Here is a 72,089-nt window from a genome sequence, read left to right on the forward strand (position 1 = left end):
GGGTAAAGCCAAGCTTACATTTGGCCCCATCCTCCTCTGCAAGTACAGACCCTGCCCTCTGGGGCAGCTGGGGGTGGTTCCAGAACCAGTCCTGCCCTATGGGGGCGGGAGGGTGGACATAAGGCAGGGTGGCACAAATGTAGGCTTGGCCCCTGGCCACCAGAGACCCTCAGTACTCCAGTGCAGGGTACACTTAAAGCTGAATAGATCCTTTGAGGAACTCTACAGATGGAAGAAGCATGTAGTTAAACATCATTGTTTCTTTTTTAACTTGGCCCTTTAAATGGTGAAACTTTCCACCCTTGTACAACAGATCTCATTCCAAAGCCAGCTGCTTATCCATAAGGCAAACAAACACAACACCCATTAGTAATCAAAATTGTGTAGGTAATAAATTAGCATGGAAACCTGAAAGATTTATTGACTGAAATAAAAATGCCACTGATATTGACAAAGATAAGTGAATAGTAGGTGAGCAAAGATACTGCAGATTTTTTTTTTTTTAAAGCAGTCCTCCAGTGAAAATGAACCAAAGTCTTTAGGCAACAACAATTTTACAAATGCTTCAAGGAGCATTAGCAGCAATTGTCTCCTGTTTTAGGTTCCACATGTAGCATAGCACTTTATTTGTAAATTTCCTAGAAGGAGGAAAGCTACAAAGGGTTTGAAGCTGTAGAAAATGGTAAAAGGTGTATTTAGTAAAAGGTGATCATTACAGCTGGGAAAATCATTCTTAATTAATACTTTAATAAAGTAATTTTGAATCCTTTTCTGTTTGGAGAAAATCATGATGTATTTGCAGGCTATTTGCAATTAATTGAAAAATTCTGTAAATAGTGCTTGATCTGTACTTCCCCCCTCCCCCAAAGCTTTGCCTATGAAGTTACACATGCAAATCTGCATGCACAAGTGTGCTTCTTGTTTGCATGTGAAATTACTGCAAATGTGAGAGAAAATTGTATGAATCTGAAATTCTAAAACAGATGTGGAATTTTTGCCCAAAACAAATAATTGAATTCTGAAAACGATAAAAAAAATAACTTTGTTCTTTACCATATGTTTATTTAAATCATGTGGCCCAAGCTCCAGGGTCAAGAGTCAGATCTGAATTTCTGGTACCCTACAGTTCATATCTGAAGTTTTGGTTCAAGTTGTTATAGAATCTGGGTCCAGTTTTAGATTTGCAATACTTTCAAAAGTGAAGTTTGTTCATGATTTTGGGTCAGGAACATTTCTACTTGTTAATCTGACAATGAAACAGAATAAGAACTGATCTTCTACATATTTCTGTGGTGTTGGTGTAATAAATGAGGTTGTTTCAGTTCAACAATGGTGCTCAGACTGGCAACAGGTTTATGTGAGTGTTGGAGTACAACTTCAAAATTTTCAGAGATGCAACTTGCAGGCAAAATCCTTTAGTCTTTGAAGAGGACCGGAAATCAAGCTCTCCCATGAACTGTTTAGTTCCTCTGGCCATGGATGAAGCCAGAAAAGGTGGAGGAACTTAAAAAGAAAAAAATGTTAGGTGAACTCTTTTGGACTTCAACAAGAGGTAGGTCCTGTACTGGACCACCATTCAAATTGGCCCAAATAAGTCAATTAACCACACTGTGCCTCAATTTATCCATCCGTACAAAGTACACACACACACACACACACACACACACACACCCTAAAACCCATAAATCAGTGTGTAATCTTCACCAACATCCATGTGTGTATAATATTTGTAATATATAGTTATAATTAAATTATATTTATTCTTAAATTAATCTAACAATAGATCCAGAGAAACTGGAGAATTATGTGAGAATTATGTATTTTATGAAAAGGGTGATAATCAGTGTGTAATCTTCACCAACATCCATGTGTGTATAATATTTGTAATATATAGTTATAATTAAATTATATTTATTCTTAAATTAATCTAACAATAAATCCAGAGAAACTGGAGAATTATGTGAGAATTATGTATTTTATGAAAAGGGTGATATATGGTTGATACTACATATAATATAATACTCTGGGATGATAATAGAGTAGTCTGAACCAATATGGGAAATTATAGACGCAGAGAATCAGAGAAGTGTAAGACTGGAAGGGACCCCCAAGAGGTTATCTAGTACAGTCCCCTGCACTCAAAGTAGGGCTTAAGTATTATTTAGACCATCCCTGACAGATGTGTGTCTAACTACTCTTAAAAAATCTCCAGTGATGGAGATTCCACAACCTCCTCAGGAAATTTATTCCAGTGCTTAACTACCATAAGTGCTGGAACTAGGAGTACTAGGGTGCTCCATAGAGTGAAATTAAAAAACAAAAGACACCCAAAAATTGTAAACAAGCCTTTGAACCAAATGTAGTGGTGACACAAATGTTAGCACAATCTTGATTTTAAAATTGTCAGTGAGAGAGAATCCATCACAACGCTTAGTAATTTGTTCCAGTGGTTAATTACTCTCACCATTAAAAACCATACTTTTTATATGCCCATACCTAGGAATTAGTCAGAATCTGGGGTAAGTAGTGTTTGCATTCAATGTGAGTGAAAAAAGTACCTCGTGTGATAAGGGGATGAGTGAAGAGTGTTTTAGCAGAAACTAAGAGAATCATTAAAAAAAATTCTAGTTAGTCTTTTAGTTGTTTTTCTTAACTCATTCTCTCCACTCCCCACACAGCAACAGCCACTGGATGCTAAATCGGTTTAACTTGTACTCATTTTTACAACATCTTACCCCAAGATATGATTTATTCAGCAATTTACATGACCTCTGTATCTAGCGCATAGCAAGCAACCAGGACATGCTGGTTTGATTGATTCCCTCCTGAAGAATTTCTGTTTTATTTTATCTTTTGTTTTCACCCTTGTTGTTTTGCAACAATAGTTCATTTTAGCACGTTTAAACCAAGTGCCAGATAGATTTTCAGAAATAAAGAGAGCAATGCACACAGCACAACCCAGCTCAGGAGTGAAAGGGAAGAATGCAAAAAGATGCCCATGGGGGAGAGGATGGGATATTTACACAGGGCGGGCTCCAAAACCATGGACCTTCCCTATCACACAACACTCAACCACCTACAGGTGTACACCACATGAGCTGGTAAAAATGTACTTGTGAAAGGGTTGATGACAGTTCCAGATCTATAATTCATTCATTCATTCCCAATGTGCATCTGTTAGCTATAGCACAATGAACAATGATGTTATAATCTAAGGGTCTGACAGCATTTCCATTATAAACAGGCTTTGTAATCCGACTGTAAAAATTCACTCCAGAGTAAAACTTGGCAGAGCGATTCTAAGATCCAATAACTAGATGGTTTTGTCTTCCAAATGATGGCCAGACAATCAAGTGGACTTGACCAATTAACAGAATCCTCCATCTGGTGTGGATTCTTGTGGACCACAAACAGCAGCACGATCAAAAAAAGATATTTGCTCCTCTGGCTGAACCAACCAAGCTCAGTTGGAAACGCCTAGACTTGCTGCAGCTGGATGTTGTTTTTTTGGACAGAAGCAAAGTTAGAAGTTCTCTGGCTTCAGATATTTTTTGCTTCCTAATAAAGATGGCTCGAGTTATGGAAAACTGGTTATGTCTAATTGTGTTAGGTATTTAGAAAAGCAAATGTTACAACTGAAAACAGCTGAGATCATTGTTGAGATTTAAAAATTATTTGCTGTGAATGAGCAGTATTGTTTGACAAATATTTTTCTTAAGGGATTTCACTACTCAGTGTGCAGTCAGCCTCCACATTTACCTGATTAGCCAGTTCACTTTGTACCTGTTAAGTATGCATTAAAAATATTATTATTATTAGGTTTTCTTACAGAAGTGCCCACAACGTGTTAGGCGTTGTCCACATTTTGTGAGGCACACTTCCTGTCCCAGAAATCTCACAGTCTGAGATTGCTTATTTTAGCACTAAATAGGAAGGGAACAATGCTTCATGGCATTTTATGCCCCTTCATAACATCTGTAAAAATATTAATAAAAGTTATGGGTCAGAGCCTCCACTGATGCAAACTGGCATAGCTCCATTGACTTGAAGGCTACATCTTAACTGCAAAAAAGAGATGTGTTTTTACAATAATAGTGAATGAAATGGCTGTGACACTGTAAAAATCAGACAAGGTACAGGCAATTTTTAACCTCACTGTAAGTAGTCAGTGTCAACACTATACCCAGAACCTAGGTTTTACCTCAACTAGCTACACTGAGGTAAAAGTTACTTGTGCCTTTTCTCCAAGAGGAATTCACATCAAGATAGCTAACTCCAGTTAGCTAACAATGTAAAAAAACAAAAACATACCTTTGTTTGCAGTGGAGACTTAGCCTCAGTTAATGGAGCTATTTATGATTTATACAAACTGAGGAATTGTCAAAATTATCTTACATTTATAAAGCATCTTTGATCCCTAAAAATCCCAAATGGGATCTTTTACAAAGAATGTCTAATTAATCTACCACTGAAATGCAGCCAAACTTGGGAAGGAATGTGGTAATGACAGCAATGCTACACTTTGAATTTAGAGGCCTGGTTGGAAATATAGGAAAATTCATGTAAGCAGAGATAATTATGATGTTCGAATTTGGGTAGGACACAAACAAATACCTCATCATCTTTCACAAAATGACAAGGATTCTTTAATAATTCTTAACTTTTTGGACTTTGACTTTATATCTCAACCAAATAAAATTTCTTGGCTCTCTCTGCTGATCCATCTGTAATGGCAACATTTCACACTTTCTCCTGTACTGCACTGCATTCTTTTAGCCTTTACCTTTCATCTCATCCCCTTGGCCAGATGTTATTCACAGATTCCTTGAAGGGATCTCAGAGTTTGGTGTCAAAATTTCAGCCCCCAAAAGAAATGATTTAAAAAAGTAAAGCAAAGCATGAACTAGAACACTGTATGTAACCAAATTAAAAATGAAAACCTTAATGTTTGAAACTGAAGGTGTTAGGCTGGATAGCTCAAGGCACTGGTGATGCATTAGGGAAACTTTTAGTTCTACATTCCCACTTCGAAATGCCCCAGGTCAGTAATAATAATGATACTCTTCAGTAATAATACTATGGGTGTTTGGAGACCAATGTGAAATGAATTTGGTGGTCTCAGTCCAGTCCCTAAAGACTGGTGTTCACATAACCATCACAATGTATACCTACTGGCAGTCATAGCAGAGAAGCTAAGGATTGCATGGAATAGGAGACTGAAGGCCAGTCCCTCTTTATCCTAAGACTGGGAGTGCTGTCAGTCCATCATCTCTCACAAGTACTAAATCCATTTTGAAATTAATTAACCTAATTTTTCAAAGTATTGACTTTACGAAAGAAAGATGAGAGAAGGACTCGGGAAAAAATAAAATAAAAATAAAAATAAGAATGGCAGAATAATGAATAGCAGCTAATAAAATATTCTGGCACATAAATCTTCACTTCCACCTAATATGTATAACCTTAATGACAGCAGAAGAGATTGTGAGTAGGCTGTTCACAAACAAAATCTGGGACACCATGTTCCTTAACAACTAGCGATGACCCCCCGCTTTGTCTTTGCAATGCCATTCAATATATTTGTAACCAATGCATATAAAGTATCTTATCAGTCCATATGATCCAGCAGCTCTCTCATTGTGGGTCCAGATAGTCTTATGTACAGACATATTAGGGAAATGGGATATGGAAATGATGTGCACCATGTGTATTCAGTATATTTATATTATTACTTAGGCTAAAAATCTAGGACTTTTAGTAGGAAAAATAGGCAATAAGTCAAAAGTATTCCACATCAGAGAAAGGGTATATTTTATATCAGGTTAGAGTATTTCACATCATGGAAGGTGATTAACAGCATATTAGGTAAGGATGTAAGTGCTATAAATGAGTTTACATTCTGCACTGTAAATATTCAGCAATGCTAGTGCCTGAACAAAGAAACCAAGATTACAAATGCAGTTTTGGACTAAGTCCAGTCTGCTTTCCAATCACTATTTTTTTTTTTTTTTTTTTTTTGGGGGGGGGGGGGGGGGGGAACCCGCCGGACGGCAGACTTCATTTTTATATAAAATCATTTATCCAAACCCTTCATTGTTCTAGGGATATCACCCTTCATATCTTAGAAAGGGCAAAAGGTTTACAATTGTTTTTACAGGCAAGGCTTGAAAATAATTATGATTAAATTGTACCAAATATTTGCCTTCATAATCTGAATACGTCCCCTTGTTACTAGTTAAGTAAATCAGTCTATCAAACACATTCAATTAAATTAAATGGGAAAAAAGTATTTTAATTTAAAACAATGTATAATTAACTTATCAAAGTCAAGGATTGAAAAACAGATTAGATGTTTCTTTAGATAATGAGAACATTCACAGCTATATTAGATAGGATAAAAAATTAGAAATTGTACTCACAATTCTGGGCATAATCTAAATTGTAAATGGTAGGGGCTAGGATGAAATTTCTTCCATGGGCAGGTTATTCCATAAAATTGCTCACACCAAGGTTTCCTAAACTTTTTCTGAAGCATCAGATATCGGAGGAATATCTGAGAATTGTCAGAAATAGGATACTGAAATAGATAGACCTCTGGTTTGGTCTGCGATGGCAATCCCTCTGTTATATTCCTCCTCAGCCATCTGTCTATTTACTCTACCCTGTCAGAGACTCTAGAGATTAAAAGGTCACTGTGTATCTACCTGCAGTACAGTCAATTGCAATGCAAGATTCCCTCAGTGTGCCACCAAAGTCCCCTCATACAAGGTGAGGATCTGCATCACCAATTCATTTTTTGGCTTCAGTGCTGAGCCTGTAAACAAGGATGTCAATTATGGTGCAAGTTTTTGGTGACACTTAACTAGGAAATAGACTAAGACCACAAACCTATTTCACATCAGTCAAAATGAAGAACAACCAGATGATACTAGCAGCATATCTTTATTATTAACCAGAAATATGCTTGACATCTTTGCCTGCCATTGCCAAGTCCCCATAACCAGCCCGATCCTCTGGGAATGCTCAAAGGACTTGTGTAACTGTAGTTCTCTGTAATTATTCTCATATCTGAATGAGAGTCAGGCTATTCTAAATACGTCCATAACTTCAGTCCCATTCTATTGCGCCCTGATCTAATCTTAGTTTCATAGAATGGCTCAGGTCTCCATAACTGCGTGAACTAATGAGTGGTCTTTAAAGGTAAGTCTACGCTGCAATAAAACATGTGTGGCTGGCTTGTGTCAGCTGACTGATCTCACGGGTTTGGGCTGTGTGGCTATAAAATTGCAGTGTAGACATCTGTGCTTGGGCTGGAGCCCAGGCTCTGGGACCCTACAATGAGGAAGGCAATGGAAGTTGTAGATGCTCAGCCAAGATTAGGCTGAAAGTCCTGATTCAAAGCCCACTAAAGTCAACATAAGGCTTCTCCCTTTACTTCCTTGGATTTGAGATCCAGCACTGAGTTTGTATAGATATGTAAAGTGTTGACTATTAGCAGATTGTATTGCATGTCAGTGTTGTGATCTGTTCATGAGCATTCATTTATTCTGTAATCTCCTGAATAAAGAGTTAACATAACTTCCAAAAATATATGTCTAATATGAGAAATATACACCATACATACTGCTATTCAGGCATTCTTCCACTTTTATCTTGAATCTCATTTTCATTCAATAGAAACGAAGCACACGCCTTTACATAGATAATAACTCAATTTGTAAAGTTTCTATGAAAACATCCTGTACCATGAAGAATGCATGGAATTCTCTGTCAGACAGACCTCTACTCCCTAGCATTCCTTTCTAGTCAGCCTCGCACATGTGCAAAGTATTCATAACACCTTTTATAATTCAGCAGGGTTATAGAAATAAGTTAAGTGAATGTTTCTCAGTAAGAATATGACACCCATACTAAAACAGAAAGGAAAAGCCTGATAGTGGGAGAACCACTGAGGCAGAGATAATCAACACTACAATGAGATAGAAATATAGAAAAGGAAATAGAGAGAGAGAGAGAAAAAAAAGGGGCTTCAATGATCTAGCAAAATGGTATATAAGCACATAGGTTTTCACACATAGAACATAGCTTGCATCAGTAATAACCATAAAGTATTAATAAAAATGCACCTATCCAAATTGTGCACTAAAAAACCACAACATACTAAAAACTATCAACATAATGTGACAGTTTCCTCCAAACCTGAGTTACACAACAGCCCAGCAATTCATCCACCAAGAAAAGGGCTGAGGAAAAGATCAACAAACTGAAGTTGTGTCAGACACCTGGGGGTAAGCTCCAAAGTGGAGGTCTTGACACTGAGAATGCCAGGCCACAGAAGTTCCAGTCTAGAAACCATTGCAATCATCCACAAGGGGAAAGAATTTTTTTCTAAGATAATCAGGGTCCCCTGTAGGGGTGTATAAACAAATGTCAATACCTTAAATTACACCTTCAAACAAATAAGAAGCCAGAGTAGTCTTTGGAGAAATGGGGTAACATACGACAACCAACTCAATAGACAGCTGCTTTCTACACTTTCTAGTGTATAATTCAAGCATAAATTTAAAAAAAACCCACTTTTTTTCTCTTACCTCATATGTAGTTTCTTGGCTATATAACCTCTTCTGTTTGCTAGCATTTAATTACCTTTATTTCAAACATCTACTGAGTGTATCTATTATGGCGGTATACTCCTCAGACCAGCCCTGAGAGTGTTGCATTATGCCAGGTGGGTGCAATCAGCCAATTAAACTGCAAACAAGGGAGATGTAGGCTAAGTGGAGGGCACTAATTAGGAGGAAGTTCAGCTGTGAGGGAACAGGTGGGGCGTCTATGATCCAGCCATGCATAGGATAGACCACCTGAAAATTGCCAAAGTCAGGGAAGGCTGCAAAATTGTTCTTATCAGAAGACTCAACCACCTTTAAGATATCATAATAATTTCCATAGCAGCCAGTTTGATATCACAGAGGAATGTGACTATGAGAGAGGAAGAAAGAGCAGGTGCAGATGAACTCTTTTGACACAGAGATCCTGTTTCCATGCATATTTCTTCAGTAGACAAGAGCAGAGAAACACCAGAAAACATAGGAGTTGGAAGCATAATTGTTTCTATGCAGAATTTTTTTCAGAAACTTCCATGAGACATTTACCATTTTAAATAATCAATCAGTGACAGAAAGACAGTATGGATGGAAGTGTAATGGTAGCCTCTTTCTAAGTGTCTCCTGCTTTCCTCCTAAGAACTGCTGTCTTAAAGCAGTCGCAGTCTGTCTTCCCCCCTGTTCAATATGTAAGTGAGACATCCAAATGTAGGAAATAGGGTGACATGAAATTTCCTTTTTTCACAGATATGATTTCATTTTTATTTTGATGTCATAAATACATGATAAAAAGCATTACACAGGCAGTGAATTTCATGCAGTCCCATCTGAGGGATAATTCACTCACCTCTGTATCATTAAGTGCTGTGGAAAGTCTAGCTCTCTGGCTGGCTTTAGAAGGTTTTCTTATTATCGTTATGATTAGTGTTTTATTATGTTTCTTGGTTATGCAGTATATTACAACTGTTGCAAAAAGACACACAAATGCCATAAATTACATTGGGGGGAAATCATCCCCAGCTCCCTCCAAGCTTAATGAGGAACAGTAACAGAAAAGGGAAGTTTGCAAGTGCCACTAAAGCCCATCTGATGAATTCCACATGTAGCCCATGTTCTGAAAACATGCCATTTGTTTTCTTTTTGCCAAAAAAATTAAAGTACTATGATTATTGAATATATATACAGTCTATTAATTCCTGTTGTACTTCTCTTGGGAGATTATAATGGGGTAAAATTATAGGATGTGCTGGGATGAAAATAGCCACTTGTTGCCTTACTTCACAGTACCTGGAAAACAGCAGCTTCTTATTTGGGAAAAGATTAATGGACACCGAGCTTAAGTTAGAGGGAGACAATATGCAGAAGCAGGTACATTTTTGTTGCATTCATTTAACTAGACAAACTTTAATTCAAATGTGTTTGTATTTAATCCAACTACAAACACAGATTTAGAAAGAAAAAAAGGAAATATAAAATAGACCAATCAGTAGTGCTCATGGTATGGAATGGTATTCAAAATATGAAACAACTAGAGAAAATACTATGTCAAGTAGGAGTGATACACTTTCATAAAAATTAGCAACACTGGTTATATTCATATTTAAACTGCTCAGAAATCAATGGCCATATTTTATAACATACACCTTCTGGATTATTTCCTAGAAGCAAAAATACTGAGGCTCTAAAACTGTGGTGAATGAACTACTAGTGGTCTATGGATCATTTTCAGATGATCTGTGGCGTATCTTCTGTCCCAGTAATGTAATGCTTATCAGCCTTCAAGTAGTGATGCTTCCTGCAGTTGTAACTCAGTCCAGGACTAGTCAGAGTTTGTCTACACAGGGACACTCAGTGAAGTTAATCTGAATTAACTAAAGGTGTAAATTTAAAGTGGGTTAAATAAATTGCATTAAACCCATGTGTGGATATTTTCATTCAGAACTAAAGAGGCTTTAAACTGGTTTAGTTCCATTCCCTTCGGAATTAAACTAAGCCAAATCTAGGCTTCTTTAACTGTGAATGAGTGTCCACACAGGAGTTTGATGTAGTTTAACTAATACACTTTAAATTCACACCTTTAGTGAATTTGGGTTAACTTCTTGAGTGTCCCTGTGTAGACAAACCTTCATTCTTCAAGACTAGTTTACATAGATTTATTTGACCAGTTAACCCCCAAGCTTTTCTATGATACCTACACAGCAAATGTGTATCTTTATTGGACATTAAGATTAGGACATTGGGAATGATGGCAATGCAGGGAATTTAACTCCTAATAAATGGAAACTCCTACATTTACTAAAGGGAAGCAATGATACAAACACTGTGGGGAGGGGGCAAACATTACCAGCCATCATATGAAAGTGAGTTTATTTTCATCTTGTCTCCGTAATAATCTCATTATTTCTCATTTAAATGAGCGCTATAGTTGTCACAGGAAAAGTATGTGATCAAAGAGGGGATATGACCCACACAAGGAGTCCTGTGTTAAGAAGAAGTATACAGTTTGAAAAGCTATTGAGTAATATTCACCACTGTATCAAAGAGCACTCATCAAGCATTTTCATTCATCTGAGAACAGTCAGCTTTATTGCATTTGTCAATGCCTCCTTTCTTCCTGCCAGCTGCAGCCTTCTTAAATTTGATCACTGACCATAGAAAGCCAAATTTTACAAAACAGGCACCCAAGTTCAGTTTGTCAATTCACTGGAACATGCATATCCACTAATCCAGCGTATAATTAGTAGGGCAGATTGACAATTACCCACCCTGTCCTTAGATAGGAAAATATCATTTATATACATATATATATGTATATACATATTTATATATGTAATGGTTCATACACCAGAAAGCTCTCTACATGAAGTCAGTTAGAAAGTGTCATTCTCTTATACAAGATGATTCCTGAGCACGTGTACTCTTTGACCCCTGTTACTTAATGGAGCTACTCCATCAAGAGTCTCTATAACTTATACACAGAAAGAAAACTTTGCTGAAGCTTTTCATGTCACATAAACCATTGGCTGACTTTTGAGATGGATATTTAGGCATCTCAGGCAACACTAACTTTCAGCATAAACATAATTTTTAACCTCTAACAATTTTTCATTTTCTCAGCTCTGATCTATTCTGTATTGTGTATACCTCTGTGCCATCAACCTTAAATTATTCAAGCCTCATTTAACCAAGGCGCAGCATTTGTGTTGAACTATTTTTGCATCCAATTCTTAGAGCTGCAGGCAAAGATTCAGTTTGTATGTGTATATCTCCTAAAGTTAGGGCTGTAAGAACTGTGTCTTTTTGAACCAGAGAATAGAATCTATTATCAGACAACATAAATAAACTGTTGATATGTTTGTTAGTGGTTTTGCTACTCATCTTTTGGAAGTTCTACCTAGTCCAGAGTTTACCAGATGGCATATTATGGAACATGCCCAAAAGCTGCTTTTCTTCCTGCAAACGGTGTGAAAGTTCTGGTTCTTAGGCTAGTAAAAATAAACAGGCTTGGGTGGCTGTCCTAAGTATATGCACTTGATGGTAAAACAACACTATTTCAGCATAAAACAAGGGCTTCTTTAATTTTCATTCTTTGTGAAACTATGGAGCCAGTGCAAAATCATCTAACAGGCTGCCATAGAGGACAGCTGAACTGGGTTCCCATGTCCTGGACACTCATGCTTCTTGCATTCTGAGAAAGATGCAGAGAGAATGTGCTGAGCTGGGGGCAAAGAAGTAATGTCAATCATTTAACAAGTTCCCTTCTGACTGGTCAAAGAAAGGCACTGGTGCTTCAGAGGAGTTGAATCCAATCCTCTTTGGCCAAAAGAATGGCAGTTGCTACCAGGGATAGCAAAGGTGGGTGGGTGTAAAATGTGGGGAAAAATTGGACAATCCTGAGGAAAGAGAAATAATAGATCTTATTTCTAAATCAGGTATCTAATAGCCTAGATTCATCCCTGATATAACTCCAGTAATTTCAATTAAATTATGCAAGGGTTTGGATTTGAGTTACATGAGGGATGGGACAAATATGTATAAATATATAATGGAGAACAAATGTTAAGGTCTGTGTTCATATCAGATTCCTCAGTGGCTTAGAAGTACCTTATTCTAATGAACTGGAAGACCCATGGGATTGATAATGACATATTGAACCTTCCACCTCTTGATCATCTTTTCAAACCTTTCTCAGTTTAATAACCACCAAAAACTCATTGCTATTTGATGGGTCAGTGACCTAGTCCAGTTCCTAATGGGCAGGTGTCCACCTCACAATGTACGCCAGTGTTTGGAATATCAGCGAAGAGGTCTAGGATTTAATTGTCAGGAAACAGAAGCATCCTCTCCACTGAACTATACTTATTATGTATTATACTTATACAGGATTAAGGCTCGTTTGCAGGGCAGTATGGGAGAAGCTTGAACTGCTGATGATCATGTTCTAACTCCTTTATGATAGAGACTTGGAAATCCAGGACTAGCAGTTTGGCACTTTTCCTCAGCAGAAAATCTTTACTTACAATGACCAAATACTTTATGTGCAAGGCATCCAAGGAACAACTTCCTCCTGGGACAATTTCAGCACAGCTCTTATTGGTTTAGCCACAGAGAATATTTTTGATTTAGCTGAAAAATAGATTGCTGGAATGAACAAGCATCTCTGTTGTGGCAATATCCTGGACAAACAGATATTAGATGGCTGAATTCACAAACAAGTCAGCAGCTTGATTCTCCTCTCACTTATGACAGTATAAGTCAAGATTAACTCTACTGGCACCAATAAAGCCCAAGTGAAGTTATTAGAGAATCAAACTTAGGTTTACTTTAGTTTATAGCCACCAGCTAATAGACCAAACATGGAGCCAAAATCCTCAGGTACCACAATATATAAAAATATTTAAAATATACTTTTTTTGCAGGATATAATAAAATAAAATCCTACCTGAAGAGGGCACAATATATTTCAGCTGAAGAGCACTTTGATTTCAAGCCTTTGGTAGTTTGTTATTGACACAATTCGTTCAGCCTGTACCTGGTAAATAATGTCAGATTTTTCCCCCCTCATGAATTCAAATGAATTCCTTTCCCTTTCCAAACAAGAGACTGTGCCTTGCATTGCAAACATCATTAATACTTCAGCATGTAAAAAGTTCCATTACTCATAATCCCGACTCTACACATAAGATAAACCAATATCTGATTCTAGATGCCAAAGAAAAGACAAGGAAAGAAGAGAAAAGGAGCATGCAAATAAGATATCTACACATCAATAAAGTGAAGTCTTCGGTTTAATTTTCTCATAGAAGGAAGATTTTGCCTAGAGGTAAAATTCAATTTGTGCCTTCTTTTTTCGTTTCATAATTGTGTTCTTGCTGTATCGCTGTATGTATTACCCTTATCAAACTACTGTATATTTGATGTTCGCCCATGGCTATGCAGTAGTCTGTGCTACTAGAAGGCTGAATAGCATCAGGACTACATTAGAGATGGAATGTTTTATTTAAGAACTCAGTTTGTAACTTACTACCATATTTCCCTTCGCAATTTGCTCACCCTAATTGTTAAAACATTTCCAGCTATTTCAGAAGTGCAGAGACTACAAATGCCTGCAGATGAGGCAGAATGGGCCTCTCTATTGAAAAGAATCACTATGATCTCTTTTAATACTTTTTTAAAACTTTTTTTATTACACTGCTCAATATGCTTTTTGTTTTTGTTTTGTTTTTTATTTGTGGTCTCAAAATGCCAAGCATCTGAATGAATTAATAACAAAGTAGATCCCGTCTTTCTAAATAAAACAACTCCTTGTATATGTTCAGTAAAGTGACTAGTAATAAGTGAAACTGAAATGGATCAGAAGTGGGTGCCAGATATGCATCCCAAAAATGTAGATGTTGATCTGAATCTCTCAGGTCCAGAAATTGAGCTGGACCTGTGAAAACAGACCATCTCATAATATTCCTCACCTTTGTTGAGTCTTAATTTGCGTTTATAGCTATCGTATACATGACTAGCGTCTGACACAATTACTAGGGTAAAACCTAGGGTTTCATCTGTTAGAACCTGTAGTAGTTTAATTGTGTTGTTCAGGTATATATGGCCCTTGGCCCTACTTGCTCATCTGGGTAGGCTTTAATGATCTGGATAGTGTCATTCACTTGGGCTCTATTGACTTCAATCAGATTACCCACGAGTTAAGTGGTAGCAAATTTTGCTGTAAATCTGCACACTCGTTGCTAAAGGTTGAGTGTCTGCTTATCACTTAAAGTTATTAGTTTACTAACATCACTCTGAGATTGGATGAAATTTGAGTCTGGCTGACTTATGAGAAAAGAATGAGATATACATAGCTTAGTACAAATATGACTAAACGGGAATGAAGTAACCAACTGCAAGTATTGAAGGATGTAAAGACACGGAAGACAAGAATTGTTTAAGGTGGTCTAAGGGGGAAACTAAGAGTAAACGAATGACCCTGAGGAAAAGAAAATGATATTCAGTCTACATTTTCTAATGATAACATCTATTCATTTATTGACTAACCTTCCAGGAATAATGATGGAGGCCCCATTGCTTAAGTGATTTAAAACAGATAAGGCAAAGCTCTAGAAATGTTATTGAATGGAACAATCCTACATATGCAGGGTACAAATGGAAGGGGTTGATTATATGATTTAATAGGTGTACAATTGTAAAAAGTGAGTGAGGGAAAAAAACTTTGTTCTAGTAGGAGTACATAAGCTTCAAGGTACCAAAACTTGTGTAGGAGTAACTTCATTTTAATAGTTCTAATTAAAAAAAGAATGTGGATTCTATTACTTGGTTTTCCCCCTCCTCCTTTTTTAACACATTTTATGAGAAGGGAATAATAAAAGATAAGAGTTGAAAGATTTATTCTATGAAGAGCAAGTTCTCTTTAACAACTATTCTGTGGTTCTTGTGGGAATACAGCAAAAGAAGAAGATAGTACTACTACCACTGTTTTGTTAAGGAAAAGTATCCATTAGAACTCCAGCTTCCAGACATGTGACTAGACCTTTAATGGGAGTAGGAGATCTAACCTTATGCATATATTCCATTTCTGCTCAGAAATGAGACCCTGTCTAAATCCCACCAACAAGCCAATGCACACCTGCATGTCTTCAATTTTTCTCCCCACTTTTAAATCATATGCAAATTCCCAGCATTGGTTGACATATTAAAAATTCCCTGAAAGCAGGAAAAAGAAAAGCACACTCACAAGTAACAAGCAAACTGTAGTTCCTTAATGAATTATGTATTCTGTACAGGATATACTTACAGACATGACTTGAATTCCTATTCAGAGTACTGGACTTCATATTGGAACGTGGAATGCAGTTATTGCAGGACAGTATTTCAGGCAAGCCAGCCGTTAGTAAAAGAAGAGAATATACAGATTTGCTTTAGCTGAAAGGAATTATGAGTATGATACTACACTGAGACGTTCTTAAATGATTTTCACACTGTAGGTCAAAATGGAACAAATGTATTCACACATCTCATAAATGAAACCTTGTGAATGCTAATGGGTATGTGCATACAGATCAGCTAACTGGATGTGCTGATTTCTGCTGGCAAAATTCTAGTACACTCTTTTGTTCCCCTTTTAAATTGCAATTACAAATTCAGAGGATGGATGTATAGCCCATGAATATCTGCATTTGAATTAACCCACTTTGAGAGGTAAGTAGTAGGACTATGTTGACACATGATAGTCATTTAAAAAATCCACTTATTGATGGGTGGTCAGAAGACGGGCACACTTCAGCAGGCAACACTATGTGGAAGTTTGGGAGGCTAAGAAGAAACTTCATTGCTTAGAGTATATAGCTATGGGCACAATAGAAAACCCTAGACAGATACTGAAAAAATTCATAACACTAGAACTCATGCAGAAATTGAACTCTGTTAGAGGCTCTGCTGTGTAAGAAGTCCCCTGGGGCGTGAGTCAGTGAATTACATGGAGTGTGTGGTATTAAGATCAGTGTACAAAGTCAAAACTGTTGTTTACTTGTTAAATGAAAGCAGAACTCCTAGATAGATGCACAATACATCATGGAGGGGAATTTGTTTGGGTGCTTGAGATGATATCTTTAAGCAAATCTCTGACTCATATTTGACAATTTGGCTTTTGTTAAGAAAGAATATAGAGTTATTAATTGTATGCTCAAAGAAAGACCACATTTGCAGTTAAGATTAAATACGATAATTTAAAATGCAAATAAAATTCTGTGCTTGGGTCTGACTAAAACCTCTTCCCTTCATTTTTAACTCATCTTCCTGTCTACCAACTGATGTAAATCTCCAATATGTGGTGGAAGTCAGCCTGAAATGATCTTGTGCTGGAATATGCTGCTATGATATGCCTTTAAAATCAATAACTCCCAGCGAGAATTTGCTGCACATTAAGTTAATGATATACTGGTGTAAGATGTACAGTACATGCCAGGATGTTCTATCAAAGACAAAATTGAGCTCTCACTACAAATATAAGACTCAGAGTCACTCACCTCCATAAAACAAGGACACTTATTCAATTGGCAGAGGGGTATGGATTTTTTCTCCTCATCCCAAACTATGTAGTAATGACAATTTATTATCGTTAGGAGTGTATCTTTTCTAATCCAACACATAAGTGGCAATAGACCTTTTGTATGAAGAGATTGTTACATGACCTAGGGTCACAAACAGGATGGAGCATTTCAAGCACTATCCACTTTCTATTCTATTATTGACACATAAATCAGACAAGTATCAGCTAAGTTGGTGCACAGATAGGGGATTCTTTACAGAGGAGAATACTACATGAACTTGAAGAATATAAACGTTCAAGAAAAAGATTCATTTTTAGGACTGTCCAGGGAACTAAGAGTGATGGGATTAAATTCAGCAAAGGAACATTAAGGTTGGATATCAGAAACGATTTTCTTAACAGATATTTTAAGTCTGTGGGATAGTCTCCTAACACAGTGCTGGCACTAGGAATAAGCAGACTAAGCAATTGCTTAAGGCTCCAACAGCTCAAGGGGGAAACCTATTCACTTTTTTTAGTATGTGTTATTTGGGGGAAAGACCCCAAAATATTCCTCTTTAGGGCTTCGATGGGCAGCACTGCTTTTGCCTAAAGAAAGTGGCAGAAACCTGAATGTTTGAGTCATTTTCATCTGGACAGGAGTTTCCAAATTCCTTAGTGAATCCAATTGGACATTTTCTGATGGAATGTTTTCTATTGGAACATGCTGATTTATTGAAAGGGAAACATTTTGCAAAAACATATCACCTTCAAAACAAAAATTTGATAAGACTGAAACATTCAATTTCTACTTTTTTAGAACAGATGTTTCAACCAGTCATTCTAAAGGACTGTTTGTTTAAACTATTTTTATTTTTATATTATTAAATATAATGTAATTTAAAAAAAAATCAAAATCAGAACATGTTTCAATTTTGTTGAAACACAATGCTGTGGTTGATTCAACTTTTTAGTATTACTTTTGTGTGATTTATTTATTTGTGAATTTCACTAGCAGGAAATTCCAGACTTTTTAGTTCAGTTTTCCATTCTAGAATAAAAAAGTTTCAAAATATTGAAACGTCTCCAAAGCAAAAAAAATCTACTTCTCATTTACTCCTCAAATGTATTCATGATTTGAAATCATTCACTGAATCGTCCAACAAACAATTCCTGGTTTGGTGCTTGTTCACAAGTGATTCATATGGATATTTAAAATTTGATCTGTGCTGGTAAGCTGTCCATGGACACAGATCACATGATATGTTCCTATTTCCCAACTGAATGTGAATAATTTAGAATCAAGTTTCTTATTCAAAGATTTTCATGTATTAATTCAAAATTCGCTTTTTAGTAAATTTTCAATATTTGTGAAAAATGTTGTATTTCCATGAAAATGTTTGCTGGTAAACTCAGTCACAAAATATCTATGGAAATAAACACAACAGGGATTGTGCACTGATAAGGCAGTTTGTTTAAATTTTTAAATTTGTTCTTGCTCAATTGTGATCTCAATATTCACCCTTCTCTTGTTTTTTTGGCTGGTTGTCTTTAAAGAAGGAAGACAAATCACACAGATTTGATCAAAGCAGAAAAACTGTGTTAGAACAATATGTGTGTATACGCACACAAACATAAAAAATAAGAGTATTTATATATATAATATCAACCTAATCTGCTTGAAAACTTCAAGTCAAACCAAAAAGCCACAGATGTTTCAAAGTTTTCCTCCAAAAACCTGGAAAGATACATGATTTATAAGTTTTTGTTTTATAACCTTCTTTTATGATGGGAACAGAGTGAGTTTCTGTAAGTAACGAGTCATGAGATGTTGAAACATATATTGAAAAATTTAGTGCCTTGAATTTCATACTTAGTTATTTGGCCTATGCTTTGCAGCTGGACATATTTAACTTCTGGTTAATACATTTCACATGATCAAATATCATTATTATTGACTTCTTAAGAGGATATAGAGTAACAAAATGTACTTTAACACAACACCTTAACAAAAATGGAAATAAAGCAGCAATGCCTTTTCTTTAGACATATTCAAGGAAGGTGTGTGTGTGTGTGTGTGTGAGAGAGAGAGAGAGAGAGAAGTAGGCAAACATAGTTTATAGAGTTATTTTAGATAAGTACATAGATGTCTGGATGCTTCTCAGACTATCCAGAACTTTTTAATTTGTCATAGGAGCAGCGTTTTCATTATTCCTTGAGGGGTTGCTTAGGCCAGATATGGTGAAAGAACAGGCTTTAGGACCATTAGGACATTTTGGAACCCAAAAGCAGGGAGATATGTTAAGATAAATAATGAAAACAATAACTCAATTAATTAAACCCATGGAGTTATCATTCCAGTGTAAAAGTAATCTGTCCAGATTAGGCCATGTCAGTGCACCCCACTGCATTTCTTATCAGTTTCATTTCTGTGTGAACTTTCTCTTTCCTCACCTTCTCGATAATCCTCAACTCCCTTCGCCTCTTCTCTCCTAAATGCCACATTGGTATGACAGTGTGTCAGGACCTGAACCCAGGCCCACAGGTGCCATCCTTAGCCACTGCACCTCAACAGCCTCAGCACTGAACTGCTGCCCTGACCAATAGCCTTTGTATAAAGGCCTATAGACCCACAGCAGCCACGTCTCTGCCCCTGATTGTATGGAGAAGCAGCACTCTCACTGCGCAAATGGACTATATAAAGGCTCCAACAGGAAGAGGAAGATGTCTGAGCAAGAGACCATTGCCTGCTGCCTCATCTGACCCTGTCTTGTTGTCCTGCTGCCTTGCCCAACCTTGTGTCCCCGACCCTTTGACCTGTTCCCTTGGATTGCAGAGTTCACAGTGTAAATTCAGAGTGGGTAGCAAAATAATATAAGTGCTTTGTTTTATTAACATGTATATGTCAGCAAATTTCATTGTAAGGAGTATGGCAGAAAGGATTCTTTAAGAACTTAAATGTGGAGAGGAAAGGAGATGTGGGAATCATCTCAGGAATGTTATAGATAGGAAGCATCATGAAAAAAACCACATACGTGTTATATGATAAGATAAAAAATGGATCATCAAAGATGGGAGCATTAATAGAAGAGATGTGGATGGGGGGGAAGGGGAGAAAAAAGAAGTTAGATAAAGCAGGATGGGCAGGATAGGACAGAGTATATACAGCTTTGAAAGGGGTGACCAGAAGTAGCTTAAATTTAATGTGACAGTGGATGAGGATCCAGTGAAGAGATTTCAAAAGGAAAGTGACATGGACAAGGATGATGACTCAGCTGCAGCATTTTGTATGGGCTGCAGGGGAAAAATGTGTGTGGCCAGAGAGGAGGACGTGGTGGCAGCTGAAGCATGAGAAATATAATGAGAGACTAAAAGAGAGATTTAGCTGTGAGAAAGAACCTGATGGAAAAAGAAGGATGGATCATGGAGATGTTGAGCAGGAACAAACAGCAGGATTTGGTTATGACTTACTGACTCCTCTGCCTTCTTTGACCCACTCACCTAAGTTATATGCTCAAATCATAGAGAGGAAGGTGTTTTTGACAGTTGTCCATTGGATTATAGGCTATGTAACAATTACACACTGAGCTAAAAATAAATACTAAGCTCTACAAAAGACAAAGCAATTAACTGATACATTTGAACAGAAAGACTCAAGATTATGGGTTGTTATATTCATCTTAATGATGAAATAGCATAGTTAGATTCACAGCAATTTCTGACACTTATTCCTCAGCTAGTCATAACATTTAAGTAAAAAAAGGGGAGGGACAACAGTATTAGAGGAGTCAATGTCATAAAAATGTGAAAGGGAATGGATTTTCCCCCCCTAAGAAAATTTCTGTCAGCAATCTGTCAGTGTCTAATACTAGTTCATGAGCCGTTTGGGGGAGGGACTTTTTATTTTGTATGTTTTATAGCAAGTGCTAAAATGCCCTGTATATCAACACTGCTTTATAAATAAAATGATGCCATTAAAGCCATCATTCACTTTCCAAGATGCATTTTCAAATATTACAAAGAGAATGACTATGCTATTGCTCTTCCCAATGACAATCTACCTACATTACTTTTTGGAAGGATGACTGGATAACTAAATTATACGGTTGATATTATCCCTATTTTTCAGATGGGGTAACTGAGGCAGAGACTCCTGAAGTGAATTGCCCACAGTGAGTCAGTTGGCAGACTTGGATATAGATGATTCAAGGTACCATTCACATTATAGTCGCCTCTGCAGAAATTGGTTTGAATTATCCTTCTGACAGTGACCTGCTTTTCCCCAGTAAACCTTATCCTTCACCTGTAGCAAGACAGACAGAATGGTTTAACAGATTTTTTTTCAATTCTAATGTGCATAGTACAGACTCTGATTGGCATTATTTCATCTGCAAGAAACGGTGGAAATTGCAGCCTATGATATAAATGGTTTGTAATGTCTCATGTGACTAAATAGACCAATCCAAAATTTGCATAATCTTTGGCAGTTATTGCAAAAATACGTGCCTTAGTTGGGAGCTGCTTGCTTCCTACAAGCTCTTTTCTTTTCAAGCTGAAGGAGACAGATCCTGTCATGGACTTTGATGCACTGATGAAGATGATGGCACCACTTGTTACGATCATTTGCCAAGGTTTCCCATTGGTCAGGATCAATTCCAAATTCCTTCATATCTCACTTGCATGTTGTGACATTCCCCCCTGCAATCTCGGCTGGTGTGTAGCTGTGTCACCCCAATTCCTCACTCCTGGGCCTCGACTTACTCCATTTTGTTGTGTGAATAACCTACTCCTGGGTCAGCCCACACCCAGCCTCCTGTGAATAATCAGTCCCTGGCTCAGTGAAGGAGTGCTTCTGGCCAGCCACTCATGAGATTGACCCTCAGCAAATACCCCCAGTCCCAAATGCAACCCTGGGAACTGCTGTCTTGCAGGGTGCAGTGTTGTACACTGCACCCTGCAAGCTCATTTGTATTTGTCCATAAATTTATCAAAGAAATGTATATGCACCAGCTCTGTCACTCCAAGTGAAGTTTTTACACACACTCAATCCACAGACACTGTTTTAGATAAAACAAACAAATAAGTTTATTGAGTACAGCAAGATTTTAAGTGATTATAAATCAGATTAATATAAATCAAGAGATTAATAATGAGTCAAGGAGTTGGCCACAATGAACTAAAAGGTAACTTGCATCCTAAACTAAGATTAATATTTCAGTAGCTTTTCAGTCTGTGATGTTAGCTTACCCACAGCTGGCTACAATGCCTCTTGCAACCAGCTCCCCACCCCCATGAGCAGTTGTCAGTCCTTGATGTTGCTTAGAAGATGGATTACAAGGGAGAGCCCTGAGACAAAGATGCCTCTTTCTTTTAACAAGTTTCCTTGACCTGACAACGACTTGAAAAGGTGGCCCATGAGTTCTTATACTCCATCTTCTTATAAGGGCATATAAGGGTTATAAGGGCTGCATCATCAACGAATGAAAGTTCCATGATCAGCACCTTTTTTACTTTAGTCTTTGCATTAAGTTGAGAGAAACTGAAGAGTCTCCCATCCAATCTTGTGTGGAGATATGCTCCTTCTTTCACATCCTTAAACTCATAGTTCAGGAGTACTGAGAAGAAGATTCCAAAGAGTGTAGGGGCAAGAACACATCCTTGCTTCACTCCCCTTTTCATCACAAAGCTGTCTGAAGTACACCTGTCAAACTGGACATATGCTGTCATGTTGTCATGAAATGAACCTGGAAGACTTAACAAGGTTGATGGGCATCCTATCTTTTCTTGTATTGCAATAGACCTGCTCTGCTGACTGTTTCAAATGCTTTGGTTAGGTCCACAAAAGCAATGTACAAAGGTCAGCTTTGCTCTCTGAATTTTTCTTGATGTTGATGCAGAGAAATTATCATGTCATAGGTGATCTTCCTGCCCTGTATCTGCACTGTGATTTTGGGTAGACCCAATTTGCCAGCTGTTGTAAGTGCACTAAGATGACTTTTGCAAAATCTTATCCTGCTACTCTTAGTAGCAAGATACCCCTGTAGTTGTTACAATCGCCCTTTTCGCCTTTGTTTTATACAGAGTGATGACGTTTGTGACACGCATCTCTTGTGGCACCTCACCCTCTTTCCAGAATGTAAGTAATGACTAATAGAGATATGGTAGTAGGCTTTCTTTCCCACACTTAAGAATTTCCACTGGGATGCCATCTTTTCCAGGAGCTTTGCCACTTGATAGCAAATCAATGCCTTGCTTAGCTCTTCTACAGTGGGCTCTACACATTCTATATAAGTTATAAATAACGAGCTCTTTTGGCAGATAGTGTTTGTTTGTTTTGTATTTCTACAGTGCTTAGCACAATGGGATCCTGATCTATGACTGGAGCTTGTAGGTACTACCACAGTACAAATAATGGTTTGTAATAGTAATCTATATCCAGGATTTCATATCCATGTCTTCCGCTGGCTCACTGTGTGATTTGGGGTGTCACACTTCATTTTTATCAATTGTTTTGAGATCTCCTGTGTCTGTGTCCACATAGAGTGCTGTTATTGTTATTTTAACATAGCAAAAGTGAACTAATTCCCACAAATATAGAATCCCACCTATTCAGGAGAAATGGGAATCACCAAGTGAATCTCTCTGAGGAGAGAATTCTACCAAAGGAAGAAGGTGTATGAAAGCAGAATATTTTGAATGTCCAAATGGTAGGGAGATATGAACTAAAACCAACGTATCCTGACTACACCCACTGAACGTAAAACCTTATTCCGCTTGGAACACTAAAAGACACTACTGATCACTCTTGCTACCACTTCAAATGTTAATTTGAAATTAAAGTGAAACAGCTTTTTGGTTTTGCATTAATGAGAATGTAATGGGGTGTTCACCCCACACCAGCCCCAATGAGGTTAAGGTTAGTGGAGACAGGCCACACATGAGGGGTATAGGCTGGAGAAGCAACCCCTGAATGGAGAATGAAGCTCACCTGAGAGGGTGTGGGTAAGGCTAATGTAAAGACAGGAAGCTGGCAAAGGAAATGGGTACTGGAGGAAGTTTAGAGACATCCTCTATGCATTAGAGAGGGAACGAAGGTTCCAGGGAAAGAGCAGCACACCTGAGATCTTGGCCCTGTGGGAAGGGTATACTGAGAAGTGAGCCTGTGAGAGGTGGGTAGGAAGTAGCCCAGGGAGAGAGCAGCAAGATGGGGGACTCAACACACCTTCACTATGTGTTGTTGGGTCCCTGGGTTGGAACCAGGACTAGTGAGGGGACCCAGGTTCCCCACCAGCCATTGGCAGAGTGGCAGTGCCTGGACTGTGGGACTCTATTCCTCAGAAGGGGAAATCACATAGTGACATGGCCAGAAGACCAAGTCACAAAGAGGAAGCTGCAACTTCTGGAGTCGGAGAGAGACCACAGAATGAAAAAGAGGACAATGGGTGGAGAGATCTTATGGAGAGGCATTGAACCTGAAAGAGAGCTATTCCCCAGAGTAGCCAGGAGGAGGTGGTGAGTGAGCCCCTTGTGACAGAGAAGAGTAAATATTCCAGGTTGACTGTCACTGAAGGAGTTAAATGGAATAGGAGAGGTTAGGAGGGAGGGTGTTTAAATAAGGTGACTGCTGTATGTAGCTGTGTAGTATGTGCCGCTGTCACCAAATCAGAAAGTGTGAAGTATCCTTCTGGTGCCAAGTCCCAGCCAGGAAATTAAAGGGAAGAGGAAAAAAAAAAAACCCTAGAGCTTTTTAAAACAGTCACAGTGGTTTTCAGTCAAGCCCTATAACCCACTCTTTCTAATCTCGACAAACTCCTCAAGCTGGTTTTCCATTTCAATGGGATCCATGTAAGTGAGGTAAGGGACACCGTTTCAGGGCAAAGTAAACCTGGGTGTTTTATTTAAACCTGGCTAATTTACAAAGGGCCCCAGAGGGAAAGACAGGTGCCTTCAATCATCCTCTCTCTTCAGTCCAAGAGCAAACAGTGCTGTCTCACTGTCTCTTCTCCTTGCTGCAGGGGAAAGACAATACTGTGAGACCTCTATGTAGTCTGACAGGTAAAGATAGAGGCTAACTAAATTAGGCACAATTTCAGACCAAAGATGTATGGGATCTACCGGAAATGCCAGGTAGATCTACCTGAGATCTATTCCCAAAAATGTATGGGAACTACCTGAAATGTCACCCTGGAAGAATGTACCTCATTGAATGAACACACACAGAGAAGGACTTGTTCCAATACAGCCCATTCATGTCACACTGTTCCTTCATTTGTAAACTCCTGAGTATGTCCCTCTGACCATCACATATAGACCATCCCCCCAGCAGAAAGACAAGACTTCTGACAGGGTGTGCTGCTTTTGTGTGTGGTTATTTTAAACCCTTTTTTATGGATCACTTCATAGCTGAGCAAAACTCACTCTTTAACAACATGATGACAGTAAGTTAAATTGGTGATAGTAAGGAAATGAAATGGGGTTATCTTCTCCAGGATTAAGGTGCATTGACAGAGCTGTGTGGATCCTCCAATTGGAACAGACCAAAAATTCAGGTGCATTGGTGGAAATATGAGTGGGAAGTTTATACTGTAGCTGGCTACACTATGGCTGGCTCTGCTAAGATCCATTAGTCCCTCACCTTCAGAATCATTATATTCATCCAAATGCACTTAGTTCTGACAGCATTCATCTTCCTTTAAAGAAAAATGTACATTTAGAAAAGGGAGGGGGCATGTAAACCTGCTAAATATAAAATGATTCATTAGAAAGGTCTCTGTGGTTCAGAGAGCTTGCATCACTTAGATATTTAATTGATCATTAATGCTTCTATGAAATGCAGGACAATGAACAGCAAAGCAGCAGCATTAACCTTATTTAAACATTTGATCCCCACTCCTCTTGGTGTTCACTGCATTTAATTCTTCTGCTGCACACACAGTAGTAGCATTAAATAAGCATTATGAATGTCAAAGTCTGATCTCAGCCCCACCAGGTGATACACCATTTTAAAGATGTGATCATTCAGGGGAGGATCCCCTAGAAACTCCTGCTTATGAAGAGAGGGGCAGAAGTGGGGCTGGGAGGAGTTCATTGCAATTAGCTCTTGTGTTCTAACCCTTGTAAGGAATGTTCCAAAGAAGAAAGAAAAATAAATGGAATTGTGAATGTTTTGTTTATATAAATATAAATCTTTTTGATTCCTGTAAAGCTCTTGACCTCTATGATACCTTGTGGAAATGAGTTCTGCAGGCTAATGGTGTAAAAAGTGTATTTTCTTTTACCAGTTTTAACGTTGTCGACTCTCCATTTCGTGAGATGTCTTCTTAAGAGACAAGGTGAATAGGAGCATCTAATTTACCTTCTCTAGACTATTCAGTATGTCTTGTGTTTGTCTCTTCCCTAAACTAAAAAGAAGGGTTGGCTCTTTCCAACATTCTAACCTATCCAGTCCTGCAGCCTTAAAATGCCACTATCCTGATTTCTTTATAGGAACTCAATGTTCACCCTCCAGGGCAGAACATCATCTACACAATTGGAATATTTTAAAACTCCGGGATTATATACCCTCCTCAATAACCTGAGGCCCCAGTCCTATCAGATGATCTATGCCGGTAAGCCCTTATGCCTGTGCAAAGCTCTACTGACCTCAAAGAGGGTCCAAGGGTAGGGATCTGGCCAATTGGATCAGCTTGCAAAATCATGACCTATGTAAAAAGGATTCGCATTAGGATTAAATGAAAACTTTCTAAAACAAAATTGCCCTTTTATTCTCAGTCCCTGACCCTGTACTTTAAGGGTGAGACATCTCAAATCCAACCTGAGTGCCCTCTCAGCAGGAATGCTAAACTGTTGCATTGCAATTATTCCAGGATCATCCGTGAAAACAAAAAATAATTGCTTCAGAATAATCTCCTTTTATGAGGCTCCCCGCTTCATTTGTCACTCTTTGGCAACACCCTCCAGTGTTGGCAGATGGGAATCCCACTCAGCCCTGCCTAGCCAAGAATTTCACTACCCAAAAAGTTGCTCTTGCAATCCCCAGCTTCCAACGGCATCCCTCTGCCCATATTGATCTGGGAAAAACAGAGCTGTCCTCCACGTAGCACACCTGAAAATAAACCTTTATCTAAAAAATAAAATGCAAGGGAATGTTTCCCATTACATCTCACTGCTGTCCTCTTGATTGTTTTATTGCTCACTTGCTTTCTTTTTCTTTGAGGGTTGAGAGGAGAGGACATGGGGAGTGAAGGCTTGTGACACAAGGGGGCTGTTGGAAACATTAATATTTTATATCCCTTCTAAGACATAACATCACCCTAAAGAAACTATTTCCTTTTAGAACAAGTATTTGCTTATTTTCAGATACCCCACCACCTTTGATCAGAGAGGCACTAATGGACCCCGGAGCATTCTCCATTCACGCCCACTGTTATTTTTGCATTAGGACTTGTCTTATGATTGATGCCTTTGACATAGTCGGAGCAGCTTCTGGCCCGGAGAGAGTGTAGTTATTACAGACAGAGCCAGTGGTTGGTACAGCTGATCAAACGCTCCCCTGCTGCAAGAGAAATATCAAGATGGATTTCAGGGACTTGTTTGTTCAGGAGTGCGGATGACATGTGCTCAAAAATTGGGGATTAGGGGAATTGGGGAAACACAGCAGCTCCCATTAAGGTTATCGGCAGGGTTTCTTATTCTAGCCTCTGCCCTTCCTTACCTACTGGCTGCCCAGTTGCAGAGCAAAACAGCATTACCAAACTTACCTCTGCTGGTTTGTTAAACCCAAATATGTTTGATAAACCTGATTATACTTGACTGGCTGGTCAAGCATATTGAAAGAAAAACATTATTTGGCTGAAATAAATGAGCTTTTTTATTTCTTAGCCTAAGAAATTGTCATGGAAATTATGATTTTATTAACTTGTCATCTAAGACTTTGGCACTGTCGCCAGATTTCCAGGATTTTCAGCTTACATGTCTGGTCATGTCATTTTTTTGGTAGGGCTGTCAGTGAGGTGCTTGACTGAGAGATCATGAGCATTCTGGGGTGGTTGGCAGGGGGTGAGATCTAAGAGTGGGGCATACAGGGGGAGGTAGATACTATGAGCAGGATAAGCAGATGGGAAGGAAGTTGCATTGAGCACATGTCCAGGTAGAAGTGGCGGTTATAGGGAGGGTGGGCAACTCGAAAGGGGAGATGAGTCTGAGAGCACGTCATAGGGCTCTAAAGAGGAGCAAGCTGAGTATGTGGGCAAGTTGAGCAATCATAAGGGAGTCTGATAAGAATGCTTCTTAGAGAGAATTGTAACAACATCATCACTTCTTATGATTTTGCCTTTGTCCCATGACTAATCCTTGAAATCTATGTTGGTCTTCTTCTTCTGAAGCAAATCCTTGTACAGAACTATCCAGTAGTCTTAACTAGTTGGCACATTATCCTTGCTGCTGGCATCTGTTGAATGCCATGGGTTGGCATGCATGTTTAGTATAGACATTGGGCTTAAGCCACCAAATTCAGATCAGGATTTCAACTCTTCAGTAGTTTGGCCTGGGGAGATTGTTTTGGCCCATTATATAGATAGGGCCTCACTATGAAATTCAGACCCAGACGGAGATTTCAACTCCCTGCAAAATTCCCACAGACCAGAGCTGCTCATACCTAGATATGTGGTTCATTTTCATCTCTAGTAAAACATAATATGCCACAGATGCTTTCCCCCCACATGGATCTCCGGGGGTCCTCTCCTTTTCAACAACTAGCCTGCTGCATCTCATAACAGTGTCAGTGAGCAGGATTGATTGCAGCTTCCTTCAAACCTTTTTGCATGTCTGGGATGGATTGAGGGGTGAGAGCAAAATGTTCATTCTCCTTACTCTGGCATTCCCCTCCCTTGGGTCTGAGTGGGTTGAGTCCACAGGACTGGGGAATGAGGGGCCAAAGCCCAGATCTCACAGATAGCAGACATTTGGGCTACTATATCATTACTTCTATTAATTATTTGTACTGTGGGAATGGTCAAAGGCTCCAATCAGACCTCACTGTGCTAGGAGCTGTACAAACACACAGATAGACACAGTTCCATCAACCACTATACTTGTGGTATAGTTCCCAAAGTATCTGCACCTCTGACCTCTTCATGGCCCCTTTGAGGAAACTCCACTTAAGTTTCAGGCATCCAGTCATCACCTGTTACAGCACGGAGTTCTTTCTCCCTCTTGACGGGGGATTTAGGCTGCAATTCCTCCTGCTATTCACAGTGATTACCTCAGTAAATCTGACTAGCTCAATACCTCCATTTTGTTTTCCTAGAGTGAATGGCAGGGCTAACCAGTGACCAGGCAGCCTTCGTAAAGCAAAATATTATTTATTCACAATAAAAGCATTGCTGAAAAAAAACATATCTTGAAAACAGCAGCTTATACATATGCCTCATTTATCACCTATCTTCCACAGGGTACAAAAAGGTTCAAAGTACTTCAAGTTCTCTCACAGAGTCTGTCCTGCTTACTCAGTTTTTATTTAGTCAATGGGAGTTTTGCCTAAGTATGGACTGAATTAAAACTGAATAAAGACCTCGGAGTTTGGCCCTTTATTAAGGGAAGTGTTGAGAGAAGTGTTTTGGGTTTTGAGCTGCTATTCTATACATTAACTACTATAAGAGAAGTCTTTCTATTGATTACACATTTTGTAGACGCTAAATATTGTATGTACTCATCATTTAAAAAAATAGGTACATATATTATTTCTGAAGATATCTAAAGCCTTTCTGATTTCATGAAAGTACAGGCATATTATCTGTAGCAAAATATCAAACTTATTACATTTCTTGGGTGGAAGTGCACATATTAACTGGTTGTTTTTCTAAGTGGAATCTTTGCACTGTTAGGTTTGTCTCATTTCAAAATGTGGGGGGTAGGAGGAGAAAAGGTTTTAAAGAATATTATGGGCAATTTAGTTGTTATGTTGCTGTTTTCAAAAGATTAAGCTGATTGTCAAGCTCAAAAGTAAAGTAAACTAGGAATCTTCCTTCTAGTTGTTCATATTCATTTAGCTTTTCAAATAGAGAATTTAAAAAAACAAATCACTAAGCAATCCTGGGCTTCTAAGTCAACTTTCACAGCCAAGCTTTAAAGTTCTGAAAATACAAAGTAATTTCTTTTTATTATAGATAGTCAAATTGGTTTGCATAAAAAAAGAACATAGGATCAGATCTGAAAGCCATCTCATCCACTATTCTGTCTCTGACAGTGACCATTACTCAGTGCTTCAGAGGAAAGTGTAAAAAGCCCCAGAGTATAAAGATGTGGGGTCTTCTGTACCCGCCACACATAGTCTCTTCCTGCTTTGCAATAGTTCCAATTAGGCTGAGGCCCCAAAGCATGACATTTAATATCCCTTCCAAAATGTTGTTATTAAGATAACTCTGGATATTCTTTATATCCATATAAAAATTTGTTTTTATCAACAATAGTCAAATTTGTTTGCATAAAACAAGAACCAAAACAAGCCAAAATCCTGAAGGTGGTTTTCATTATTTGGTATATCATGACTCTCTGGTTCTGAAGCTGAAAGGCTGTTGTTGTTTTCCAAACCAGGGTCAGAAAGTATCATAACCATCATAAGAAAAACACTTTTCATGAGAGTCCCAGCCTTTATAAATTAGTAACACATTTGAAAAAAATGCAATCATTTCATGGCTAGGTTACAAAGAGGAACAAAAGGAAGAAAGAACAGAAAGCTGTCCTATTAGGAGAGGGAACTAGTTAAAACTTAGATGAGCCCAAACCAAAACCTCAGATACCTGACATGAACTCTGAAGAAATTTGAACTCGGATCGGACCTCAATTGCATAGTTGGGATTAGAACTAATTTTAAAAAATAATAAAAATACACAAATTCATGAACATATTCAATTGTTTAAGTTGTTTGAATTTCATAGGGTAGTGTTTTTTCTTTTTAAATTTAAAAGTACTATAGTTATTTAAATATAAAAAGTGATAAACATTTCAATACAGTTTTTGATTAAAATAATCAGTTAAGCATGTTTAAAAGGTCAGTAAAAACGTCACAGAAATGAAAATCTTTGAAAAATGTATCAGATTTTCATGAAATTTTCACTTAGAAAAACGTTGTGGGGTTTTTTGTTTGTTTCTCTGTTTTGGTTTTTTAAAACAAAGGAAAAAAAAACACCAGCTCTAGTTTCCATTTTTCTCTCTTATAGGTTAAAACTAAAAATCAAAATTGAAAAACTCTTTGGGTATGGGGAAGTTTAGATCCAAATCTGAATCTAAACTTGAAGACAGATATGAAGAGATGAAGTTGATTCTGTGGCCCAGAGAGAGCTCTGGATAGATGAGATCTCACAAGGGACAGAGCAACATCTTGGTGTGGACTGCTCCTGAGATGAGCACAGACAGGTCCAAATTTAAAGAGCATGTTGGGTGAACCACATGAATATTAGTTCTATTTACCAGTCCACCAGAGAAATTGAATATGTGCAGTGGAAAGCCTAAGGAATAGACAATCACTTCCTGCACACTGGGGGACTTCCTTTAATTTCTTCAGACCTAGGCTTTGCACTGTTCTCCCATTGTGCTAGGATGAAGTGTTAAGCTGCCAAAAGCAATTGCTGTCATAGCAAGTGAAAACCAAGCATATGCATGATATTTTTGGTAATTTCTGCCAGTGGTGCAATTTTTTTAAAGAGAATGTGATGGACTATTTCTTGTTGACCAAAACTCTGGCTTAAGTCATTTGTATCCATAAAAGGGCAAATGGGTGAAGTGAAACATGAGCTTCTATATAAAAATAAATCTCATTATCGGTGAGCAACTGTAGGCTCCCCAGAGAGGCAATAACATGCTCAGGGTCTGGAGTTTTCATGGTATTTACTGTCCCTATTAATACAATATAAGGAAGGCACTGGTTCTGGCCTAACATAGCTTTAGAGGTTGTGAAAACATTGCTCAGAGGGAACACCAGTATTCTCCATCCTTTCTTCCTCTCCTATTTCTGCTGGCACCAACCGAATCCCCAAACTTTATCCTCACTACAAGCTTCCATTCTCTACCTCCCCTGGTCATAATTTTTCTTTGCTGTAAGCTGTTCCTGTGCCCCATTGATTAGAATACTATGGGGAGAAGCCTGAACATCTGTCCTGGTGAATTTAGCTACTCTGCTCCACCACAGTTATTCCATGACAAAAGGAGGAGGAGTCATATGCAATGAAGTATGAAAGAGGTAGTTAATAGGTGTACCAAGGGCCAAATCTAGAACCCCAACATCTTTTTATTTACTTATCATTATCATTATTGTTATTATTTTCTCTGGAGTCTGGATCTTGACTATACATTGACCAAGAAATTTGGACCTTGAAAAAAATAATTGACTACCCCTGAAGTATGATATGCATTGCACATCCCTAAGTCTCACTGTGGCAGCACTACACAATATGGTTGACTTGCTCCTAATAAAGTGACTTATAACAAGATTCTCATTATTCTAAACTAGAGCTGGGCTCAATTTTTCAATGGAATAGTTTATTCACCAAAAAATGAGGTTTTGCGGGTGACTGAAATGATTCACAAATTCTGGTCAAATTCAACCAAGGCCCAAGCATAATTTTTTTCGGGCCCAGTACACACTTGTAACATGGGCCCCCTCTCACATACATACCACAATCCCTCATCCCATACGTACAATCTCATGAGCCATGAAAAAAGTTTGAATTCTGAAATTACTGTTACATATTCTACATTTCTGAAAAATGTCCCCCTTTGCTATTTTTGTTTAACGTAATACCCAGCCTGAGAGTCCTACAAGTTTGCTGATTATTTTGTAACTTTTTGGTCATTATAAAGATATTATATCCTGTCAATGTTTATTCTAAAGGACCAATGTGGCTGCAAACATTTTATAATTAGGCCAATTAACTTCAAAGCTTTATTTTTCTGGCCTTTTTCATTGCTAAATCATGAATTAGTCCCCCAAAGTCAATTTCTCTTGCAAGTTCACACTCAATAGACAAGATAGCTAGGTGGCTTAACAATTATTTTCAGGCCACAAGCCTGGATCTTTGAAAAGACAAGAATCAGATAGTGTAGCACTACTCTTTCCTGATTCTTGTAAACCTTCTGAATGTGGTGGTGCTAATTGTGATACTACCTGATTATCTTCAAGCATTAGATTGGAGTCACATGATGCATGTTCTGGCAGCTTTTCATTGTCATCAATTGCCAGTGCCAGAGACACAGTCCCTATACTGAAATCATTTTCATCTTGATTTTGTTTATCTGCTTCACCAGTTAGTATATTGCCTGACTGCAGAAAGGCCTTGTCTGATTTGAAAAACCAGAGGATACATTGGTGTCCTTTAGCTTCTTTTAGTTCCCTTTCTTTTACCTCCTTACGTTTCTGGCTGCCTGATTGGTATTTATAGCCACCACTAGACATGGCATTATAGGGTGTGTGTATGACTGAGTGAATTAGACACTTACTCATATATATTTTGGGCCTGCAAATCCTATCAGAAGAAGAAGCAGCAGTGGCTCCCACTGTCTTATGGTACTTTGCTTTGCTTTGTCCCTCCCACAAGCTGTCCCTCCCTTCTGCCTATGCACAAGGAACTCTGGGATTGGTAGTTCTTGATCTTGATATGATAGACCATGTCACACAGAGGAGCACAAATCTCTCTGTCTCTCAGTTTCAAACTACAAGTCCTAGTTTAACTGCACAGACACACACTCTCTATTCTAGAGAAGGGCCTGGGCTGGACCAGCAGGCCCAGCAACTCACTGTTCAGAATGTTGCTTGAGACAGATCTAACACTGCTTCTGATTGACTACAGCAAATCTCACAAGATCTGAAAAATAGATACATACATAGAGGGAAATAAGTTTCTATTAATATCCTCAGGCATGATCTACAATTTAGCCTCAATTTTTTCCTCATGGTAATGAGATTTACAGCCTGGGCTGGGCCGCCCAGGGCGTCCAGGCCCCGGTAAAGTGTACCCGCTCCCCCCTCCTCCCCCCCATGTGAAAGCTCTGAATTCAGCCACTAAACTGAAAAATCAACTATTCACTCAGCTCTACTCTTAACCAGATTTATGCCAGCCCTTAGACTGGATATGAAGCTGGTGAAAATAATATTGCAATGAACTTCCTATTGCACCCTTACCCTCTGATAGGTACAAGAGCTATCCAACAGTGTGACATGAGCCCTATACATGGGCACTTCTTTAGCTGAAGTTGTAGGGATGTGCATATGTGGTGCAGAAGGCTCGGAGTCCTACAACAGTTGAGTGGGATGGGTGTGTCTCACAGTGACAATTATGAAATGTTGGGGGGTCACAGCAATACTAACTCACTCAGATCTGTTCCAGAAACTTTTAATGTGTATTGGAAGCTTCAGCTGCAATAACCATTTGGAAACTGACATATTTGGCTCCTGAAAAGAACTTACATTGGCAGCAAGGAGGGGAAAATAAGAGAATGTTCATTTCATATTTTTTAATAATCATCGTATTATAATTTGATGGGGAATCTAATTTAGCAGTCTTGGGAGTAAGGGTTGAATAGCATGAGCCTGAGCCAGACATAGAGTTGACCAGACACTGCTAGCTTTCTCCTCTCAACAAAGCCCCGTTATTTCTGTGAATCTTTTTGTTATTAACATTGTCATTTTTAAGATTGCCTGTTAGAGAAATGTCTAGGAGAATATATGTCAGGTAGTCCTCAAACTGCAAAGCTTTACTGTAATGAGATTACTCCATTTATGTGCACTGATGGGAGATTAGACTTCCATCATTACGCACAAAGGACCTGCCCAGTGACCACAACATTCAATGGGAAGATTTCCATTTATTTCAAAGTACACTAGATCAGGCCCAAAGAATTTAAGATATAAATTTTCCAAAGTGGTGCCCGCACAATTACATTCTTTGCATGGTCACAACCAACATTTGTGCATAAGAAGGATCTGCATGGGAAAATAGGTGTGTGTCCAAGTCTGCAGACATAATTGGAGGGCAAAAAATGGTCCCACAGGCCAAATAATGGTCCCACTTAAACCAACAGGAATTTTACTATTGACATTAATGGGACCAGGATTTGGGATCAAGTTTGAAAGCTGTCCAAAAGCAGCTATGCTCAGCCTTGCAGAGCTGTACAGCTTCTTCATCCGCTCATGGAGAATCAAAGAGATGCAAAGTCACCATGGAGGGATAGCTGGAACATTGCACTGCGATCAACACAACACATACCATACTGGCGTAGCAGGTTGGAAAGCAATATCAGGAAACCATGCCATGATAGTTTAATTCAACACAAACCCTTCTCAATCCTAAATGATGAGAGGGAGAGGGGTGAGAGGCCTTCTAATTACTTAGCATGTCACCCCTTTGATCACACTTGTGACTGCACAAAAGTCACATGTGGGGCCATAATCAACCACATGCAGTTTTAGAGCCATAAACTGAGTATTTAGGTATCACTGTCCTACATGTTGCATTTAACACTGTCTGCTGCTATATTACAGGATGTGTTAAGCCAACCCACGTCAACAGCCTCTACATGCTCGCATTGCTCCTCCTTATGTATTCTGGGAAGTTGCTAATAGAGTCAAGCACACAAGACAATGCACAGATCCAAGACATTCACTGTATGAGTTGATGCTGAGTCAACTGAAATCACAACAAAGTTTCTTACCACCATTAAGCTCCTAACGTTCTCACCCAAATAGATAAGGGTTCAATTATGGCAGAAAAAGATAGAGAACAACTTTGCAGCCTGTGTAGCTCCCACCAATCACACACCTACCACGTAGTGCAGATCAGCCTTATACTACATGGTGTTGCCTTAATCAACTTTATACTTGGAGTTGGCACGTCTAGAGATTCAATGATCATGTGAGACTACATAACTAGCCCAAATAGCTGTGACTGGATCAGAGAGCCTCTAAATATGAAGCATTTCTCTGTTTGGCAATCTTAAAAATGACAATGTTAATAACAAACAGACTCAGAGGATATAAATAACAGGACTCTGTTGAGAGGAGAAAACTAGCAATGTCCATCCAACTGTATGTCTCTCCCTTCTAATTCTGGTATTAGATTGCTCCATTTTATTAACCATTGGTCTTTACTGCACTGCTTTCTTTAATTGATATCACATAATGTCCTGCCGTAGCTAACTCTGTCAAACATTTTGGGGTAGAGAGATCCAGCTTGAATGAAAGATACTATACAAAAATGTTTTGTATCTTACTCTGGTTTACCATGTTGTTTTAGCTGTTTGTTGGTCCCTGTATATGAGTGAAACAAGGCAGGTGAGGTAATAGTTTTTATTTGACCAACTTCTGTTGGTGGAAAGTACAAGCTTTCAAGCTACACAGAGCTCTTCTTCAGTCTGGGGATCAGACACTCTGATTTCCTTCCCTGAAGAAGAAGAAGAGCTCTGTGTAACTCAAAATCTTGTGCATTCCACCAAGGGAAGTTGGTCCAATAAAAGCTATTACCTCACCTATCTTGTTGCTGTTGTGTCTTAACAAAGTCGACCAGTTTGGCTCCTTCAAAGGGTTTAGCACTTTGCAGATATGATGTGCCAAATTCTACCCTCTTACACCTGCACAATCCCATAAATTTGGTCCAATTTTGGCAGGAATATTTTTCCAAAGGGAGACATTTTTCATTAATTCACATTTCTAAATAATTGCAGCCATTTAGAGTATTCCAGTAAAAGTTGTTTGAGCTGGAATATGGGAGACAAGAATAGGTGTTTTCTGATGCTTTTCTTTTAAGGGAGGTGTGACAAAAAATATTTGTACAGAAAATAAGCAAGCCCTCAGTGAAAGTTTAGACACATGCAAAAAATCCACAGTGCTGGGGAAATGACAGGGGAGTGGGAATCAAAGCACAGACACTGCAAAGTTATACAGCAACTAGAAGGAGAAAGAGAACAAATGAGATGCTTGAAAAGAGAATGGAAACCATTCAGCCTCTAGCTGAGGCCTATGTAAATCCTTCCAATCCCATCAGTCTCAGACTTCTTTAAGAAAGTTGTTTCCTGCTACCAGGGAAGCATGATTAAGCAAAGCCAAATGTAAATGAGAAGTGACACTCTGTATCCTGAAAGAGAGATCTCAATAAAAAGAGCATGCTGGGGCATGTGACTGACAAAGTGTAACAAACTTTGTTCTAGAGCTGTGCAAAACTGGTGAGCGCTTCATTTCACCACAACATATCACATGGAAATATTGGGTGATTTCATGATCCTTGGAAAAAAGCTATTTTTAACACTAAAGCTACAAATATATGTGGCCTAGAACACTAGTATATTATCAAAACAAAAGCAATGTTGAATCTGAAAGGCAAAATTTTAAATTAAAATTCTGAAGGCATCTTTTGCCTGGCATGGGCCCATTATTATTTGAAAAATGTCTCATTTGAGTAAGAAAAGGGGTCCAATGGTCAAACAGAAGAGTCACTAAACTGATCAACAAAACAGTTCCATTTTTGATTTGATCCATGATGAAACGAAGAAAAACTCAAATCTCATTATACAGGTGATAAAAGTGAAAAACAAAGAGATTAAGGGCCAGATCCAACCCCCCACTGAAACCGGGATGACTTTAATGCCAGTTCGATTGCATCATATGTGACTTAACCAAGGTCACACAAGAAGTCAGTGTCAGAGGATAGATTAAAACTCAGAAGTTCTTGCCTTCCAGACTTATGCTCAGACTGTTGAATCTATATTTTTTCTCTCACATGATTACATCATGTAAAATATGCCTTGTTGGACTTGCATGCTGGCCATATCATGTGTCCACAATGGCCCTGATCTTTTAGGCTCTCAGTGTATGAAAGGTTTGCAGAATAGGGCCTTATGGGAAAATATCTTACTAGGTAATAATAATAATAATTAAGAATTAAGAATATATGCAAACTACTTCTTTGGTTTGCTTGGACATAAGGTCCATCAAGTGAAAATCCCACACAATCATTAAAAATAAAGGAAATCACCATTTAAGGCAACCTTCATTCCCATGTCTTAACACCAAAACACCACACTATTCAAACGAAGCCATAGACTCCAAACCAATATATGAAATTCCATTGTACTTCTTGCTAACCACCTTCCCCGCAACAAACATATACACACATGCACTTCCAAAATATCACTCTAGTGTATGAGGTAACCGAAGCAGCAGGACTGCTTCCTATATATCTCCTTGCCCTTTCAAAGCCCTGCATAACCAACCCGTGCCGTCTTTGTTGCCATCTGTAAATCTTTTGCTGCGCAGCCTTCCTCTTTGGTTCTTCAGGGTCTCTGTGCTCAACAGATCTGTTGAATCATGGTGGCAGATTAGCAGAGTCCAAAAACAGAATTAGAGGGCAAAACTCATAGACTATAAAGTCAGAAGGGACCATTACGATCATCTAATCTGACCCCCTGCACAACGCAGGCCACAGAACGTCACCCACCCCTCCTGTAATTGACCCCTAACCTAAGACTGAGTTATTGAAGTCCTCAAATAATGATTTAAAGATTTCAAGGTACAGAGAATCCACCAGCAAGTGACCCATGCCCCATGCTGCAGAGGAAGGTGAAAACCCCCCAGGGCAGATTGGCATAGGCCCTGGGGGAAAATTCTTCCCAACCCCAAATATGGTGATCAGTTAAACCATGAGCATGTGGGCAAGACTCATCAGCCAGAACATGGCAGTTCTATTGGCTTCTCCTTGTGGAGACCAAACAGGTTATACAGAATAGGGGAAGTAATGTTTTTGTGTTTAAATGTAACATTTAGAAAGTTACCTGTGTCTGAGATGGGATGAAAATGAATGTGTATGGAAGCTTGGAGTTTCTAGTGGCCAGGATACTTTAGCTGGAGGAGCTTGAAAAAAGCCATAATTTCAAGGGAAATGTCAAAAAGGCTAAGTTTAAACTGTTTCCCCTGCCAACATTGGTTAATACTTGAAAAAATATATCCATTATAAAATTAAATTGTCCCATGAAGAACGAGTGTGTTAAATTTAAAGATTAAATCTAATCATTAAAATGTGAAATAGGGAGGTTTAATCCTGTATTAAGTGCAAATCTCTATTAGCTGCTATGGAGCTAGTAGGAGCCTCCAGGTTAGAACGAGTCTATGTAGAGAAACAAGAACAAACCTAAACCTTTCCCAAAAACTCAAAATCAACCTTTGAGGTTCAGAAGTATTGAGATAATGATTATAAATTGTTTCATCTTTATGGCTGCATCTGAATTATAGCCAAGAAGAAAATCAGATGAGCCTAAGCATCACAAAAATAACAGAAACTGGGATTAAATACGAAAACTCAGGAGTTTAGAAGTAACAGCCAAATATTTAGGTGATTATCTGAAACAAAATGAAACTTAGACCTTCTGAGTTTGCTCCTCAGTCTACTGAACTACTGTGACACTTGGGCAACCTCAAAAGGTGCCAGTTGAGCTCAGTATAATACAGATAGAGGGTGGAATCCTGGCCCCACTGAAGTCAATGGAAGTTTTCCTGCCAACTTCAGTGGCGCTAGAATTTCACCCATTGACTCAGCTCTATTGTTGCTTACATAGAAAGAGATTTTGATGACACATACCACAACCTATAGTGTGTGTCTCTTTGTATGAGTAGCTAGGAATAATTATACTTCTTTAAAAGAAATCTACTTTTAACTTTCAGTTGTAAAAGCTTCGTTTCTTTCTTGTTGTTTTTTTTAAATGTATTTTAACTGGCAAATTCTTCTGAACGTGATAGAACAGAGGATAATGGCCTTAAGCTAACATTGAAAAAACTCAGGATAGACATTAAAGGAAAAAAACAAAAATCTTAATGGTGAGAGCAATTAGGCACTGAAATAATCTCCCATGGGAGATAAATCAAAGTGTCCTCATGGGCAGTGTGTAAGAACAGATATGTGATGCTAGTAAAATAATTAAAATAAGAATATCCTACATTTATATACTATTTTTGTTTCCAAAAAACCCTGAAGTACCTTAAAACTCTCTCTGCATAGGCAAACTTTATACACATATATTTAAAAATAATTTCTCCCACCACTTAATTGCAACTACATTGGGAATGGAAAGTAAAGATTGTTAAGCATCATATAAGGATACACATTTAAAGGTGCCAGCTGCAACATATCTGCCTAATTTGAAACCTTGACAACAAATGCTTAATTACTTAAAATATCCTTCAGTGCAAGAAATGGGTGGATAAAGCAGAAGTTTCCAGGAATGTGCTAAACACAGTACAGTTGATTTGTAAAATAAATCTGTTGATAAACCTTTTAGCTCAGATAACATTATGCAACATAATTTTCCTTTGCAAACTCATTACAATAGATTGAATTTATGAACCATCAAGTGATCCCTATTACCATCAGGAAAGATGGCTTTTAAAGCTTGATGTACAAACACGCTGTGAGTCAGTTTACTGGCTGATCGGGCATAAATGTCGCAAAAAATGTCTGTTGTCTCTTATTTCTGATTCATTCAAACTGAACCATCTTCCAAAACTCTGAAATGGAAAAAAAATGTAAAACATTTCTATGGACCTCTGTTAGGCCTGTTAAACAAGAGTGTGGAAGTCAGTACCTGTTTTATTTCATCTGTATTTCCAAGGAGATACACAGAATTTTAGTCAGTAAAATTTTGGCCACTAGATAATAACTAGGAATAATGAGATGAAATTGAGAATAAGAAAATTTAGGAAATATCAGGAAAAATCAGGAAAATATCAGGAAGAAACATCCTAACAGTGATGCCTATTTGAATGTGATTTATTTTTTTACCACAAGAAAAATGCTGGAAGAATTATAGCTGGAGTCATTTAAAAGGAGTTGAAGGTCTGGAGAACAATCCTACATTGGCAGAGGTTGAGGGGAATGGAAAAGATCTTTGAAAATATCATAGAGTTGGTAAAAATGTTTCAAATGCTGGCAAAAATTATCAAAATACTGAAATTTAGTAAACCAGAAAACATTAACAAAATACAACATTTTGCTTTTTAAAATATATTTTTAATAATCCTTATGTACTTCTAAGGCTCCTATCACCTGGATAGCTAAGGATCAGTGACTTTCTAGGTATTTTCCATCATTTCTGTGATTAGGTTTTGCATATTTTGCCAAAGATTTGCTGATGACTTAATTTAGATCTGATGGGATAATTCTCAACAAATAAATGTACTTGTTCAATTCCTCCTAATTTTCAACTGGATTAATTATATAGCTAATCAAAAGAGTGTGAATTTCAAATGGATAATTTCACAAACAAATGTACAATTTGAAACTCAGTGTTGGCAAACATTTGAAATAAACATTTACTTATGAGTATTTGCACTAGCAAATACAAACAAGAGGTTGAAATTCATGGAATATGAGCACAAAAGTTTTGTAATTACACACTGAAATTAGCTTTTGAATTCTAACAGATATTGAGAGATTCCCCCCCACCATTATTCACCCAAGTCTGACCTAATTTTACCAGATGGGATTTACATCAGGTTGTGGATATGTTCATATGGATCATGGGTGCAACCAACTGGAAATTTAAACTTTGGGGCAGATAAAAAGCACATACCAACTTCCTGCATTTAGCCTTCTAGCAAAGCCCTTTACTGTAGTGGGACCAGATTCTGCTTATTAATGTTTGGTAGCACCTTACTCCACAAATAATCCCAATGAAACCCTGAATGTGAGACCACCTTAATCCCGAATTTCCAGGAGGTTTGTAGATATGGGGGAATGTTATTTCAATACCTGCCAATCAGCCTTTTCCCTGAATTATCATTCTTGATACTACAGAACAAATTCTGATTTTGATTTAGACAATAATAATTGTTTATTTACTACCTGATTTAGATAATCTTTTAGAGGCAACTTTTGGTGCTGTTTATTGTAAGTGTTTAAATCACAAGATTGTTTGTGTTAGAAAAGCTAAAAAAATTATTCAAAGTAAGGCAAAACACTGCCTGGTAAATGGACCTCAGTGAGTCAGACCATTAAAGGGGTAGCCTTCCTTTTTGTGAGTGTCATTTGCACTTACATAATTTTGCAGCCATATGTTTGCACTTGTTATATTGTGGCTGCCAATCTTGATGCTTGCTCTTCCATTTGTCTCTCTGATTGCAGATGTGAATTAGAGAGTTAGAAGTGTGAATACTCTGATCTATACTTGCAATATGTTTGCATCAATATTCTAGTATAAGAATGTACAACAGTGTTCAGTCTGGTAAATCATGAAACTATGAATATCTGATTGGAAATTGGAAGACACAGCTTCAAACATAGCATTTGTTCCTATCAGCCATTTGCCTATTAAAACTTAGTTACCAAGCAATGTACTTTGTCTTGCCTAGGATATAGTCAGCCTTTGTAATGAAGTGTAGACTTTTCCGTGAATCCTTGTTGAAAAATGGCTTCAGTCTTATTAGTCACAATAATTTGATTGCATCTCCTGTTTGCAATTGCCATTATGTTTGTTGCATTGTGTTCTCAAAAGATAAATGTGTTCTCATAGGGAAAGAAAGAAAACCAACTCCTCAGTTAATTATGGTCTTTGGATAAAAAGAAAAAAAACCCCTGAAATACATTACAACCTAACATAGGCAAGTTAAGAAGGTTTTAGTAACAGTGTTAATTGAATGATACAGTAAGTGGTGTTGCAGAATTTTATTTGCAGCTTGTCTCTGTGAAACCCATGTAAGTAATGTGACCTTGCTGACCCCTTTGTCCTCTGAAATCCCCTTTGCAAAAGGCATGTGTGAAATGCTCTCAGTGAGCCACATTCTGAGAAGAAAAGATTCTAAATAAATTAATACCTTGCCTTGTCCTGTTAATTGATGCTAATGTTATTGAGGGAAAAGGCTGAGCAAGCACCTTTCAGTGAAATAAATAAACTAAGTTCATGATGGAGAGGCTCTGCAGCGAATGTTGATGCTAACTCTTTAAAGCTGTTTTCACATGCTGTATAGAAATCATCTAGCTCAATTTTAAATGTAATGTAGAGCTTCTTGTAATGGAAACATGGCATTAGCACTTAGATACCAAGGTGATGGGGATAGATAGATAGAGCGAGCTTGTCCATACAGAAAATTATTGCACATTAACTAGGGTGTAAACCTGCACCTCTCTAGCTTTCATGAACTAAGTCCTGACATGGACTTGTCATGCACTTAAAGTTCCATAGTGCACTTTGACCTACTGTGGTATACACATGTATCCTTTCTAAACCATAACTTGGAAGAAGCCCATGAATATCAACATCCCCAAAGTTTGGAATTGTTCAAAATCCAAACGCAGATCTAGATCAGAATTTTGCAAATGGCCTTTATTATTATGATTTGTTAAGCACTGACCATGCACTCAGCATTGTGCCAGACATAAGTATCAAGATAGTTGCCCTGGAGAGCTTAAAATCTAAAAGACAAAACAAGATAAATGGAGTCACATATAAGATAATGGTTATTTTTCTGTTTTAAAATACTTATAAGGGACAATAGTAAAAACCCAAATCTCACTTCTGAACATGCCACCAGAATTTTAGGATGTTTGTAATCTAGGTTCAGATCCATGTTCTGTTGTTTGAACCCATATTTAATTATTACAAAAAGAGTTCTATCAGGAAAATTCTCTATTAAATTCTATAAGAAAATAATTATTAGCTATGCGTTTAGTTTCACGGAGTTATGGGGCAAATCCTGAAGTCCAGGCCGAGTCCTAACCCAGGGGCTGAGTTTAATGGGAGATTTGCTAGTGCAACAAAATGAGTGAGAGACACAGGAGATGTGTCAGTAGTAAGACTAATATCAATATATAGTGATTTCAGGAACACAGAGAGTACAAGTTGGGTGCATTTTTCCTTCCTCTGCATAAACTTGTCAACCAATCCTCTAGAGCTTCAGTTATGAGCCGAAGAGGGTTGTCTTTAAATAGGAAAAGATAGAATCATAGAATCATAGAATCATAGAATATTAGAGTTGGAAGGGACCTCAGGAGGTCATCTAGTCCAACCCCCTGCTCAAAGCAGGACTAACCTCAGCTATATCATCCCAACCAGGGCTTTGTCAAGCCTCAGCTTAAAAACCTGTAAGGATGGAGATTCCACCACCTCCCTAGGTAACCCATTCCAATGCTTCACCACCCTCCTAGTAAAAAACTTTTTCCTAATGTCCAACCTAGACCTCCCCCTGCAACTTGAGACCGTTGCTCCTTGTTCTGTCATCTGCCACCACCGAGAACAGCCTAGCCCCATCCTCCCTAGAACCCCCTTTCAGGTAGTTAAAAGCCGCTATCAAATCCCCCCTCACTCTTCTCTTTTGCAGACTAAACAAGCCCAGTTCCCTCAGCCTCTCCTCATAAGTCCTGTGCTCCAGCCCCCTAATCATTTTGGTTGCCCTCCGCTGCACTCTCTCCAAATTGTCCACATCTTTTTTGTAGTGGGGGGCCCAAAACTGGACACAGTATTCTAAATGCGGCCTCACCAATGCCGAATAGAGGGGAATAATCACTTCCCGTGACCTGCTGGCAATGCCCCTCCTAATGCAGCCCAATATTCCATTAGCCTTCTTGACAACCAGGGCACACTGCTGACTCATATCCAGCTTTTTATCCACCGTTACCCCCAGGTCCTTTTCTGCAGAGCTGCTGCCCAGCTCGTCGGTCCCCAGTCTATAGCTGTGCATGGGATTCTTCCTTCCTAAGTGGAGGACTCTGCACTTGTCCTTGTTGAACCTCATTAGATTTCTTTTGGCCCAATCCTCCAGTTTGTTTAGGTCACTCTGTATCCTATCCCTACCTTGCAGGGTATCTACCACTCCCCCCAGCTTAGTGTCGTCCGCAAACTTGCTGAGGGTGCAATCTACCCCATCCTCCAGATCATTAATAAAGATGTTGAACAAAACCGGCCCCAGGACCGACCCCTGGGGAACTCCGCTTGTGACCGGTTGCCAGCTAGACATGGAGCCATTGATCACTACTCGTTGAGCCCTATGCTCTAGCCAGTTCTCTATCCATTTTATAGTCCATTCATCCAACCCATACTTCTTTAACTTGCTGATAAGAATACTGTGAGAAACCGTATCAAAAGCTTTGCTAAAGTCAAGGTATATCACATCCACCGCCTTCCCCACATCCACAGAGCCAGTCACCTCATCATAGAAAGCAATCAGGTTGGTCAGGCATGACTTTCCCTTGGTGAATCCGTGTTGACTGTTCCTGATCACCTTCCTCTCTTCCAAGTGCCTTAAAATGGATTCCTTAAGGACCTGCTCCATGATCTTTCCAGGGATTGAGGTGAGGCTGACCGGTCTGTAGTTCCCCGGATCCTCTTTCCTCCCTTTTTTGAAGATGGGCACTATATTTGCTTTTTTCCAGTCCTCAGGGACCTCCCCCTGTTGCCACGAGCTTTCAAAGATAATAGCCAATGGCTCTGAAATCACCTCAGCCAACTCCCTCAGCACCCTCGGGTGCATTGCATCCGGCCCCATGGACTTGTGAATGTCCAATCCTTCTAAATAGTCTTGAACCTGTTCCTTCAGCACTGCGGGATGTTTGCCTCCTTCCCATTCTGTGCCACCCAGTACAGCAGTCTGGGAGCTGATCTTGTCTGTGAAGACAGAGGCAAAAAAGGCATTGAGTACCTCAGCTCAATAAGGTCTCCTTAAAATACAGCCAGCTCTCTTGGGTTCCTTTCCCCCTCATATTAGCCTCCCAGGGAATCCTGCCCATCAGTTCCCTGAGGGAATCAAAGTCCGCTTTTCTGAAGTCCATGGTCCGTATCCTGCTGTTCCCCTTTCTTCCTTTCATCAGGATCCTGAACTCGACCATCTCATGGTCACTGCTGCCTAGGTTGCCACCCACTTCTACTTCCCCTACCAAATCTTCCCTGTTTGTGAGCAGCAGGTCAAGAGAAGCATGGCCCCTAGTTGGTTGCTCCAGCACTTGCACCAGGAAATTGTCAGCGACACTCTCCAAAAACTTCCTGGATTGTTTGTGCTCTGCTGTATTGCTCTTCCAGCAGATGTCAGGGTGATTGAAGTCTCCCATGAGAATCAGGCCCTGTGAACTGGAAACTTTCCCCAGTTGAGTAAAGAAAGCCTCATCTACCTCATCCTCCTGGTCTGGTGGTCTGTAACAGACACCCACCACGACATCACACTTATTGTTCTTGCTTCTAAGCTTAACCCAGAGACACTCAACTGACTTATCTCCAGTTTCATACTGGAGCTCAGAGCAGTCATAGTGCTCTCTTACATACAGTGCAACTCCTCCCCCTTTCGCCCCTGCCTGTCCTTCCTGAACAGTTTATACCCATCCATGACAGCGCTCCAATCGTGAGAGTTATTCCACCAAGTCTCAGTTATTCCAATCATGTCGTAGTTTCTTGACTGTGCCAGGACTTCCAGTTCCTCTTGCTTGTTTCCCAGGCTTCTTGCATTTGTGTACAGGCACTTGAGATAAGTAGCCGACTGGCCTACTTCCACAGTATGAATCGGGAGGCCTCCCCTGCTGCCCCCTCCTCCTTCTGCTTCCATGCGGTGTCCCTCTTCCCCACTAACCTTCGGGCTTAGGTCCCCGTCCCCCGTCAAAACTAGTTTAAAGCCCTCCTCACTAGGTTAGCCAGCCTGTCTGCGAAGATACTCTTCCCTGTCTTTGTTAGATGAATCCCGTCTCTTCCTAGTAGTCCTTCTTCCTGAAACAACATCCCATGATCGAAGAATCCAAAGCCCTCTCTTCGACACCACCTGCGTAACCACGCATTTACTTCCACAATGCGACGGTCCCTACCTGGGCCTTTTCCCTGAACAGGGAGGATGGATGAGAACACCACTTGCGCTTCAAACTCCTTTATCTCTTTTCCCAGAGCCACATAGTCTGCAGTGATCCGCTCAAGATCATTCTTGGCAGTGTCATTGGTGCCCACGTGGAGAAGCAGGAAGGGGTAGCGGTCTGAGGACTTGATAAGCCCTCTGTTCGCTGCTCATGCTGCTTCGCAGCTGGCTGCCTTTTATAAGGCTGGGGCAGTTGCCCCCCTGCTCTTACCCCTCAAAGCCCCGCCCCCGCAATTAGCCCCACCTGGATCCAATCAATCACTCAAACAGACAAACCCCCAACTGCCAAAATGGTGCCTGTAACTGCACCAGTCACAAGCACCCACCCACAGTCAGCTGTACTTGCACCAGTCACACACCTGGTCTCCCAGGTACTCCCCACACAGCTGCACTCACTTAGCACTCACCTGAGACAGCTCCCAGGCAAACTCCCTCCTTCTCCTTCTGTTAGCCGCCCCTCTGTTCGCTGCTCAGCTGCTTCGCAGCTGGCTGCCTTTTATAAGGCTGGGGCAGTTGCCCCCCCTGCTCTTACCCCTCAAAGCCCCGCCCCCGCAATTAGCCCCACCTGGATCCAATCAATCACTCAAACAGACAAACCCCAACTGCCAAAATGGTGCCTGTAACTGCACCAGTCACAAGCACCCACCCACAGTCAGCTGTACTTGCACCAGTCACACACCTGGTCTCCCAGGTACTCCCCACACAGCTGCACTCACTTAGCACTCACCTGAGACAGCTCCCAGGCAAACTCCCTCCTTCTCCTTCTGTTAGCCGCCCCTCTGTTCGCTGCTCAGCTGCTTCGCAGCTGGCTGCCTTTTATAAGGCTGGGGCAGTTGCCCCCCCCCCCCTGCTCTTACCCCTCAAAGCCCCGCCCCCGCAATTAGCCCCACCTGGATCCAATCAATCACTCAAACAGACAAACCCCCAACTGCCAAAATGGTGCCTGTAACTGCACCAGTCACAAGCACCCACCCACAGTCAGCTGTACTTGCACCAGTCACACACCTGGTCTCCCAGGTACTCCCCACACAGCTGCACTCACTTAGCACTCACCTGAGACAGCTCCCAGGCAAACTCCCTCCTTCTCCTTCTGTTACCCCTCAAAGCCCCGCCCCCGCTGCCCCACCTGGATCCAATCAGCCGCCTTTTATCAAAGCCCCGCCCCCGCAATTAGCCCCACCTGGATCCAATCAATCACTCAAACAGACAAACCCCCAACTGCCAAAATGGTGCCTGTAACTGCACCAGTCACAAGCACCCACCCACAGTCAGCTGTACTTGCACCAGTCACACACCTGGTCTGGCTGCCTTTCACCTGAGACAGCTCCCAGGCAAACTCCCTCCTTCTCCTTCTGTTAGCCGCCCCTCTGTTCGCTGCTCAGCTGCTTCGCAGCTGGCTGCCTTTTATAAGGCTGGGGCAGTTGCCCCCCCCCCTGCTCTTACCCCTCAAAGCCCCGCCCCCGCAATTAGCCCCACCTGGATCCAATCAATCACTCAAACAGACAAACCCCCAACTGCCAAAATGGTGCCTGTAACTGCACCAGTCACAAGCACCCACCCACAGTCAGCTGTACTTGCACCAGTCACACACCTGGTCTCCCAGGTACTCCCCACACAGCTGCACTCACTTAGCACTCACCTGAGACAGCTCCCAGGCAAACTCCCTCCTTCTCCTTCTGTTAGCCGCCCCTCTGTTCGCTGCTCAGCTGCTTCGCAGCTGGCTGCCTTTTATAAGGCTGGGGCAGTTGCCCCCCCCCCCCTGCTCTTACCCCTCAAAGCCCCGCCCCCGCAATTAGCCCCACCTGGATCCAATCAATCACTCAAACAGACAAACCCCCAACTGCCAAAATGGTGCCTGTAACTGCACCAGTCACAAGCACCCACCCACAGTCAGCTGTACTTGCACCAGTCACACACCTGGTCTCCCAGGTACTCCCCACACAGCTGCACTCACTTAGCACTCACCTGAGACAGCTCCCAGGCAAACTCCCTCCTTCTCCTTCTGTTAGCCGCCCCTCTGTTCGCTGCTCAGCTGCTTCGCAGCTGGCTGCCTTTTATAAGGCTGGGGCAGTTGCCCCCCCTGCTCTTACCCCTCAAAGCCCCGCCCCCGCAATTAGCCCCACCTGGATCCAATCAATCACTCAAACAGACAAACCCCCAACTGCCAAAATGGTGCCTGTAACTGCACCAGTCACAAGCACCCACCCACAGTCAGCTGTACTTGCACCAGTCACACACCTGGTCTCCCAGGTACTCCCCACACAGCTGCACTCACTTAGCACTCACCTGAGACAGCTCCCAGGCAAACTCCCTCCTTCTCCTTCTGTTAGCCGCCCCTCTGTTCGCTGCTCAGCTGCTTCGCAGCTGGCTGCAGCTGGCTGCCTTTTATAAGGCTGGGGCAACTGCCAAAATGGTGCCTGTAACTGCACCAGTCACAAGCACCCCCAGTCCTGCTGCACCAGTTGGTCTCCCCTCAAAGCACCCGCACTCACCTGAGACAGCTCCCAGGCAATTAGCCCCACCTGGATCCAATCAATCACTCAAACAGACAAACCCCCAACTGCCAAAATGGTGCCTGTAACTGCACCAGTCACAAGCACCCACCCACAGTCAGCTGTACTTGCACCAGTCACACACCTGGTCTCCCAGGTACTCCCCACACAGCTGCACTCACTTAGCACTCACCTGAGACAGCTCCCAGGCAAACTCCCTCCTTCTCCTTCTGTTAGCCGCCCCTCTGTTCGCTGCTCAGCTGCTTCGCAGCTGGCTGCCTTTTATAAGGCTGGGGCAGTTGCCCCCCCCCTGCTCTTACCCCTCAAAGCCCCGCCCCCGCAATTAGCCCCACCTGGATCCAATCAATCACTCAAACAGACAAACCCCCAACTGCCAAAATCTGCACCAGTCACAAGCACCCACCCACAGTCAGCTGTACTTGCACCAGTCACACACCTGGTCTCCCAGGTACTCCCCACACAGCTGCACTCACTTAGCACTCACCTGAGACAGCTCCCAGGCAAACTCCCTCCTTCTCCTTCTGTTAGCCGCCCCTCTGTTCTCACAAACAGAAATAATTCAATGAGTGTAACTGAGAAAATAAACCTACACCATAAACATGTCAAGTTATGAGAACCCACATCTTTGACTACAACCACACTGGTTGCAAATGTTTCAGCATCCTTTCTCCCCTTCCTCCTCCTCCTCCTCCCCCATTTCCTTTTTATGTAACCAAGTAGTCCATCGTTTTGCATCTGGTTTGTTTCTCTCATTAGATGCAAGACCCTGTCTCCAAAATGCACTTTAATTACCTGTAATATATATTTGATGTGCTCCAGAGAAGCATTTAATTTCAGTCTTCTGTGGGGAAGGAAAAACACAGATCAATTTTAACCACCAAAGTGTGTTGTGGCTTTTCAACTGAAAGGATTTTATTTATTTATTTTCCCACAAACCTTATACCTAGCAGAGACACTTTAGTGGATCCATTGAACTCTGTGAAATATGTTGTCTATGTCTGGCTGTGGCATATTTTAAAAGTTACCAGTGTGTGTAGTGATGTCACTTAGGAATCGGGCTGGCCAGAAAACAGCAATTCCATTTCATGGAATATTTCAGGGTTTCCAAATTTATTTTTGCTCCACATCAAAACAAAAATTAAACATTTGAAAATGTTCATAAAAAAAACATGAGAGAGAGAGAGAGAGAGAGAGATGCCCCAGAATAGACAATAGCCCGGTGAGTATCCTAGCCAACAGGCTATTAGCTATTCCGGAGTGGGTGTGTGACACTTACACTCCTGAGAAAATTTTTCGTTTCAGCAAAACAGCATATTTAAATGAAAAAACATTATTTCCAACCGAGCACTACATAGAACCCAGAATGACTGCACCACTGGCAGCATCTTCTTTGAAAGGAGAAAACTGAGCAGTCTCTATGGCTATAACTCCCACTAAAGTTTTCTGAAGTAGCTAGGAGGAGATAAAACTTGTTACTGAGGGAGTGTGGGAAAGAGAAAGTGGCCAGATAGAACGATAGGAGGAATACAGATAATGTAATGTGGACATTCAGTTTTGGTACATCAGTTTCCTTCTTGTCTGGTTGTATAGCAAAAGTAATCCTTGATATTTTATTGAAGATAGCCCCAAGCATAAAGAGACATTGAAATATGGGATGGGTTGTTCTATGGACCAGAATTGCACAGTGCATATGTTTGATCTGTGCACTCAAACAAACACTTGTCCAACATTCATTGACAAATTATCAGTTTCACATAGTAGTCCATGAAACACTGAGAAAGTTTCCGAAGTCTCGAAATGTGAGGATTACAAACAGAGATGCTTTCCCATTCACCTCTTGCTGACTGCTACAGAGATTAATATTCTTCTTGGAAAAGGAGTGAGTTGATGATATCATGAAGTGAATCTAGATCTGGATCCAGTTGATGGGTTGACCACAGCCCATTGAAATAAAATGGAGGAATGGTCTAGTTATTATATAGTCCTGCCATGAGTGCAGGAGACTGGACTAGATGACCTCTCGAGGTCCCTTCCAGTCCTAGTCTTCTATGATTCTATGAAGTACTCCCATTGCCTTTTATGGGTTTTGAAGCAGGCCCTAAAATAGGGTATTGGATAAGAGACCAAAGCAAGGCTCTGATTTGGGTGCAGGATGGCACTGAGATGTTATAATCTGTTCTAATGAGATTTCAACCCAAAATAATTTCTATCTCTAGGGAATGTCCAGATATTGGAGCTGACCATCAGGTCAGGTCCTGCACTCTTCATGACCATCCATCTAATTTAGGCAATTATATGGCCCTCTTTATTATCATAGCCAAGTGCCTCATGCTTCTTAATACAATTATCTTCCCAGCACCCTTCTGAGGAACAGCAATACTATTATTCCCATTTTACAGATGAGGAACTGAGGGGCTAAATGACTTGCCCAAAGTCACACAAGATATCTGTGGCAGAGCAGGGAATTGAACACAGGTGTGATGGAGTGCTAGTTGTAGCACCCTGGTCACTGAGGTTGTTGCAACACAAAGAAGGTGGCAAGCTTAATAGGAGCCATTCAACCAGTTTCAAGTGAAGATTACTGATACGTGGTGGTAATTTGGGGGCTAATGAGACAATTGGCTCAATAACTGGGAAGATAAATAATTGGGAGGAATGGGATGCAGTGGGAGGCTCAGAGGGTGAGCTGACTGGAGGCAAGAAGCTATGTGGAAGGCTCAGTCTGCTGTATACCTGTGCTATATCTTGTCCCATTTGAAAACAGATTTAAAGGTATGTGGGGTGGAAAAGTAACAGACTGTGTCTTTTTGACTGACAGACCACAGAAACAGGTGAGGCAGTGCTGCTTACTGGGTAGCTGAAGAAGTCCTCTGTGACATTGGGTCTCCTATGTCTTCAACTAGTGACCAAACCACTGAACCAGCCTTCCTCAGACAGGCAAAACTACCATCAACTTCAGTTGTTATGACACATTCCAAAGGACTGCAATATCACACCCAGCTTCAAAGACAAGCCAGGGACCTTAGAGGAAGGGGTCTTTTCCATACATGCAGAGCAGACCCATACTTACAGTCTGAATGACTTTGTTTCAGATTAATGGAAACAACTAAATAAGAAAGCATAAAATAAAGTAATTGAGAGAGCACAGTGTCTACTTTCTAACAGCTCACTAAGCAGCAGCTTCTCTTGCCGACAGACTCCTTAAAATTAAAAGGTGCAGTAGAGAATACAAAGAAATAGCAATTATGTAGCTTCATACAGCATAGGAAGGGGCGTTTTAGTCAAAAGGAACTCTCTCTCTCCTTTGAAGCAGAGGGCTCTACCAAAATTCATCATAGATTTCAAGGCCCAGCTTGACAAAGCCCTGGTGGGATGATTTAGTAAGGGTTGGTCCTGCTTTGAGCAGGGGGTTGGACTAGATCATCTCCTGAGGTCTCTTCCAACTCTAATTTTCTATGATTCTATGTTACTGGACAGCCTTACAATGCATGTTTGAAAAGGGACCTGGAACCTCTTCTTCCCTGCCTTTCAGTCCAGAGATGGAGTTTATTTCATTGTCACTTTCAAATGGCACCTGGTCACACAGAGACATACCAATGATGAACGCTTGGCTAGTCTGCCTCTTGTTCCATGTTTTTAGAGTAAGGGTGCCATTCAGCAATCAGCCCTACAGTAAATCCTCATTAACAAGTCCATATTTTTGTGTAATCTCCTAGGAAAAAGCTTGCTCAGAATATTTATATCCATACAGGGAATTACAAAGTAGCTAGCCAAGAAAGGAGTCATCATTAATGTCTCTCATGATTTGTCATCTTCCATCCTTTAAAGAGCTCTTGATGTGACTTGGGCAAACATTCCCTTACAAAATCATTCTTGGATTTCACACCTTTTCTATATTTCTGTCTTACATTGCTCTTTACTAGCAAGAACACTTTCTAGTATAAAGACAAAGGCCAAGTTCTGTCCATGGGAGCCAGGGGGTAGTGAGGAAAGGGAGGAATGGGATAGAGCTCACTCCACTCAGACATGGCCCCTCTGGGAATGCCCACACTGCAGTTCCATCATGCACACCCTATCCCAGCAGCCAAATTATGGTTGTGTCTGTGCAGAAAAATCTATGGTTATTTAAGGAAGATTTTGCTGTGTCCCTTCCTCCAGCACACCCATGCTGGAAAGGCCATAAAGTGGTCATTTATGTTTCCAAACACTCTGAAATCCTCAGATAAAGGTGTTTTATAAATACAAAGCATGTATTATTAACCATTTGTATTAGTATTTTTTATAACAAAGAATGTGGGGATAGAGTTACTAGAAATCATTATAAGAATCATCACCAAATGAATGTGTTACTGGTGGGATTCCACAAGGATCAGTTCTTGGCCTCGTGCTATTTAACATTTTTAGCAATGACCTGGAAGACACCATAAGATCATCACTGATAAAGTTAGCAGATGACACAAAGACATGCGTGGTAAAAATGATAAATGGGAAAAAATGAAGATGGATCACTGATACAGAGTGATCTGGATCAGTAGGTAAACTGGGTGCAAGCAATCAATAAGTGTTTTAATACAGCCAAATGTGAATGTATGCAAAGAAAGGAGGCCAGAATTAAAGGATGGGGAACTCTATCCTGGGAAGCAGTGACTGAAAAAGACCTGAGCAGATAATCAGATGAACAGGAGCTCTAAGTGCAATGTGGTGGCCGTAAGGGCTAATACAATCCTTAAAGGCAGAAAATGGGGAATCTCAAGTAAGGATAGACAGGTTACATTAACTCTGTATTGGCATTGGTGTGACCTCTACTGCAATATTGTGTCCATTTCAGAGATCGTGTTAGCTCTTTGGCCATCTGAGAAGAGCTGTGAGAATGATGAAAGTGAAAATGTGCCTTTTAGTGATAGACATAAAGAGATCAATCCATTTAGCTTAATAAAGAGAAGGATAAGGGGTGACTTGATCACAGTCTGTATGTATTTTGAGGGGGAAAATATGAACCTAATTGAAATGAAAATATGCCTTTTAGATTCATTAATCTAGCAGATAAAGGTATAACAAGATCCAAAGGATGGAATCTGAAGCTAGACCTACTGAGACTCAAAATAAGGCATAGATTAACGAGTGTATTTTGCCATTTGAACAACTTGTGGTGGAGTCTCCATCACCTAGCAATTTTTAAATCAAGATTGGATATTTTTCTACAAGACATGCTCTAGTTCAAACAGGAATTATTTGTGGAAAGTTTTATTGCCTGTGTTATACAGGAGGTCAGAGTAGATGATCATAGTGGTCCCTTCTGGCTTGATAATTTATGAATCTATTGATCTAAGAAGGACAGAGAACTCTTCTCCCTGAAGTGTTGCCTTCAACTCTCTCAAATACAATAGGTATATTGATTTAATCCTGACTGCTAGATCTCTCAGCAGCATTCAGACTAGCACCCCTCACTTTTCAGTAATATTATCTACCTACTCCATGCAAAATTGCATGGCTGGTATTAAACAATGTTCATGCTTCACACTTTTAAAATCCATTAGATTTAATGTATTTTATCTGAGGCTGACAACATTTTTTTTAGACATTGAAAATTGAACATCAAGTCAATTGGAAAAAACAAAACAAAAAAAGTTTGCTGCAAAACCTGATAGTTTGTTTGCATTGATCAGTAATTGCTACAAATTCTAACAAGTGCAAACCATAGAAAACATAGATAGGAACATCAATACATGTCCCAGGCTCAAATATTGAAGATTTGTATTGGGGGTGCATTGGTTTTCTCAGAATTGCTTCCTCTGTTTTCACAGAGAATAGGACAAAGTGACTGAAGTCTGGTTCAATTGATTAGGTATTAATATCAGCAGTAGATGACATGAGGAGTTAATGATAACTTGTGTGATTTATTATAGCCACGTGTACTTTATTATTCTATATCAACTGAATGATTATTACCGATTACATTTGTATTCTGTAGTGAAGCTGAACTCATGCCTGATATAAGAGAAATTTAGTCTTTGAGCTAAAACCCTCTCAAGCAGAAATAGAATAATATATTTCAAGTAATTTAACCAAGATGTGTGTGTTTTATTAAAAGTTCCAATTTTAAAATACAAAAGACTTGCACATTACCCATAAAAAATGGGACTGTTGTTGGTTTAGAGAGAATTTATTTCAATTTCAGAATAATACAACTACAAAGAAATATTTAATTGCAGTTGTTCAAGGAAAGTCCCGCACAGCAGTCTTTTACATTCTGCATATCTTTGATGGTATTGCCATGACCATATTTTTAAGGATCACTTTATTGATATTATATGATGGGCAATGTTTTCAGGATCTTAGGTTTAGAACAGAGATGGCCCAAAACTAAAATCCTAGATTTGAACAATCTTCTCAGGAGAAGTCTAACATCAACTCCAAGGTACCTGGTTTATGCCAATCTTTATAATGAGCTGCACCCAAATCCCATTCTGAACTTTCTCCGATTTTGGTGAAGTTTGGGGCCTCTAATTTCAAAGGTTAAGTGCAGACAAAGTGCCTAGAACATCAGATGTTTGCAGTGCTGTTGTAGCCAGGTTGGCTCCAGAATATTAGAGAGACAAACTGGGTGAGGTAATATTTTTTATTGGACCAACATCTATTGGGAAAGAGTCAAGCTTTTGAAAGCTTGTTTCTTTTACCAAAATAAATTGGTCCGATAAAAGATATTACCTCACCCAACTTGTCTCTAGGACATCAGAATCATGCAAAGATTGTCCTAAGGAAAGATTATTCAAAACAAACTTCAAGTATCAGATCCACTGAAGTCTTGACCTGATGCAATTTGCTGGATTCTTCTTGGTGTTTGTGCCCAGGTCCTCTGTCTATGGTTGCTCTCATACTCACGGTGGTTATCCTGCTGGAGCCTAGTCATTGCTGAGACTGGAAAAAGTTGTCAGTCACTACAGTTTGGCTAGGCTAGGCTAGGAGTTCAATCACTACCAGGAATCAATTCATTTTGAATTTCGTTGGCAGACCTCCAGTTGTCTCCTGAAGAAGAGTGGGAGTAAGGGGAGAACATAATTTTAAAGGTCCACCTAAATTTAGGCACTTTCAACCAACTTCTTACATGTCCTCATCAAATATTGGATGTTCTTTTTACTTGTGACATTTTTGTAGAGTGAGAACAATAGACAAGAAGACCATATAAAGAACCTTCCCCCCTGACACCAACATAGTAACAGGATAGGATATGGACATAGTCATGGAACACATCTGATAAATTTAGTGATAATTCAAAGATCCCTGGTTCCTCCAAGTACTGGGTGACATGCACACAGATTCTGAGCACATGACGCCCAGGTTGCCTGTACTCTCCCCTACACCTCCGAAGAGCAGAGGCAGAATTTTGCCCTTGAATTGTTACTAGCATCTAACACCAGAAGTATTGGGATTTGGAGGGAAGAGAAGAAAATGGAAAGTGCCATCTGAGAAAGATAAGAATTAAGGAAAGAGACCATTTCTTCCAGCAATGAAGAAGGAACTTTATTAGAATAAGGAAAATTGTATGGGATAAATAAAGGATTTTAAATAAATATCATTATAAAGTTAGGGACAGATCCTACAAACATGTACCACCCAAATATAGTGCTTACTACCATGAGTAGCCAATAGGACTTACAATATTAAGCATTATGCTTTGTAGAAATTGTTTTCTGGTTCATGCTGATACTATAAACATTGTATTTTGCTAATCTACTAAATTTTAAGATTTTAGGACTTCTATTTTACTTTTTACATTTCTTAGCAAGTCCTCGCAAAACTGGAAATAAAGGCTTATGCTTCTTGGTTCTGAAGTCCAGCAAAATCCTAATTGAGATGGTCTCAACATTTCTACTGATGAAATGATACTAATACTAAATGGCAACATAAATAATCTAATGAGTGATAATTTTACACTGCTCAGCCATAAAACAAATCAATTTTTTATGCTTCAGTGCATCACCTCTGCACCTTACAATCCCTGCTGCAATTCTCCATATGGAAATGAGGAATTACTGAATGACTGGACAGTTTATTCATGTAAAAAGCTGAGCTGTAGTCAAATAATGTGCTGCAGTTCACTAATAATTTAACTTACCAGAACCTAAAACCACACTAAACTAGCAATTTCTTATGAATCCACATTATGATAATATGCTTGCTTGTGTGGGTATTATTTAGTACTGTGAAAGAAAGAAAGAAAGAAAGAAAGAAAGAAAGATAATTTAATGTCAAATTTTATTTTTTTGAAAAAATGGTAAGGGAAAAATTACCAGTTCTCCTCTGCCCTAATTTTGAACCAGTTCTAGCATTGATAATAGAGTCTCTGAGATTTTCAGATTCTTTGTTGTATGTGTTTGTGTGATGCCTGCCATCTTGGCTAAACCTAAGGATTGAACTAGGTACCTCCAGAGTATACATGTCTGCAGCTGTAACTAAAGATCATGGCTGTGCATCTGGGGCAAAAATGCCGGAACCTTTGTAGAAGTGGAGGGGGGACACTCCCTCTGGAATTGGGGGGGACAGGGAGAAACGCCTCCCACTTTTTTAACATGGATGTAGTTTGGGGGGCAGGAGGCTGCATTGCCCCGTCCCAACTACAAGCTAGGGCAGGCATGGAGTGGTGCCAGTAGGGGCTGCCCTTCGTGGTGGGGGAGCTGAAGCTGTGAAGAGAAGCATGGACCCCTAACTCTCCTAGTTCCAGCACGATTGATCTGGGGCTATAACAGACTCATATCTATTGTGGATTGGGCACCAAAGGGCATATAAAAGTGGGTTATATTTGTTCATTTGCATTTCTTATTAAAGGGGGTGGGAGAAAGAGGAGTATTTCTTAAAACTTGAGTTCCAAGAAGTCACATTAATTACCTGGACATGAAGGATTTGAACATCTCCTTCCAACCTGTCCTCTGTACAGGTTTGTACAGTACTCGTCAGCTTGATGTCTGAGTATCTCCTTCCCCTTTCCTCTCAGAAAGTGGGAGGAAACTCCCATTTAGAATCTCCTCATCACACTCCAAGTGACCAAATACATCTGCTATAGAACTACAATCTATGAAACTTCAAGAGTGAAAGTGCTGCCCAAAAATGGCCATCCAAAGTCACCAAAATGCTGAGGTATCACATCTTCAGAAATGAAGCCCAGGTCTGCATGGTTTATGAATTTACAATACACTGTCTGGGCAAAAAGGGTGACAAATGCTGGACTCAACGACCACAAAATTGCTCCTTTAATTTTACAAATAAAATGATTTTCCCTCATCAGAATTCAAATGGTTGAAATCAAATGGATCTGGATTCATTTTCTTCAATGAGTGATGAGTGGTAAGAAGTTTCCACCACAGGCCCCTCTCTTCTTGAGAGGTCTCTATAGACTTTTCCAAATCCCTCCTCAAAACTCACTTCCTCCAAAGTGTATGTCAGTTGAACTGCTGTTACCCAATTGTTACATTATAAATGAAGGCTGTGAGAACAATTCACTGGGTCTTCCAGTGAATTCTGTGTCATATGTCTGTTTAGACTGTGCGCTCCTCAGCCACATTTTCTTCTATCTTGTGTATAGCACCGAGCCCTTTGGTTGTGCTTAACTTTACTCTTTCTATCCTCATAACTAAGAAACTTGAGACTTAATTGACATATCTATATCTTTCTAAACAGACACTATGGCTATGAATGTTATGGGCTATGTTGTCCCCTTCATCTTTATGGTTGGAAGTGCCTAAAGCAGGCAGACCCAGGTCAAGAGGGGCATACAAGAGGATTCTTTCAGTCTATCCTCCTCCTTCATAGAAGACACTTCTCAAGAGTTCTACAGGAATAAGTATCTGCAGTAGGAGGATAATAGCTGAGCATATAACTTTTTTCCATAGCTTCCAACCCCTCAAAATCCATGACAGTCTAGCAGATGAGATAATACTGACCTGGTTTTAGGCCTGTTCATCCATGTTCTAACTCTACTGAAACCAACTGAGAAACAACAAGGTTTAATTTGGCCAATTCTTGTTCCCTGAATGTCAACCATTGTCCTTCTCAAGCCAGAATTGGTACCAAACTTGTATTGTGTTTTATTATTTGCAAAAATGTGTATAGTTTCTTTAAATCTGTTGCAAGAAGCCATGCAAGAGGGGGCTGGAGAATGCTCTCGGCAGAGGCTCAACACTGAAGAAGAAAGAACCAGGGTACAATATACCTCCAAAAACTGAATCTTTGTCAGCCTACACTAGAGGTTTGCACTGGTACAGCTATCCCAGTGGCTGGCCACTGATGACTGTGTCCATGGATAATCCCTAGTGTAGATTAGCCCTTAAATATAGCAAACTGTTTTTGTAGCGTTTTTGTCATTTGTAAGTTTTTCTTCAAGTCTGATTCTCCACTGAGCATTTGTTTACTAAAATGAAGGCTATAATAAATGTTTATGCCTCTACTTATGAATACTGTTATGTACACCTATGTGCTAGGGCTGAAGCAATACATTGAATATTTATGCAGTGAGAACCACTCTCTCTCCACATCTGGCTTCTTAAACACAGCACAAACCAGCTGGGGTTCTCTAAATCTACAATCCACTTGCTGCATCAATTATTCACCTACATTGCTAGTTGGATTTGCAAGGACTTCACAGTCTTCATAGGGCCTGAGGACTGCTGAATAGTGATACCCTATGCCCACCCCGAATTCTGCAATCCCCATCCTTTCTAACTCATATTCAAGCCTGCAGCCTTGCCAAACATGCAATATGGATTGGAATGCCAAAAGTCACTATTTGTTTTGAAAGTGAAGATGCCATTGAAAAGCCTACTGCTTATTATTATTATTAATCTCTATTACAGAGTCCCCCAAAGGACCCAATTAGTGTCAGCACCCCAGTATACTGTGCAAACACATAGCATGACATGGTCCCTGCTCCAAGGAGTTTACAGACTAATGTAAGACAAGAGGCAAGGAATGAGTGTAACAGACAGGAGGGCTGGGGGAAGGACAAGAGTAATAAGAGCAATTGGTTACATATATTGACAGAGCAATGACTTACAGTTAAGCATGCTGATTTTATTCCCTATAAAATATTTTGATCCTATCTTTTGAAATGTCCGAGTGCTAGGAAGATATACGTAGAGAGATAGTGGGGAGTAGGGCTAGCCAGAAAACAAGAATTCTATTTTGTGAAATAATTTTGAGGGGACCATTGTGATAATCTAGTCGGATGTCCTGCATAACACCAGCAGGGTAATGTTTGGTTGTGTTCAGCATTAGGATGAAACTGAGGCATTCTGAAGTTCTTTATGGAAAAAACAAAGACAGACACACCTCCGAGTAGCCCAGTGGGTAGGACCCTCAACTGGGATACGAGAGACCCACATTCAAGTCTGTTCATTGCCTGATTCAGATCAGGGACTTAAAAATAGGTCTTCTACATCCCAGCTGAGCAGTTTACCTATTGGGCTATAGAGTCCGTCTCTGGATTTCTGGCCCAATCAATATTTAATTATTTATACAAATTGGAACAGTTCCAACTGGAGACTGAGTGGTTATAGCACAAACCTGCTCCAAATCAGGCAGAAACCTGCATCTCCCACATCCCAAGTGGGTGCTTTTACCATCTCCTGCTGAAAAATTCCTGAGCAGCTCTAGTGGGGAAGCACCTTCCTCCCAAGATACTTTGGCTTGTCCCTATGTTAACTTCACTCTGTGAACAGAATACTGCTTAAGTGGTCATCCAGACTTATTTATAATAATAGGAATTATACTTTGCCTTTATACCTTATTCTAAGGTGTGAACTGTCTTATTTTGTGCTCTTACAGCACTAAGTACACTGTTGACAGATAGTAATAATACTGACGTAGAACCTTTCTTTTAATGATCTCAAAGCACTTTAAAGGTATTCATTAATGAGACAAATCAAACCACATTCACATATATTTCTAAAATTTGTGGATGTCTGGCTCCATGTCTAATCTCTACGGTTGACCCCTTTCTCTGTTATGAACCAAATCAAAAACCTGAACTTAAGACACCTCTTTCGGTCAATTAAAACCCAGACAGATCAGGACTGAACCATTCTCACTACATCCTGAGAAGTGAGTATGATTTCAACTGTTTCACAAGTGGAGAGACTGAGGCACAGAGGTTAAGCTTCCCCAAGGTCACAAAGCATGTCTGTAAGAGAGATATGAATGAAACCAGCAGCTAGATATCCTGTTGTTCTGCTTTCTGACACTTTTGCCACATGATAATGCCATCTTGCTCTCAAAATGATGTGTTTCACACAGGATGACCTTTCACACATGATGCATGAAAGGCGGTGGCATTCCCACACTGGCAGGGGCATTCTAGTAGTACTGTTACTTGTCATATAATAATTTTAGATAAAGTGAAAATTAGAGAGCTATGATAACTTATAATAATTGCAATTTTTTTTTTATTCCTTTGTGAGTCTTATTTTAATTACAAAGATATTTTTAGGTAATAAACTACCCTAACTAATATGATAATAGTAATAATAGTAATAATAGTAATAATAATAATAATAATAGTAATAATATGAAACGTATGTATAAAAAATAAGAGGTCTGGGAAATTTAGTCAGATGCCAAAGGTGTCTTTGGCACAAAAAAGTTTTGGAATCACTGCATCAGATCACACTCTAACAACTAGACTTCACTCTGTCCCACATTTATTGGACATGCGTCACATTGCCTGTATTATTATTACTACGTAGTCACAATATTGGCTACTACTTAGGAGCTGTTTTTGTTGGCAATTGCTTTTCTGCTCCTCACTTTATTTTTAACAGAATCTGTCTTCACAGTGGTTTTTAAAATAAAATAAAAAAAATGAACTTCAATTTAAAAAAAATGAGTTATGCATTCAACAAAACACCCAATTTCTAGAATAGATTGTTTCAAGACATGTACTCATACTTCTGAACTTAAAAAATGATCCATGATGTGATTAGGCACTGCACATTGTTATGGGCATTTAATGGAATTTTATGATTGACTGCAGTATGATTCTGCCAGCTCTTTCCCTTGAGCAAAGTCAGAAGAACATCATGAATCAAGGGCAAGAAAAGAATTTGCTATGCAGATATCTTGTGGAACTTTAAACTTGCTGATGGACCAAATTAGGTCTTTAATAATGTGTGCTCTCATTAAAATACCAATACCTTACCTTAGCTTTCACTTTCTGATTTGGCTCTCTGCAGCAGGGAAACACATTCACAGGTTCTTGTTGATTACTTGACACCCATTTGCCTCACTGTAAAATGTTGCCAAAGTCACTTCACCTTCTGAAATGGGAAAATAACCATGGGAACATTTCAAATACACTGGATGAAACCCTAGTCCTACTGAAGTCAATGGAAGTTCTACCACTGATTTCAATAGGACCAGATTTCAAAGCTGTACTTAGAATTCACACTCTTCCTAAAGATTTAATATTGGAACAAATCTATGCATAAACAGCTACAAATGATGGTTCATCTCACATATTATTCCCAAACCAGGATGCATATCCCTTTCATAGATCTAAATTCTAGGTGGAGTGTTTTCATCTCCGAAACTTCTGAGTTAGTTTGTTCCTATTCGGAGGTATACATGCATAGTTTCTTTCTAAACATCTGATTTCATAAATAATGCAGACCTTATTTTAGCATTGGCAAGATAGTCAAGAAAATTGTATTCAGTTTCCATTCTAACCATGCCCCTTTTCAATTGCTTACAACTTTTTTCTTTCAGGTAAGTTCACTTCCCACTTCCTAGATATATGTAGAGAGATTAGATTTTGTGGTATAGGCAAAAAGATTTCATTGGCATGAGTTTAAGGAAATTGATTTACTCAGTACAGTCCATCCTATAATGTCATGCTGACCTTAAATTTGCTCTTTAGGAACTGATATTAAATAATGTGGGTTTTTTTTTTTTTTGTTTTGTTTACTTTATTTACTCAGACCTTTCTCAGGCAGCTTCCATTACTGATGTAAGACTACCATTCTGGGTTTGTTCCCATTCTTGATGCTTGCTTCTTGAATCATGATTGTTATCTAGTCATAGCTACATACATTTTAAAAATAATAATAATTAATAATAGCATTGCAGTGCCCAGTTTTCTTTATGAGGAGATGTACTGAATGTGCCCAGAATATAGGATAATTCTGCTTCTTTAATTTATCTGCTTCAAGGAAATGTGGTTGTCCTAGTTCAATTCAAACTTGAAGTGTGTGTCAATTCATCTTAACAGGCTCTTCACTGCATTTTGGCCTCCATTCCCTTCTCTTTGTTGGTAAAGTTGTAACCTTGGTTACTCTCTTCAGCACGGCTTGGGATTACAGTTCCTGTCAAAGCTCAATACAGATGCATTTGCCACCCTTCTACACATATTTAAAACAGGAACTAAAGCCATGAACTCTCCTGTGTTACTGTTATGTCTCTGTTTTTCTCTATAGGTACAAAATGCACATTCTCAACCATGCTGGTACAAAGAATTGACTCTCCGAATAACATTCTCTGGAATGCCATTTTAAAAAGGTTTTGACATAAATATAAACATTTCTACATAAATGCTATCATCTTTAAAATGCTACGTTAAAATAAATTGTTACAAAGTCAGAGATATAGCATACAGATCATGTAAACAACAGAGAAATACTATATATATCTTTCTTGATGTCTGCCTATTGGCAGTCTCAGATCTGCTAGAAGCTGAAATAATAAAGAGGTAGGACTAGAAACCAGGGGTATAAACCTGTCTCCAGTGAAATCAATGGCAAAACTCTTATTGACTTTAGGGGACAGGATTTCACCCCATGTCTCCAGCTTCCAAGATAGTTATATTTAAGCCCAGTTTTTCCCTTGAAGTCACTCAGCAACTTGCAGGATCAGGCCCACTGACATTAAATGGAAGACAAGACATTAATTTTATTAATAATAATCTTTTATATACAAAAGAGAAGTGATCAAATATAAGTATGGTAATGTGGATTGAATATGTACCTCTGGGGCCATGAATCAGATACTATGGTGATGTGTACCAATGGAATGATAGATTACAACTATCTAATTTCACCTCTTATGTGCATTAAAACTAGCTTCAGGTAACTAAAGTGTTCATTGTCATTCTATAGGGACCCTGATCCCACTGAAGGCAATGGGAGCTTTACCTGAATAAGCCGAAGTATGGACTTCGGGGTTTGGACTAGAAAGCATTCCAGTCAATGGAGCTGCACCAATTTACACCAGCCTAACATCTTCACCCTCACATCATTTACAAGACCTATGTTTAAGGTCTAATTTAAGCCTGCAGCATTCCTTAAAGCATGGGTACTATCTTTGGTGAAACCACACTATGGAATAAGCCTGGGAATTTCTGCAGACTGCAGATTTTTTTTTAGAACAACATCATCTTGTCCCATCCTGTTTGTCAGCCTGACATTCTGAGACCAGAAGAAAGTAAATGAGAAGATAGTTCAATCGGGCATTTATTGGCAGGGTTTTCTCAGCAATAGAGGAGAAAAACCCAAGACTATATCACTCAGGATAAACAGTAAAAAGATAAAGCCATTTGGGCACCTAGAAAGGATTAAAAGAAAATGCTAGTGAGCAAAATATATGTAAGAGTTCAAATTTAAAGCCATAGATTTCTTTTTTTTTTTTTAGAAGGTATAAAATAGAGTATTATCAGTTTTCATGAGAGGTATGAACTGAGTTATACTGACCTTAGAGAATTTTGGTCTTCCTTAGCATTTCAAATGAATTTTAATACTAATGAAAAGAAGGGACTGATGGCGACAAACTAGAGCCAGACATAGTGCATGCAGTTGCTATGCAAACTACATGTACACACACTCCTGAAATATTTCTGGCTTGTGTACCTTAATCCTGACGTGGAAACTCACCACAGGTAGTGAGGTCATGCCAATAAAATATGAAATTTTATTTTTTGTATAGGATACCAATGCATTTAACATACTGTTTTCGAACAAAATATATGGATTGCAAATTGCACATATACCAGTTGAATTGAAACATACAGTATGATTCAACTAAGACCTGCTTTTACAGGTACTTTGTTTTTACTATTTACCCAAGTGGGAATACAAAATATTATTTTCCTTGATGGCAAAGTTTAAGTCTGTCCTTTGAAAGCAACATGAATCAGTGTGGAGGTATGTGAAATGGCACTTTCCCCATCCCCTATGAAGGACAGGTGGAAAAATATATATATATATAATTCTTCTAAAAGTAAGTGTGAGCTTAGCCTAAGAGGTGCATGTAGGTTGGCATCCCTGTCAGAGGAAGGGAGTTGAAGGGTTATCAGTGAGACAGTTACTTTGGTTCCTGCATTATATTCAGGTGAAGAGAGCATTACCTCATGGTTTTCCGTTACTCTGTGTATTATACCCCAGGATGTTACACACCTTCAGTTAATATTCTACTGGTCACATTTCAAAAGGACTTCAACCTGCCCTCCATTTCTAAAGAGGTATTGTTACACATAAAAAAAATTACTTGCTCAGTGTTTATTTTCCTGTCCTATTCGGGGGTTTATGCTGTGCTCAACGTCATAAGTAATGCATGCTCAGTGTTCTCCTCAGGAATGCCCGAATGTTTTTCCCTAAGGGACAAATGTTGGTAGAACTGGTTGGGAATATTTTTGACGAAACGTTGTATATTTAGTACTGCAGCCATTCCCATTCTGAAGGTTTTTTCACAACTAGATAGGTCAATCAGATTTTTTTTTAATTGAAAGGTTTGCTTCTGTAGAAAAATCTCTCACTCTGTCACCCCCAAAGAAAACAGCATCGCGAGACAGCTGGGATAGCCACCTCAGTTCTGAGAACTACTGCTCTATTCCGATCACTAGAGCCCACTCAACGGAAAATGGTTGTGATTAGCTGCAATCAGAACTGTGCAAACCATTTGTGTTGAAACCACAAGCTCCCCCTGGAGCTGGAAGCACTCAGTACTTTTGAAAATCAGGTATACCTGTTAGGGCTGAGAGTTTGGAAAGCTGGAGAGTCAATGCAAGTGATGTAATGCTCCAATTCCCATAACAATGAATATGCACTACTTCATTTACATAAATCCCCCTAATATTAAATCCTTCAGTTCCTTGCTCCACCTCCCTCTCACATCAATACATTCTCCCTGTCAAATCCATCTTTTCCCCCTTGATTTTCCCTTCTTCCCCAACCACCCTAAATACATTCTCGAGTTTCCTTTTGTCACCTCGATCTGGCTCGCCTTTGAGTTTCCTCCATGTCCCACCCTCTGTCTCAAGTTCCCTCCATCCCTTCTTCAAATCTCCTTTCTGGTTCCCCTGATCAAATTTCCCTTTTCCCCCTGGTGTGGCTCACCATATCTTTCCCCCTCTCTCTACTTCAAGTTCTGCCCTCTCTCTGGATCCACACACTTGAATTTTGTGAAACTGCTGTGGATTTGATAGAGTCCAGAGGGAACCTCTCTGGGTCTGAGAATAGGGTATTCTCAACTGAGGGCCCTCACCTCTGGAATGTGTCTCCAGAGATCAGAATAAATTTACTTCTCATTTTCAAATATACAAGTGGATATAAAAATTGCTGATATTTGACTGTATCCCTCTCCGTTCAACTTTTGTTTGGCACTTGCTTGTCTTCTCAGCTTGGAAGCTCTTTGAAGCATGGACCATGTCTGTGTGTGTATGTGCAGTACTTAGCACAATGGGTCCCCAAATCCTGAGAGGGCACTAGTGCAATGTAATTGAAATAAAATAATAACTTGAATCTGACTGCCTTCAAATGTAAGACAAGATATGGGGGTTTGTTGAGGAAGCCCTCTTTCAGTGAGGATGACCTAGCAACATATCTCCTTGGAGGAGGAATTAAGAGATGAAGTAAAAGGAATATGAGGAGGGGAGAAGTGAAAAGAAAGAGGATGAAAAAATGATCCCCACAGTAAGATAAAAGTAATTGCAAAATGAAATGATGGCGCCTAGGTGGATTCTTGTGCTAATAATGGTTTTAAAACCTTCAGCTTAGGGCCCATATATCACAGTGATGGATGCATACCTAGAAATGGATACCTAGAGAAAAAGAAAGATCCATGGCATTGCACTTATTCACACAAAAAACCAAAACACCATAAACTGAAAATCAGAATCTTTCCTGCAGCAGTAATTTGCGTGCATTTCTCCCAAGTCATCAGATACTTTATACCAAATATTGTCAAGCTGGTTCATTTCCAGCTTCTTTCTTCAAGTTCCCAATCAGCAGCTGTTTAAAATAAAATTAGATATGTACAGTATGACTTCTTCATCGACCATTAACAAAGCTCGTTATTTAATTCATCTCTCAAATTGCATTTAATAGAGACTTAAAGTGATGCCTATGACTGTCACCAGGGTGCCCATTCATTATAAATTTCACTTGCAGGGAGAACAGTGTTTAATCACCACAATTTTCCTCTATCAATGCCATTTGCATAAGGGCTGGGCAAGCAGGCATGATGAAAAATTGAATCCAGCTAATGTTATTGATTGGGAAGATCTGACCCTGAAACTGAGCTTCATTAATTATCCTGGCTTCCTCTTCAGAAAGGAGAAATGTAAATTTCATTACATTTCTGCATTGCATGCAACATCAATATAGTTCATGGTGCTTACATTATTACATACTCCCTCATTAAAGGCATGCAATGCATAATTTGACAGGGGCCATATCATTTGCTTATAGATGATATAACTTGGAAGTGAATAAAATCCTGGTAATATCTAATTTTATGAATTGCTAGAGACTGTAAAGAAATATCTGTAATTGTAATCCAAAAGGACAGAAAGACAGATCAAGGATCCTGTTTAAATCTATGGCTTCTCTAGCCTGGTTTTCAGAGGTTTCCACAAATCCCATAAATGTCAGGTTGAGCTACCAGTCTTCTGCACCTCTGAAAATGACCCCACTCGTGTACAGTGGATTTTCTATATCAGTCATTCCCAAGGGATACTTGCTGAAATATTTTCTTATCATGAAACAGCACAGCTACAAATTCAGCATGGCCAGCTCTCATGATTTTGTTGTGAGTCTTGCAATATTTCAGGTTTTACTGAAAGTTCCAGTTCCCAGAGTCCTGTGGCCTATGTGAGAATCAAATTTCAGCTTTCATTAAAAATAGTTAGTTTCTATCCCCCATTGTTGAAGAGAAAAGCTTGAAAATGTGACCCAAGTGTACCCTGACAGCTCAGAAACCAGAAGGCAAATAAAAAAAACTTAAAATTTTGTATTTTTTTAAAAAAATCTATTGGCTGGAGGAGAGGGAAGCAGGCTTAAGATTTTTGAGCATTTGGGGCTGGAAATACTTTAAATTCCAGTGACTCCATATAAACCACATGACTGCACCATCAATAAAAATTTGCATAGCAGTAAGCAAACCGTTTTGCGTCATTCTGCCACACTTAGGATGGAGTGGGATATGGGTGACTGGACAGTACCTGGCACACTAGGCATGTGCTTGTCTTGTTGGTGAAGTTTGCTAGTGGTCACCATATATATTTATGGTTTTGAAGCAGGCCCCTTCTGTCATTGGTTCTGGGACATGTTGGCTGATTCCACCCCTTCCTTGGTGCTAACAATCTGTTTGCAGTGTAAATATGTGGGACAATTATGTAATGTCTGCCATTTTCAGAGACTGTGCAATTGTGCATGCAAAACACAGAGCTCTGTGCATTCTTTGGTGGACATGGAATGAGAGAAAGGGAGAGAGATGCACATCAGACTAAATGGGAACATTTAGCTCACAGAAACTGACATAAAATATTGATTGCCTTTAACGGAAACAGCTGTGATGTTTCTGACTGAGATGGTTACAGAAAAAGTCACTTAGGACCAGATTGTGTTCAGCTCTGTGCCCATGCAAAGAGCAGCCCATAATTGCACTCCCCCTGCTGCTACCTCTATACCCCTCCCAGGATGTGAGACAACCCAGGAGGTACATAGCCCCACTCCCGGCTGTGCACCAACCAATGAGGCAGAACCATAGTGCTGGAGAGAGGGTATGTTGTTCCCAACAGGCTGTATCAGTCAGCTGCCTGTCCTGCATGCTGGGAACTTCAGGAAGAATTCTAACTCCCTGTCCTCTCCCAGCCCTAAAATGCACTTGAATCTAAATGACACTACTGAGCCAGTGGTCCAAATATCTAAACTAAAAATTAGAATTTCAGTTCACTTAAAAACATTTCCAAATCTCTGCTGAAAGAAAAGGGCAGTCTAGCAATCCCTATGGCTGCCATTTTATTCACAATTCCAGCTGTAGTCTGCACAGGAAGCAGAAACTAATGGCATGAACAATATCAAGGCAGGAAGACAAGATGCAGTCATAGACATAAGGAATGCCAAAAGTTTCCATGCCCCTTTAAGAGATGTATTTCTCCCCTCTAGTTTTGGACGGTTGTTGATATATGCACTAAACTACAACAGAAAGCCAGGAAAGTAGTTCCTTAGTTAATCTTTACATAATTCTCTCTGAATGCGTGTAGATTCATAGATTTGAAAGCCAAAAGGGATCCTTATATCATCTAGTCAGACCGCCTGTATATCAGAGTCCAAGAATTTCATCCAGCTACCCTGGCATGGAACTCGATATCTTGTGTTTAACTCAAGCTGACCTTCCAGAAAAGCATCCCAGCTTGATTTGAAGACTTCAGCAGTTTTTTCCCATGCTTAATCACCTTCACTGTTAAAAAGGTGTGTCTATATTAGTGTGTTTTAATGTAATAATTATTAATTTGCTCAACTTTTCCACTGAATAACAGGAAACTATTTAATAGTCTAATTAATTGTCTAGTGTGTGTGTCTCTTTCTCTACAAGCTGCAACAACTGTAAGAATAAAATAGCTGCTGACTCAGCATACAGAGAGTGTAGACATTTAAAGGTGCAGTATGCAGAAACCAAAGGCATCACAGTTTAATTGCAATATACACCCCATATTAGATGTTGATTGTTTTCTCTTTAAAGAAAAAGCAGAGCCCTGGGTGCAATAGTGGCTTATGTATCATTCTTTCTCCTCTGGAGATCAGGATAGAAATCCCTACATGACACATAATTGTGACTTGTGTGGGTCTCTCATGCTAATCGCTAATGAACATCACAAAACTTCCACACAGTATAGCACAGTAGTTAGTTTTCCACATAAGAGGCAGACTGGCGTTGTGGGGTGAGAGGGGGTCCGTGGAGGAGATGCTGGTTGGGACTAGTTGCATTGGCAGAGCTTTGGGTGAGGAAGAAACAAATGAAATAGCAGTGGGTGTTACATGCAGAACTGGCGGACATTTGTGGGGCCTCCAAGACTGGAATAGCAGAGTGTACTGTCGACTCTTGAGCGCTGCCAGCCTGCTATAGGCCTGTCTTTCGTCAGCATTGTCAATCATTTACTTTCACAAGCACTGAATTAACACAAATGTTTCAGAAAACAGAGGGGACAAATGCTTAAAGCACATCTATTGAGCCCAGTGGATAATGAGGTTTGCTCATAGGCTAAGCCTCAGGAGAAGTTAGAACTCTATGAAAGCCAAGAGAATATTTTTGTTTTCTATATGTTTCCTCTGCCAAGAGTCAACAAAAGCTTAGCTAAACAGAACCAGCCAGAATGTCATTCTTTGTGTGACTAGGAGATGTGGGGAGTTTTGCACTTTGAATAGTAATAAGTTATCAACTCCTTTTTTAACTGAATACTTCAGTCCCCTTGAACACAGAGGTTCAGATCGTTAAACAGCAGAGAACCTTATACCTTTGCATTATGTGTTTCAAAAGACAGTGAGATCATAGTCAAGACAGAGGGTGTGAGATGCATGATTTTTTCCAAAGAGCTTTTAAAAACCTTAATAGTGTTCAAATATTTCCTGTTTAGTCTGTCTTCTGATGAATCAAAGATCATTTGAATCCCCCTATATTGCCAGTGATGTTCATTAAAGCAACAAGACTATTGATAACAACATTAAATATGTTACAACATCATATGCAGGCTCCAATGCTCCAGGCAGACCAGCTTCCTAAATCAATTAAACTCATGGGGCCAAATTTGTACCTGATGCCTTCAGTGCAGTTGTACTGGGGAGGAATTTGCTCTGTGATGTTAGACAGTGGTATAAGCTTTTGATTCTGTCTGCAACAAATTCATTCCAGATTTCCTCTGTTTCTGATATCTCCCCAGACCTTCCCCTGTTAACATCAATGGTACAAAGTGTACACCGTGCCTGGTCCAACTCCATTGACTTTGATGGAGTGACACCAGAGATGCATTTGGCTCAGTACAACTGAATTGTGACTGATGTCCCCCTTGTGCATGTTCATAAAAGTAATACATTAAATTCATGCTTTATACAACCCTTTCATTAGGTTTACAGAAGGAATATTGCCAGTATTATTAATGTTAAGTACACCTCACAGATAAATGCTTAAAGAGATGGCATTATGCTTAAAGGGAACCAGTCAAGATAAAAGTAACGGGCCAGATCCTTGGGTGCATCTGAAATGCACAGAGCACACATTAGTGGATAATGTGCAGAGGTGGCTAAAAGCACCTTGTTACACTTCTATGACCC

At 39.6% G+C, this 72,089-nt stretch overlaps 1 long non-coding RNA gene across 1 annotated transcript; it reads right to left on the bottom strand.

The window, feature by feature from the left end:
* Positions 1-1,037: 1,037 nt before the first annotated feature.
* On the bottom strand, positions 1,038-8,694 carry LOC137142501 (uncharacterized). The gene is made up of 2 exons (XR_010916949.1): positions 8,592-8,694; positions 1,038-1,503 (listed from the first exon to the last, which is right to left on the bottom strand). It is a non-coding gene; the product is annotated as an uncharacterized lncRNA (long non-coding RNA).
* Between the last annotated feature and the right edge of the window lie 63,395 nt (positions 8,695-72,089).

Source organism: Emydura macquarii, unplaced genomic scaffold (genome assembly GCF_026122565.2).
Source record: "Emydura macquarii macquarii isolate MOO-44397 ecotype Brisbane River unplaced genomic scaffold, CSIRO-AGI_Emac_v2 contig_374, whole genome shotgun sequence".
Classification (NCBI taxonomy): domain Eukaryota; kingdom Metazoa; phylum Chordata; order Testudines; family Chelidae; genus Emydura; species Emydura macquarii.